We start from the raw sequence: 72,089 nt of genomic DNA, 5'->3' as shown, positions 1-72,089 counted from the left end.
TTAGGAGGTTGAAGTGGTCGATATGTTTTGACAGTTGGTGATGAGCAAATTTTTCCAGAAGTTTGGCCAGGGTGGGAATATTGGAGATTGGGCGGTAGTTGTTGAGGTCCGTAGGGTCAGCTGCGGGTTTCTTAAGGATGGGAGACACTTGTCCTACCTTTAAAGCGTCTGGGATGCATCCTTGTTGAAGTGAGCTGTTGATGATTTTGGTCCATATGGGTAGTAGCGAAGGTGTGAGGTCTTTGACCGCATTTGCGGAGAGAGGGTCCGTGAGGTGATTGGAAGGCTTCAGGGCACTGAGAAATTTTCCAATAACTTCCTCAGTGTAGGGGTGAAAGTATGACCTTGTAGCGTTGTTTTTCAGGGTAAGCTTTGATGGGATTTGTTGAGATGCGTTAGGGGGTGGGGAGGGGGGGATTTGTTGAGGGGGCCAGAGTGAGAGATTAAGTCCTTGAGGAGATCTTTCTTGATGTTCTCCTTCTTTATGTTAAAGTGGTTAGAAAAGTAATCACAAGATGGTAGTGGGTGAGTTGATTCAAGTGGCCTTTGCGGTTGGTCTTTGGATTGCATTTTGATCAGTTCAAGAAGTTTTTTCGGGCGATTCTTTGCCTGGTCAAGTTGTTGGCTAAAGAAGACTGCTTTGGTGCGTTTGACCTTACGAAAGTAAGCATTTCTCTTTCTTTTTAGAGTCCGGAGGCGATTGGCGGATGGAACTGATCTCCTGTTGCGTTCGGCAGTTCTGAGAGAGCGTCTGTCATCGTTCAGGTGTCCGTAGAACCAGGGTTTAGAGTCTTTCGTGGAGACTCTCTTTAGTTGCAGGGGGGCAAATTCGTTAATTATCGAGGTCATGGAGTTTAGGTAGTGGTTGGTGAGGTCCGTTACGTTGGAAGTTCCAGTGGGGGGTAAAAGTAGCTTCTTACTAGTGGGTGGTAGGGAGTTTGTGTTGAGCTTTTTCCAGTCCCTTTTCCATACCTTAGGTTTTGTGACTTGTGCAGATGTCAGCTTGATTGTTTCATTGAAGAAGGTGATGATGTGATGGTCAGACCAATCACCAGGGAGGGTAAATTCCAATTGGGTAGCATCAGTCTTGGCAATTATTAAATCCAAGATTGCGCCCTTATTGTGAGTTGAACTGTTGCACAGTTGGATGAGGTCTAAGGCGTTGAGGAAGTTTTTAAGGCTGTTGACTACCGTGTCGTTAAGGTCGTTCCAATGGAGGTTGAAGTCACCTAGGAAAATTTGTGTGTTACGACGATCGGTGAGTGATATGATCAGGTCCATGAGGTGTTCTGTGAAAAGGAGGTTTTCGCCAGGTGGGTGATAGATGATGTGGAGCGAGCAGACAGGTTTGCCATTGTTGTTGATGTCGAGACTGATGTATTCACAAGAAGGGAGTTGCGCTGGTATGGCTCTATTAATGGTAATGTTGCTGCGGTGTATGCACGCAATGCCACCTCCAATCTTGCCTCCCAGCCTGTCTAGTCTGATGATGTCATAGTTAGGGGGAACCAGAATGTCGATAAGTGGCGAGGAAGAGTCTGTAAGCCATGTTTCAGTGAGTATGATGAGGTCAAGGTTAGTCGAGATAATGAGGTCGGCTATGTCTGTGGCGTGTTTCGATGCCGATCTACAATTCAAGAGTGAGCATTTAAGGCGTGGGGAGACGGTGGAGGCGGTGGGTTCCTGGACGAGTGGGACTTTACAGAGATTATTGATGATGATTCCTCTGTTGTTGTGAGATGTGGGCCTGTGAGGGTTAGCGAAGATAGAGGGTATGGGCATGTATGACAGAGGAACAGAGGTGGTAGAGGGCGGTTCGTAGGAGAGCAGGAGAGAAAGGAGATCGTTCTCGGAGAGATGATTGATGGTACGCAAAGGGCGGGAGGGTAAGTTAAGTGAGGGAACTGATGTCCACCTGGGAGCAATATGTTTTGTGCGGAGGGAGTGTGTGGGGGATTTGTTTGGAGCGTTGGTTCTTGGGAGCCAAGGATGATACTATAACATGGTATTAAGAGCATGAAGGTCTTCTTTGATTAGATAAAGTGTGGACATGATCTCATCCAGTCTTGTCTGCTGGGTTTGAGGAGGGGTGGGGAGGAGCACTAAATGTGTGTGCAAAGGGTGTCAGTTTGTTAGATGAATGTGGTATTATCGGGGTGGGTGCATTCGATTGTGTAGTTGAGTGTGTGTGTGGTAGATGAAGTGATGTAGATGGTTGGGTAGAGGGTATACCATTTCGGTGAGCATGAGTGGGAGGAGAAAGGGAGGCAAGAGTTGTATAGAGGTTGAGCTGGTGTTAAGGAAGTCGAGGGATGGACCGGGTTGTGCAGGGGGCTGGGTTGAGCAAGGCTGGGTGGCGTGCGTCTTGTCCTTCAAAGGTGAGATATTGTGAGTGGAGGAAGGAGGGGGAGGAGTGATGGTTCCCGTAGTGGGTTCCGTTGTTAAATTGGGTACTTGAGTAGATTGGGAAGAGTAGGAGGGGGATAGGTTGCATTGTATGGAAACAGTGTTTGTAACGCTGTTAGCTGTATAGGTGGGGGATTCAGGGGTATCTGGGGTGGAGGAAGAATCAGGAGTCCGAAGGAAGGGGGATAGGGGGGGAGAGGGGGTGGTGAGCTATGGTCCGATGTATAGTGGTATCCGTGGGAGTGTGAGGAGCAAGAGTGGTCTTGGTCATGATGGGTAGGGGGAGCGTGAGCAGTATCGGTGTGGTGTTGCTAGTAATTCAATTCATGAAGCTTTATTCGGCACATAAAAATGACCATAAAAGCACAAAAAATATAACAATATCCAGCACACGTAAAATACAGAACACATGAGATATAAAATACAGACAGGGTTCCTAAAATAGCATACTTTTACGTGCTTTGATAGAACAATTTAGGAAGGTGGCGGTAAAAAAACAGTTATCAGCAGACTCCATGTTAAATAGCAAACTCATCGCCTCATTGACAGTATATACACCATATTTGATAAACAAGGGTTTCAAATAAAGTAATCGAAAATTCATATATAATTTACAAATCAATAAAAAGTGCATAGTGCTTTGTTTGGTAACGCCATCACATAGGCACGGCCCAGTTGGATGTTTCTTCAGGTTTGGCAGGGCCACTAAATAATGAGCCATGCCAAACCTTAACCTGGTTAACACAAACTTATGGGATGGCCTATTTACCATGGCTAAATACTCTGGAAAGCCTTCATTTATGTTATATTTGTTGTAAGACATGACTGTGGACATGGATCCATACAGTAAGGCCCGTTTTCTTACTTTATGGGCCAGAAATGTAGTTCTCAATTCAACTTTGGATATCTTAGATGCAGCACTGGGGTCGGTCAAAACATCAATATTAAATATTTCTAGATAACAGTTGGCGACATATTTTAACCACAGGATATTACGGCATTTATCCATTGATAAACAATCCTCTATAATTGATCTATTAAAAACCTTTTCGTCCTGAAGCCATATCGACCGCCATAACATTAATGGCCTCATTGACAATAGATCATCTAAAAAATGGATATCCAATTCCCGATGGATCAACTCAGTCGGGGCGGAAGGAGGTAAACATAAGAGTCTTTTTAAAAAGGAATTCTCCTCCAATTGCAAATTATGAGAACGTGTGTGTCCCCAGACCCCAGCACCATACATTGCGATGGAGACACACCTTGCTTTTTTTTTTTTGTAAATAGGTTTTTATTGCAGGAAACAAATAAAATCACATTATCGACACCTGGTAGCTGAAGTAAAGCAATGTCTGTGGTAATTGTGCACCATCTATACACGGCCGTTTAGCCCACACCCCGGAGGTCAGGTGTTACTAGGTTGCAGCGAATATTCCCACTTTTCAGTAGAGTTAAACAGGTGAAAAGAATAAAACTCTTCTGCTTTTCCAAACAACCCAAAGAAAACACCCGCCCCTCCCCAAACAGTCCAAACCCCCCAGAGGAGTGAATTGTCTCTGATATTTGATGGAAGCAGATACCGCTCTCCTTTACTCTTTCCTCCTCCCCCCACCCCCCTCGTCATCGGCAATATTGTATACGGTTAAGAAGTATGTGATAAGAGACTTAGTCCTTCGTAATGGGTGCGTCTCACCAATAGCATATTATTGGGATCCAGGCCTTTCCTCATCAGCACTCTCCGAGTCTGTATGTATGGTATGGTCGCGCAGGGCCTGCACCAATGTCTCCCAGGCTTGCGCCGCCTCTAGAGCTCGCTCATCTCGTCGTCGCCTCGCCTGTTGGTATCTCAACGTGCTCTCACTCCCTGCCTATTTAAGAAGTTCATTGCGCCATTTAGTGCCCGTTGGACCAACTCGCGCTTTCCAGTATCTGGTGATTTCTCTTTTGGCCAGGAGGAGCCCTAAATCGATGAATTTGCTAGAAATCTTATTTTTGGGGGTATGCGGAAACCAATGCAGAATCCCTACCGCCGCATCCATCTGCAACAATCTCCCAGTCACTTCGGATAACGTATCTCCCACAAACTGCCAGTAGGAGGTCAGCACAGAACAGGCCCATAGCATGTGAAAAAGGTCCGCTCCGGATGTCCTGCATCTAGGACAGGCTGCCGTCTCCAGGGCGAAATATTTCTGTAGTTTCTCCGGGGTCAGATAGGTAGGCCCTATGTAATATATAGAAATGGACCAGTTGGAATCGGGCACTACGCGTGCCCTTCCATGCCCAACGCAGCAGCTGGGCCCACGTGGCCTCCGGTATTTCCTTCCCTATGTCAGTTTCCCAACGGGTCTTAAGCACCGCAAGTGGGGTCAGCCTCTCGTTGATCATCCTGGAATACAGACACGATACTGCTTTGACCGTTCCCGCGGACATCATGACGTACTGGCACGCCGCCGACAGCTGTGGCTCTTCATGACCAGTTTTCCAGTGTGCCTGGAGTGCCCTTGTGACCGCTGCATGGAGCAAAAAATCGCCCCGAGGGACGTCGTAGCGGTCCAGAAGTGCCTGGAAGGGCAGCAACGTCCCGTCCTCAAAGAGATCACCGAGGGTCTGTACACCCATCTCCTCCCAAACTCCCAGTCGAGACCAGTCTCCGCCATGGGGCAATGCAGTGAGCATTCCCAGCGGGATCTCCGGGGCATAAGGCCGCGGCCTTTCCAGTTTGCGATGCACTCGGTTCCAGCACGAGCGTATGGTGCGTTCCTCCTGGGCGAGGTCCCTCAGATCGAGCCTCTGTTGCAGCGCAATATACGATAAGACATGTCTGGGTATGCCCTTGCCCCGTGACTCCTCCGGGCCCCGAAATTCACGCGCCACCTCTTGGGTATAGGTCTGGAGCTGGGCAGCCAAATAATACGTTTCGAAGTCGGGCGCCGCCAGCCCCCCTTCCGTCTTTGGCCTCAATAGGGTCTTGAGCGCCACTCTGCGACGGCCCGCGCCCCATAGGAACGCCACTATCATAGAGTCCAGTCCCTGGAAGTTAGACCTAGGGATCCAGATCGGAAGTGTCCGGAAGTAGTATAGCAGGCGGGGTAGCGCCACCATCTTCAGCAGTGCTATACGTCCCGCCACTGAGAGGGGTAGGGTGGACCAAAAGGACATGCTACCCTTAAGTGCCCGGATGCCTCTGGAGATGTTGCCCTCAAGTACGTCGGCAGAGCGATGGTAAACATGTACCCCCAGGTACTTAAAACAAACAGGCTCCCATCGGATCTCTCTGCGAATGTCCGGCTGGGGACTATCACTGTGGAATGGAAACAGGCAGGTTTTAGCCCAGTTTACCCGGAGCCCCGACACCTCCCCAAAAGCCGTGAGCACTGAGTCAGCTCGGGTCAAGGCCGTCCCAGCGTCTGCAAGGAAAAGCAGCAGGTCGTCAGCATAGAGGGAGATGTACTGGTGACCCGACGGCGCCTGCAACCCCCTGTAATGGGCCCCCGTGCGGATCGATATAGCCAGCGGTTCAACTGCAAGGGCAAATAGCAGTGGGGATAGCGAGCAGCCTTGTCTCATGCCTCGTTCTACGGGGTACCGTTGAGAAACCAGCGGGCCCGATTTCACCCTAGCCATCGCCGAGGCGTATAATACCGTGGTCCATCTCAGGAATCCCTCACCCAGGCCAAACCGCTCAAGGACCCTACGGAGATAAATCCACTCCAGACTGTCGAAGGCTTTCTCCAAGTCTATCGAGAGGATCATGGGATCAGGAGCATCCGTGTGGTCACCTTCCAGTATTCGAAACAAGCGCCGGATGTTCATCGTCGTGTTACGCCTGGGGATGAAGCCCGCCTGGTCAGAATGTACTAAAGAGTTCATATGCTCCAGCAGTCGCGTGGCTAAGATGCTGCTCAAGATCTTATAGTCGACTGTGAGCATTGAGAGCGGTCTATAAGACGCTGGGGCTGCGCCCTCGCGATCGGGTTTAAGCAGAGGGATCACCAGGGCCTCTCGCATCGAGCCCGGTAAGCGTCCCAGGGTCTTCGCTTCTCTATAAACCCGCAGGAGCTGGGGGCCCAGGAGTTCCATATATGCGGAGTAAAACTCCACCGGGAGTCCATCAAGGCCCGGCGTCTTATTCCGCGCCATCTTTTTTATGGCGCTCCTGATCTCTCCCAGCTCCACATCTCGTCCCAAGTCCTTCGCCTGTTCCGGTTCCAATACGGGGATCGACAGATCGCATAAGAAAGCGTCCGTCGCAGCAGTGTCCGGCGGTAAACGACTACGATACAACCTCCTATAGTAATTCCAGAAGCAGTTAAGGATTTCGGGCTGAGTATGGACCTCTCTATTCTCCGCAGTTCGCATAGTCACGGTGGGCGAGGTACGTCTCATTGGGTTGGCAAGTCAAGCCAGTAGCGTTCCCGATTTGTCGCCCTCAGCCAACGATCTAGTCAGGTAAGCTTTGTGGTCATAACTTCGCAGTCATTCAACTTCTACGGCCACCGCTTCCTTCGCCGCTAAGGTCTGTGGTTGGAGCTCCGGTCGGCCAGGGCGGGTAACTTCCAGGTCGCGGAGTACCCGATCAGCCCTAGCCAGATCTTCCAGGATTACTCGACGCACTCCGACTCTCTGCGTTATACAATAGCCTCTAACTACAACCTTAAAGGCGTCCCATTCCGTGGCTCTCTCATCGGTCGTGCCCTCGTTCATCTCAAAGTATTCCGTGATTTTGTTTTCCAGGTCACTGCGGAACACCTGGTCCTCTAGCAGTTCGGGTCGTAATTTCCAGGTCGGCACACATGGGGTGCTCTGGAGCCATCGGAGATCTATCAATAGCGGATTGTGGTCGGAGATAGTCCTCGTTAAGTATTCAGACCGTACAGCCGAAGCTGCCACTTCTCCCGACCCTAGGAGGCCATCTAAACGCACATGAAGTTCGTGCATGCCGGAGAAATGGGAGTAGTCTCGGGTATGTGGGTGTTGGGCCCGCCAGATATCCGTCAGTCCCCATTTAGTCTGCCAGTCTAACCGGCCCCTAGCCACCCGATGGGTTGGGGAATCCAGAAGGGGAGGATGAGATCTATCCAGGTTAACGTCGACCACTGAATTAAAGTCGCCCCCTAGTAGGATGGGTCCCGAGAGATAACGGGCCAGAGAGCCCGATAGCGCAGTCAGAAAGGCGAGCTGGTCCGTGTTAGGCGCGTAAATGCAGCAAATGTTCATATCTCTGCCCCCCAGCTTCCCCGCTATTGCTACGTATCTCCCTTCCGGATCCACAGTGTGGCTATCTACTTTGAAGGGTACCCCGGCTTTTATCCATATTAACGCGCCTCTTGCATAAGCTGAGTACGTGGTATTATACACTTGCCCTCGCCACCTACGCTGTAGCGCAAGTCCCTCAGATCTGGTGAGGTGCGTTTCCTGCAGTAGTGCAATCTGTATACCCCTGCGCACTAGATAAGCGTGGACTTTATGTCGTCGAGACATGGTGTGCAGACCCCTCACATTCCAGGTGATACATTTCAGAGTTGAGAGGTCAGCCATTGTCCCATGTCGTGTCTTCCTGTCTCTCCGAACACACCACGAACATGGATAAGCACTTAGTTAAATCCGTACCGATGACGAGTTCCCCCCTCCACAACAATAAATCAACTATGAAACATGAATCCCTCACCAACCCCCCCAGAACAGGTTCCAAATAGTATCATCTAGTTCCCATCCAAACTGTCCCCTCAGAGAACCCCCTGTCTACTAACCTGACGGTAGCCACCGCAGGTGTGCCTTAAGGGCAATACGGGGGCCGAGCGTCGATGTGAGGTCCCCCCACTTCAGGCTGCAATGCGATCGAGCCCTATGCCATCAGGGCCTATGTAGGAAATCCCCGAACCCGCTTCTCAAACAGTTAACTAACAGTTCCCCTAATGAGTCCCATCACCCCCATGCATTCGGCCACCTCCATCCCCTAATCAGAACTGGCTCACCCAAAAGCATCATTGTTCATCCAGTAGACATTCTGCCGTCTCGGGGGTGACCACTGGGAGCTTCACGCTATCTGTTTCAGATCCTTCCGTGTCCGAGCGGCCCCCACTCTCTCCAGGCTCCGATTGTGCAGTCCCGTTGTCTTCCTGGGGGCCAGATATGGAAGAGACCATCTTCAGTGCACCTCGCCGCTCTGCCTCAGTCTCCACTGTAGAGGGACGAGTAGTCCTGCCTCTGCGGTGGCGAAATCTTTTAGGTTTCCGTTGTAGAGTGTCCTCCATCGTGGATTGTGAAGAAGTTCCAAAACCATCCTTACCAGCCCTGTACAGTTCAAGCCATCCACATGCATCGTCTGGGGTGTCGAAGAACTTGGTTGAACCGTCTATGATGATGCGGAGACGTGCCGGAAAGAGCAGGGAGTACTGGATGCCCTCAGCCCGTAGCTCCCGTTTGACGGCCAGGAAGGAGGACCGGCGTCTCTGCGTTTCGGAAGTATAGTCCGGGAAAATGTTCACACGGCTGTTGTCCACCAGATAAGGTCCCTTCTGCCTGGCGGCCTGTAGTAGGAAGTCCCTGTCGCGGAAATGGAGCAGCCGCGCCACCACCGGACGCGGGGGTCGGCCCTGCAACGGTGGTTTGGCCGGCACCCTGTGTGCACGTTCTAAGGTATAGAAGGGGGACAGCCCCCCCGGCGCCACCTCAGTCCGTAGCCAATCTTCCAGAAACGTCACCATGTCCCCACCTTCAATTTTTTCCGGTAGACCCACTATCCGAATGTTATTCCTCCTGTTGCGCCCTTCTGCATCTTCCGCACGCTTCTCCAGGACTTCTATTCGGGACAGGGCGTCTTTCATCGTGGCGTCCAACGTCTTCTGTGCCGGCTCCAGTTGTCGCACCGAAACCTCCACTTCCTTCACCCTGTCCGAGAGCTTACCATGATCAGCCCTGAGCAAGCCTAATCCTGTCGCAACTTGAGCAATGTCTTCTCGGAGAGCCGATCTAGTCTCAGTGATTGCCAGCAGGATTTTATCGAGTTGCGCTTGAATATGTGGGCTCCCTGGTCCCTCTGGGGGCGGGCGGTCTTCGTTGTCCGTCGACTCCACGTCGGAGGCGGTCTGGGCGCCCCCTTTAGGTCCCCTCGGTTTACCCATTGCTTTCAGGGCCTTCAGGAGGGTCACAGTAGAAGCGTTGGCCGGTCAAGTCGGGGTCTTCGTATTCGCGGTCCGGGCGCAAGAGACGGCGTCGCTCTGCAGTCTAACCCACTTCGGTCGCCAGCAGGTTCTCGAGGAGAGCAGGTCTCCAATCAGCGATCGAGAGGAACGTCCGCCGGAAGGGCCGTCCAGGATCGCAGGGCTGAGCGCAACGGCGGCTGGGCGCAACGGCGGCTGGGCAGCCGTCCTCCACCACCTCAGTGTGCCTAGCAAATGTGTTTCTCCAGCCCCAGTGCTAGGGTCAGGGGTGGACCCGGACAGTGTCAGAGAGAGCTCGGGGAGCAGCGTTCCTTCAGTGAGCTCCTTGTCACCACATAAGCAGCCGGCTTCCCAGTAGCAGATCACGACGCCTCGCAGTGCGTCCCTGCAGCGTGGGGTGATGGGGGCGCTCCTCAATTTTCCATGCCGACCCCAGAACTGTCCGCCTTCCGGCAAGCTACGCGCCGGATCCCCAGCAGCGGGTCGTCGCTGCAACCCCCTCTCGGCGAGGAAAGGTCCACTTCCCTCTTCCCCACAAGCCCCTCAGCAGTGCCTTGTGCCAGCAGTTCGGGGTTCTCTCCGTCCAGCCATTGGGCGTCTCGAGGTCCTCCAGGGGGTCGGTACTCAGCTAGGCGTCACGGCGCCTCTCCCAGCAACTATGGGCCGGTGGTGGGGAGAGCACTTCTCAGTTCACCATTCACCCCCTCAACCACAGATCGGTCCACTCCTCACCAAGCAGGAGACCAGACCAGTATGGCAGGCCGCCGCGGGAACCTCCGTGCAGGGATATGCAGCTCGCCTCACCCTTCCCCCATGCAGCTCCGTAGTGGCGGACCGGGACTCACCGCGACCGGCCGCCGGGCGTCTCCCGTCCTCCAAGGCTCCGTGAGGAGGCAGGCTGCAAGGCGTCTCCCCAGTGGGGGAAGGATCGATTGTCTCATTGGGGGTGTCGGAGGCAGTCGTCGCCTCCGGGTCTGCAGCCGTTCCCGAGGTAGTTAGGACGAAGCGGGCGCCATCTTGGTCCTCTCCGCTCCGTCCTCTCGAGCCGTCCGTTCGTCGCTGCAGGGACCGCCACGGATCTCTAATCGCGGCGATCAGTGTCCGGGCCTCAGGGGTCTCCTTTGTGGGGTGCGGGTTTCCCAAGGCGCCCCCGGGATCAGGATAATTGACGGCCCGATCGCGGAGCCGAGCCGCTAGGCGACCTCCGCCATCGGTGCTTAAGCCATGCCCCCTGGAGACACACCTTGCTTAATAGATGTGGTACGTCTGTCGCCCACTTTTGCCGCAAATCTAAAAACACCATGTGCATTTTTCGCCATTTTGTTACTGACATTATTGAATTCATTTGTGGTTGTACTTGTAAATGTGGGTGTACTTGTAAAGCGCACTGCGACTCCATGGAGTATCCTGGCGCTGAAGACCGCTGGGGAACCCGTCCTGGTTTTCCCTGTGAGATGGTCCCTTTCTGGGTATCTCCAAGGTGAAACCAGGCATCCCCGGCGTCTGTGGGGGGCCGTTGTAGAGATGAGGCAAGCTTAATGCCCAGAGTTGCCGAGTGTGTTCCCTGGTTAGAGTAGGCACCGAGGTGAGAATTATCGGGTCCGTTTTGACCCTGGTCCACGACCCTGCCGCGTTTGGAGTTGAACCCTGGTCCCGGGCCGTTCTCTGCTTACGGGTCTGCCGCCTCGAACTAGTGAGCCACACCACTCCACATGTCCACTTTTTGTTTTTCGAAAAGGTAGCAAAATTTGTCTACTTCCAGCACCTTTGCACCCTCAATGAAAAAGGCACTAGAAGTCCTTCTTCTGGCCCCATAGGTCATAATGTGTTTTTCCCTTGTTGATAGACAATTTTCGATCCTTGATAAAGATAGAAAATCTATCGATCAGACGCTGGAGTCCGCATAGTGTTCTTGAAAGCAGGACAGCGTCATCGGCATACAGTAACACTGGTACCGAAACGCCTTTAATTTTAGGGGCATCAGCGTTTACATTTTTTAAAATGGAGTCAATTTTATTTACAAAAAATATAAAAAGTAGGGGGGCTAATACACAGCCCTGCCTGATTCCTCGTTTGACCCTGAATTTCGGGGTGCATTCGCCATTAGTGCCATATCGGACACAGGTTTCTAGCTTTTCGTATAATCTGGCGAGGAAGAAAATTATCCCCTCAGGTGCTCCTAGTCGTAACAAGGTCGGACACAATATAGTATGGTCGACCATATCAAAAGCACTACTGAGATCTGCTTAGCAGAGATATAATCGGCCCTGTTTGGCTTCAGTGTATTTGCCTATCAACAAATCAAGGTTGATACACTGGTCAAGTGTCCCCCGACCCTTTCTGAACCCAAACTGGCTGTCAGCCAGGACACCCGCCTGCTCAACCCACTCTTCTAATCTCGCCAACATAACTCTAGTCATGATCTTAATTGAGGAGTCTAAAAGAGAAATGGGCCGATAATTTCTTACATCGGATCTATTGCCCTTTTTGTGATTCGGGATGATGATGGATTCCCCCCAGGTTTTAGGTGCCACAGTGCATACAGCGGCATTAAAAACAATTGCCAAGAGAGGGCTCCACAGCTCTGGGGCTGCTTTATAAACGTCTATAGGGACCCCATCCGGACCTTGGGCTTTGCCCCCCTTACTCGCATCGATGCCAAGCTCAACCTCTTTCACGCTTATATCCAATGGGATGACTGGCCATCTACTAGAATATTTATCAGCAAGATTGGATAGTCCAAATATTTGGGAGAATTGCGAGACTCAGTCATCGCCAGATACATTAGCGCTAAGCTCAGGGGTATTTTCCTATCTGAGAAAGGCAGAGTTAATTGTTGCCCAAAACAATGTATTATTAGATAACTCCGCAGCTTCATTTAATGAGTCCCATGCCTGCTGCTGCATCTCACCCTTCCTCCTCTTTAATGCTTGTTTATACTCCAGTCTTAAATTAACAATTTCACCTGGGGCCCTAAGCTTTTTAGCAAGAGCATGTTTTAGTTTAGTTAATAAACTGGTACACATATGGTCAAACCAACCCGGTCCATTTCCACTTTGAATTTTCTTAGGTCTGGTGAACCTTGCATCAATAGATTTATTAATGTCTTTAAAAGCGGTTAAAACCCGCCCGTGATCTACATTTGTATCAAGGATAAGGGTAATATCAGACAAACTTTCTTTAACGATGGAACTTAACAGGTCTTTAGCCTTTTCCCCAACCCATCTTATTCTTACACCGTTAGGTCTGTATGGCTGTACGTTGGTGATTGTAGTACCCGCAACCCCGGTGCTTTCCCCCCACAGTGTACATTTCAGGATTATACATTTATGATCACTTAAAGATGAGACCTCAATCCTGGGAGGGACACAATATGGGGTGATATTCGATGAAACAATTACGTGATCAATAACTGAACTACTCTGCTTGTTCTTAAAAGTAGGGATGGTCTGACCCTGATCGTCCTTAACCAAATCTAAGATTTCCAGGTCATGGCTGCCCATAAGCTTATGTAGTGAATCACCGTAACTGTTATGTTTAAAATGTAGGTCATCTGAACCAACGTTATTAATGACCCCACATACCTTTTGGATAGATAGTTCACATAGCTGTAAGTTAAAATCACCCACCCAAATAAAATCAAATAAAACATTCGATTCAGTGCTAAAACTATCAATTTTACTCGCTAGATCATTGACTACTGTCATCCTAGAGTTATCAAACACGTTATTGTAGTAATTGACGAGTAATATATTGCCCCCGTGATCCGCGATAAGCCACAAGAGCTGAACATGTGGACCCACGGTCAAGTACTTTTTTACTACAATTTGCTGTTTTATAGAGATTAAGATCAGAAGGCCACCTTTGGCTCTCCCTGAAGTTGACCCTTGTGCCATCAGACTATAAGAAACAAACCCCTCAAAATTAACGTCTTCCCAACACCATGTTTCCTGGAAGCAAAGAATGTCATGACTGTTGATAAAATCTTGCCAGCCCAAAACATTCCCCTTGGATTTTAGTCCGGCGATATTCCAGCTAACAATAGAAATACAATTAACTTGCATTACGTTCTTGACAGCTGGGGCGACCAAAGTACATACACTATCACCCTCCTTTGTATCAACATTAGATACATCCCCACTGTCATTGTTCACTGTTGGACCACCCGTCATAGTTTGCTTTGGGTCAGTATATAGAGTAATATGTTCAGTGGTCTGGCTGTTTATGATCATCCTTCCTGGGGGCTCATGGACCTGTTAATGTCAGTCGTTAGTATCCAGTGAACTTAAAGCTTGGTATCTGTTCTGCATAGTTAATTCGAAGACAGGGCGAACATTAGGAAAAAGTGGTCTGCTCCTGCTAGGTTCAGAGGAGGCTACAGTAAGGGGACTATAAAAGTAGCAACAACAACATATATTTAAGGAGGGTCAAGGGGGATTTAAAGACCACACTCTGATACGGCCCCAACAATACTGGACGAACAGGAGTGTCAGAGGGTCTAAAATAACAAGAAGAAGAGCGCTATATGTACATCTACAGAGGACTAACAGTGACTACCTTCATAAACAAACCAAGGAAATAAGGGTCACCCTCACATGGAATCCAGCTAGTGATCATATGAGGATTCCCATCAGTCACCACACGGAACCGCCCTTCATCATTTGGGTTCCTCTTGAGACCACTGGTGATGTTATCGATTCTATTTCTCATGAAGGGCTATGATAGTAGAAAACCCTCTCATGGTCAGATAGATTAACGTGGTCTCACTTCTCAAACGGAGAGGATGTTATAAGGGGGGACTGATTTCGTAGTGCAAAAATTAGTGAAACAAAACAAGAATAAGTGTATGTGAAATAAAATTGGATGAGGGGGTGCTGAACGTAGCTTTATTCTGTTGCTACCCACTCCGCCAATGTTAAAAAGTAGACAAGGACAACCCAATTAATCTTGGATCATCTAATGTATTCTGGGGTCAACATGTTTCTGCAAATATTTGACATAAGTTGTCATTGCTTTCATCAGGACCACTATACAATATATGCTACTACGAACTTGTGCTCTTTAAAGAAAAAGTGCTCATAATTATAAATGAATTTCAAACTCGATACTAAGATCACCTGTATCCACTAGATGTCTGTACCGGTGGTTTCACCATTCCAGTCAGGATATTGCTAGAGATAGTAGAAACATGAGGTTGTTATATCGTAGTCATTTAGAGGAAACATAGCATTCCTGTACTTGTACATCTATACTAGGTTACATTTATATAATCCTAGTGGAAAGTAACGTTCTTCCAGGCACACTCATAAAGCCATTTTATAACGTGCACTGATCTCAACCTTAGAAAAGAATTTTCAAAATAACCAAAGGAGATTAACATCTTACCCCACTTGGAAGATGTATATACCTCACCCCACCTGGCCACGGCTCAGGATGAAGGGGAAGCACCGCTCTGAAAGAAGGGCAAAAAACAGCCAAGCTGAAAAAGCCACTTGTTTCTAGTGTTTATCAGACAGTCACATAGAAGTGCCAATAACGCTGCCTAATGCTCCACTCACATACCGTGATTGGCCTTTAAGAAAGATTCTACTGAGCTATTGTATTTTATAAAAATATTCTCAACTGCAACAGCGTTAATTGTGCACCCAGTCACAGGATAGATCTTGCAGCTTTCTGGGAGCACAGAGAGTTACTCGCGCTTCGCAGTGCTTAAGCTGGTTCGAATATTTTGAAAGGCTCCCGCTACATATATAAGCATTTGCAGAAAAATATGCAAAGAATTGTTAACTCGCAGCGCTTATAACACACGGACACGCACACACATCTCTCACCTGACCGTCGGTACTTCGAGTCGGCGTCTAAGCCGATCGGGGAGGTGTGGGAGTCCGCCTAGGCTGCCGTATATAACAGCATGCATCGTTGGACAGATGCGTGTCACATTGGTTGCTACATGAGACATGATTGGCTAGATTTTGGACCAATTATGATGAAGTATTCTCGTGATTCAAAAAGGTAAACAATGAAAACACAGGAACACTCGGCATGTTTATCAAATCGGTAAATAAACAGTATTTAAACAAACATCCCAAGCCCGCGCTAGTTCAGCAAAGGATACACAACGCATAGTATTACTGTTGCCTAGATTGTGACGCACGTGTTATATCGCTTGAGATGTTAGCTGTTTGCAGGAGAGGAAGACTCTGAGGACTATGATTGGTGAATTAGAGCTTAGTGTTGTAAATACTGGGTGTTGTGTTGAGGGTTTCAAGACATGTCATGTCAGACCGTGTATCCCAGACTATAGATGACAAAGGGGGGAATAGTAAATACAGTTTGATTTCACAGGTCTATGACCGCAGAAGAACCAGAACCAAAGGCGCCGTTTAGGCTAGGGATGGTACCATCAGCTGAGGAAGACTTCATAAGCTGACCCATGGTATATCATCATTCAGCCCACCACGGTTGGTACCCAATTTAAATACCCATTTTTGTTCTTTCAAAAGCAGAAATCTGCCTATGATATGTGACGGAATGTTGGGCTGTTCAATAACAGTCCACTGGAATGCAGTAGATGGATGGCGTGCCTCAAGAAAGTGATTCGTCAGTTTAGTGGCTTGCCTCTTGCATCTGATGGTGCTCTTGTGTTCCGATATCCTCACTCTGATCTTCTGAGTGGTCATCCCCACATATAAAAGTAGCCAAGCGAGCGCACATAGACGCTATTCGCATCGAATACTAAGGAAGCTGCTCTTAGCAAGACTGTGTCAACATGTTGGGGGTGTTTGAAATTGATGATGACACAGTCCCCACTACAGGTCTTCCTTGACGGGCCAATCCAATTTACCCTTCTGGTAGATAATATTTGGTCAGAATAGGCAATTGGGAAGCCACAATGATTATTTAGCCAGGAAACTGCTTTATTTTTAAGCGATTCATGGGATTCCTGGTGATTCTGGTTATTACGCGAATCATTAGGTGGTACATTAGTCAAAACAACCACATAGGGTGCACAGTCAGGTGGGAGATTAATGTAACAACTTTTCTTTGCTTCTCTAAAACCCAAGTTACTCTGTGGTACAACTGTAGCCTGTTTATTCTGGCAGTTAGTTGGTGTTGGATCAGGCATAACAGTTTGAGTAACACTAGATCTTTCACTAGATGGGTTAGATAAGCTTATACTGGACCCATTACTGTTTGCATTACTCGTTCCGTTAACCTCTGAATCTAGACCCACGATAGCAGCCTTAGATTTTTCGGCTGCAGCCAAATGCGTTCCCAGGAGCCCCTCTAGTCGCTTAACTTCTAGAGAGATAATATCCAATTTAAGAACCAGGGGTTTGATCATTTCTTCCATCTTAGTTTCAATTACTCTAACTAGAAGGTCAAGTTGCTCGGAGTTAATTTTCACAGCAGATTTACTTTCCGATTGTTTGGAGACATCAACCTGGGGGATTTTAGGGGGTGTATCAACTCTTTTTTTGTTAGTGCGATTTCCCCCCACGTTTAACTTGCAGCTTCCTACATGCCCTCATTACTCTTTGAGCTCTTGGGGCCTGTGGGCTTTGGGAATCGGAGTGGACCTGGGCTTCAGTCAGGACAACTAACCTATTATCCAGTTCAGTACAGTCATCATTTGCAACCGGTGAGGGCGGGGAGAGGAGAGTTGGGGGTATAGCAGAAGGACTCCCCCGTCCTAAGGAAGCTCTCCGGTTACTGTTAATTTTATTGACAACTTTCACTAGGTAGTTGTCTAAGGTGGCTAAACCAGGGGTGCTTTTGTCGGGCTTCTGTTTAGACATTATCAAATCTAGCGAGATACCGTTAGGGTATTAAAACCAGTTAAAAAGAACAAAGACTATCATGAATATCCGACGAACCAAATAAAATGGTAATAAAATCAGCACCTAAAACCAAAACTTCGAGGCAAGGTGCAGTAAATACAACTGGACGAAGACCACAGTCCTGTGACCAAATAATTACAGTTTCACTGGCAGGTGATGATTGGGAGACTTGGCGGGACCAAAGTCCGTGGCCCAGCTCAGCCTCGACCTCCCCCGGACTGCCACAGACTGTCCCGGGCTTCTTCCGCGCGCGATCCCGCGATGCGGGGAGTAACGCCGCAATTTGAGCGCCTCCTGGCGCGCTTTCCGGGCTAGCGGCTTCCGGCCGCACGGGCTGCTGGGCGCTGTAGTTCCCTGGCCCAGGCCCGACCTTCACACAGCGGCTGCTCCGAGTTGGAGCAGGTGAGCAGCGGCGGGAGGCGAGCGGGCGCAGCCGAGGCAGCAAGGGGGCAAAGATTGCAGGTCTGACAGCAGGCAAGGGTCACTGGTGCTACCCCTGGCGATTTCAGGTAGGTCCCCCTTGCTGGCGGTGCCCTCACCAGCCGGAGGGATGGGTGTCCGCACGTTTGCCCCGAGTTTCGATCGTGGCCTGGGTTTATTTTGGCCCTGCTCCTGTTGCTAGTAGTATAGGTAGGGGTGCACATCCGGGGGCCAGGTGTAACGGAAGGAGATGAATCAGGAGCGAGAGATAACCGGGAGGGAGTGGGAGGATGTTGGGAACTAGCTGTATCATGCCTAGAACTGTTGGTGCGTGTGTAGGTGGGTGTTGGAAACATATGCAGTTTGTCTAATTGTACTTAAATGAAAGGGAAGATGTTGTCTAGGAGGTTTAAGCTACGGTCATTGGCTTGTAAAAGGATGGTGCCGTTGTTATAGATAGTGATTTTTGCTGTACCTTGGAAGAGTTGGGAAGGGGCAATATAAATAGCTAGACCGTGTGCTGATTTTCTGGTGGAAGAAATAGAAAAAGTGGCTAGGAGTACTTTCCTCCATTGTGCTCGCCGTTTTGTGTGGAAGATGATGTCACTGGTTGAGTGTCCGTTGCGTGTAGAGAAGTAGGGGTCGGCGAAGAGGGTTTCAGGGTGAGATTTGATGAGGTTATGTTTGAACCGTTTGGCTGATTTTTTTGAGAGGCCAGTAGGGTAGATGATGTTGTGTGAGTGAGTGCCAGTGTTATATGTGGGCGGCTGGGTGGAGGTGAGGAAGCGTGAAAAAGGCTTGGGATCTGGGACCGTGCGGGGTAGGTTATGAGGTCGGCAAGGTAGAGGATACAGAGGCAGAGAGATCTGTTAGAATGGAAAACTGACCTGAAGTAGGGAGGTAGAGGGGTGGGTGGGCTCTGCACCTGACTGTGTTTCGAGGGTGGATGGGGATCCTCCTTAAAACATTCACATCTATGTGAGCGTAAATCTCTTGAATACGCAAAAATTGCCCAGGGCAAAAAACTGGTAGGGAGGTAGCGTGGTAGGTGGAGAATGTTTATGTGATGTGCACTAGTGTAGTGATCGTTTCAGTATGGGCCCATCCTGTGTAGAGAACCTTATAAGCGTCTCTGCAGTACTATGTCTATTTTCATGAAGGTCCAAACATCCTACTGAAAACTATGCATTTCGATCTCAAACATACCTGATTTTGATCCTGCTGCCCAATATTATATAAAGATGAGTATTCTTTTTTTAATTTTTTTTATTACAAACTAGCTTACCCGTCACCCGTTGCTGCAATCTCAGAAGAAAGGAAATTCAAGGGAACTCGTTATGATAACATTCCAATTACAATGTGTCATTTTTATTGAAACTTATTCAATTTAATCTTGAAAACATTTCAAAGTGTGGCTTGAGCAGTGCATACTCGGTCGGCTTCCAATCTTGAATCTCGTTGCTCTCCTGTTTCATTCTAGCGGGCTTGAGCAGTGCGTAATTGATCAGTTTCCAAACTTGATTCTCGTTGCTCTCCTGTTTCATTCGAGCGGGCTTGAGCAGTGCGTAATCGATCTGTTTTCAATCTTGATTCTCGTTGCTCGTTTGTTTGAGATGAACGGGCTTGAGCAGTTCGTATTCGTACAGCTTCTAATCTTGCTTCCTGTTGCTCGTCTGTTTCTGAAGCTCGTAATGCCTTTTTCTTTCACGCTTCAGATGTATATCGACCAATCGATTTCTGTTTGGGGGGCATAACTGTCCACGATGCTCGCAATTTCGCTGACAATTTCAGTATTCGAAAGATTATGAGGGCCGATATTCTAATAACATGTATGGCAGAAACCTTCGCGGGAGTGTACTCGACAACTTCGCAAAGTTTCATGTCGATCGGATGAATGGTGTAGTAATGCATAAAGGACAAACAGACAGATAGACATACATTCGTTTTTATATATATAGATTGGTGTGAATCTCCTTGTTGAGTCGTGTATATCATTTATTGACGGAGTATCACAGATTTTTAACACACCTCTCTGATAAGCCTAAGGCTGCTCGACCACACTACCACCTAAGAGAGCACCTTGGGTTGGTAGAGCATGCCCATGGTCACTTATAAGGGACACCTGGACTCTTCACAATATGCCTCTTTTTGGTATAGTATTTAGAGAGCCTACTTTCTACACTTGGGTTGTGAGGATTAAAAACAAAAAAGCACTAGTACACCTCAAACTTGCAATGGCAGTCCACTGTACATCAGTACCTTCTCCCGTTTTCTTAAACTGGTGGCAAAGGCACCAAGTTCTAGGCACTAATTCTTGGTGCCAGAACCAGTGGGTCAGAAAAAAATTCAACCTGCCAAGAAGGACCCCATGGCCATCTAAGTCAAACTAGAGGTCATCCAAGACTCTCATGACTTAGTCTAAGACCTGCTTTGACCTGCTTTGGCTGTGTTTAAGAATTGTTCTTTATGAATGGCTGTAGATCGAAGTTAATAACACACTGAAAACATTTCTTCAGATAGAGTAGATTTGAGATGGGTCTCAAGTTAGTTTGACATGTTGAAAGGGTTAGGCTTTGACTTCAAACAAGCATTGGCAAAGTGAAGAGGCTTGCCTATACAAGAGCTACTGGCTCTGCCAATGTGTTTTAGCAATATAGTACAGCATGATGGCTGCTCTGCAGCAATCCTGAAAGTATCAGGGGAGGAGCCCTATGATGTGGTTAGCACTAGCCGCGTAGTAGCACTTATTTCCCTCTTTTTCTTTCAAACATACTGCACGCCAGCCTGGTAGCTGTATAACATGGTTGAACAAAACATTGACTACCCCAATAGTCCTTTGATAGGGGAGACCTATTGCTTTTGCTAATGTTTGTTTTATTAGGATTAACACCCATCAGTGAGTGCATTGACCCACTGCAGCAGCACCTTTCAAATCAGCGGCCTTGGGCTGCACACACCCCTTGAGGCATGTTGTAATAGTGCTCTGTTGTTCCATAGTGATTCATCATACGTTTACAGATGTTTGGAGAAAATAAATGTTTGGAATTGTTCATCCGTGGGCATATCTAGCCCTGCAGCCAGATGCCAAAAGTTATTGTGTGTACAGTACATCTGCTGGCACTTAACTGTGTGAAGCTGGATGTTCTGCAGATATTTGGAAGGGAAATCTAAAAACTGCTTATTGCCCCTGCTGTCAGAGCTCACCAGAATGATACTGATAGGGCTTCTGTTCTCACTCTTGCCTGCAGGCTGGGGGAACTGAACCTCTTGATAGAAAGCCTTCTCTGTCGCGTGTCAGACAGGTTTACAAACATTGAGGCAAAACAAGACTGGCCAGAGAGAGAGTTGGCACAACTCTTTCCGGGAAAAAATAGACCCATAAGCCCACTCCCAACAAGACGATGAGGAGCCTTTCGGTGAGCTAGCAGTAATTGCTGTGCCGTAGTGCTTTCTCGGTCTCGCCTAGGCATCGCATGTGCTGATTCTTTGAGACAGCTGTACTCAGGTATGGACTTTAAGCTCTGCCCACCTTTTCAATTGGCTCCTTTAACTGTCCTTTGTAAACTGTGGCACTTCATTTGTGAATAGGCATAGTAGTACCTCCTTTTCTCATGTTGAAACCTCCCAAGAGGACTGCCCCTCTTAAATGTATTGTTACTCGGTATGTTTTATTTACTGTCTGCGAGCATTATGTTGTTAAATGACTTTCTCCTGCCTGCTATTGCTGGCACAACATGGTTTTTTTGCAGCGCAGCACGCAGTGCTTGGACTTTAAAAAATGGCGGTTGCATGAGTTTTCTTTGTTGTGTGCAGCTCGCCCCACTCTATTTTTGCAACATTGTTTATTTTTTTCCCCAGCGCCACACGTCTCACTTAAATTTTAACAATAGTGACTGCGTGCTTTTCTTTTCTTTGAACTAAGCAGGCAATGCAGTCTGCACGCCTTTGTCCCCCCGCCAAATGCACTGCTCGCACCTCTGAACGAGCGATAATTTAGGGTCTTTGAAGGGGATGTTGTCTCCAATACATGGCCCCTTAGTTGTGGGGTGCTTTAGGGCTGCTCCCTGAGCCCTACACTGTTTAATGTGTATATGAGGCCCCTGGCAGAGATCGTCCATCCATTTGGCATATAAATCATCACCTATGCTGATGACACTCAACTCCTGGCGGCGTTAAACCACCACAAGCAGTCAGCTAGCACCCTAGGCTGCTGCCTAGAGGAGGTTGCCAGATGGATGGAGCTCTCTTGCCTTACTCTTAATGGGGATAAGACGAAGTTCATGCTCCTGGGCAATTCCCCCTCATTCAATTCTGCCCTGCTTTGGCCCAACTGCCTTGGACCCGCACCAGCCTCAAAAGACCAGATTAAGAGTTTGGGCATCCGGCTTGACAATTTCCTTACATTCAACCATCAGGCAGCGAAACTTTCAGACACATGCTTTGGCCTACTTAGGATGCTGCAAAAGATACTTCCCCCTCCTTCCTTTTCAAGGCAGAAGAATCATGGTCCAGGATCTCATCCTCTCCTGCTTGGACTATGGGAATGCTCTCTATCTGGGTCCCTCACAATATACAATCAGGAAACTACAGATTATTCAAAATTGTGCTGCCCGTCTGCTCTTGCAGATCCCCCGCTAACAGTCTGCAAAACCAGCCTTGAAGACCCTGCACTGGTTGCCGATTAGGGAAAGGATCCAATTTAAAGCTATGTGTTTGGCTCACAAAGCTTTCTGGAAGAATGGCCCTGCCGCCATCCAATCCCTGATCACCCCATACCAACCTAGGAGGAAACTTCGTTCAACCACTGCCTATCTTCTCCTACCACCTAAAATAATAAGAGCCAGATGCGGCGGAAGATCTTTCACCTATAACTCAGCCACTCTCTGGAACATTTTCCCACTCTCTTCGTCAGGAGCCCAATCTGTTGGCCTTCCAAAGACTTCTAAAAACATGGCTCTTTAGAAACCGCATCTAATCCCTCTTGCTGACCACTGGTTGTTGCCGTCTGTAGTGCTGGGGAGCCTCAGGGTAGCCATCGCGCTTTACAAATTTCATTTAATTTCATTCATTCATTCATTCACTCTGAGGGAACTTGATTCATAAAAATGATATATATATTTTTTTTGCAGCACTGGCGGCTTTAACAATAGCGGCCATGCGCCTTGCTTTTCTCCGGCATAAGAAGGGAGTTATGATCAGTCCCTCGCCACAGCTTGAGGAGGGGTCCTCAAAACGCACCCAAGGACACTGCTTCCTGCTCTCCTTCAGGGCAGATTAAAGCCCCACAGCTGCTAGGCACTGCATGACCATACACACACCACCCGCCATACCCCCAGCTCTGGTTCTGAAAACGTGAGAGCCACAAACTCTACAAGTTTCCAAGTTTGTAGGTGGAATTCGCTTCTTGCCCCGAGCCTGCACCCTAGCTGGAACGGCTTGTTTCATTAAAAGGTAAGCATATTTACTTTTTATGTAGCAAATGTGTTTGCACAACAGACAACGCACTGCTGTGTTTCCTTTCGTGGTGATGCGACAATACTATCTATCTATCTATATATATCAAGGCTCCAAGGGATGCCGAAAAGAATACTGAGGATTAGCTGCCTGTGAGCCAATAAAGCTTTTAAATGGAAAAAGCTAACCGTGTTCGTGTGCTGCTTAAAATGGACATCCCTTGGAGTTGACTACTGTACAGTGCATTGAAATATTACTGCATGGAACTTGCCATAAAGTGTATTTTAAAACGTTCGCACAGCACATGTTAGATTTAGGGACTGGCTTATGCTCTGTGCACACAAGTGCATTATTTCCAACTGCTTTTATTGTTAACTTGCCATACTTTTTGTTTAATGATTTTATTTCTAATGTCTGCTTAGTTTTGTGGCCATGCCCCACTTACCCATGTTGTTGTGGCTAAGCCAAATCACTTTACATTTTAAAGGAAGGTAAATACTGTAGCAGCCCGTTATAAATGGAAGAAGTTACAAAAAAATATTGATCCCTTTGTTAGGCTACACTTCATTTTTGTAGGTCTAAACACTTATAAGGTCCCAAAGGCCACTGCACTCCAAACCAAAACACATAGGAAAAAATAATTGTCCTTTACAGGGCCAATAGCTCTAACTCTTGCAAATGCAAGACCTATTGCATTGAAAATTATTGTTTTGTCAGGGGGTCTGTACAATCAAGCAACGATGACTAGGAGGAGTGCGGGGCAGCAACATGGAAAAGGGATGCTTCTCACAACAAATGTGTTTGCCGCTCTAAGATCATAGCAGTTGAAACAAATGGCCAAAAAAGCTGTATCAAATATAAAGTGCTGTGGTGCTCCCAGCTATTGCTGCACATTATTTGGGCTAGTTGGGCTGGACCATCAAGCAACGACGACAGGGAGGAGTGCACAGCCAACAACATGGAGAAGGGGGTGATGTAGGAGGGTAACAGCCAGCACCGAAAAGAGGTGGGATGGAGAAAGAAGTCCAAATAGTACCTGAATCATAACATGAGTAGCGAACAGACACTAACTAAATAGCATCAATCTGTGCTTGGTCCATGTACTACTGGAAGATAAGAAAGTGACGGGTGTAGGAAAGTAGGATCTGCTTCTTATGGTTACCCCCACTTTTTGCTTGATGTTGCACTGTTTTTGACTAGTCTGACTGGGATCCTAATAATCAGGACCCCAGTCTATCTGATTTCTCCTTTAAATTGTTGCATGTACTTTGGTGCACTCCAGATTGGATACTGGGGTATCCTTATCAGTCCCTAATATATGGTACACATGTACCCAGGGCCTAGGTACCCCACAGGCCTCCAATGGGCTGATGCATGTATTATGCCACCCATGAGAGGCCATGCAAAATGGAACTATTGGTCTGCTACGTCAACTAGTGTAAGCTGGTGCTTGCATCACTTACTTTAGATATAGGTTCACTATAACTATAGGTCACTACACTTAAAACGTAGAAGTCACCCCTATAGTAGGCCTTATCAGTCCTGAAGGCAGGGTGCTGAGATTTAGGTGAAAGGGTCCCCCTGATTGGGAAGAGCTCCTCTGCAGCCTTCAGAGACCATTCTCCTGGGTTGTCTGTGCCTCAGCCGGACATATAGGTAGAGGTGCATTATAACCTTGCGGTAAATGCTATCTCGAAAACAGCTGCATAGAAACATATCGTGTTTGGTACAAAAACACCTTGGAATCATACCAATAACAGGTAAAGGAGGTATGATTTTACCCTTCTTAAGCGAGCTTCATGGGGTCACTGGTCTATCTGGTGCCAGCCTTCTCGACCCGGTCAGCTCAAAATGGGTGCTGCCGACTAGAGACACATTTGTGCCCTCCTGCTGCAGAGGAAAAGGTCACAATAGGCATCCTGACACCTCCCTGACAGGATTTGGTGTATTGGGGGTGGGTGGGTGCCCTCTGAGGGTGCCTGAAAGTCTGCATTTGGGGCACATTTGGTGTCCCTGTGCATAGTCAAGCTCAAACCAGTTCTGAGAGCCATTGGCTCCTGCTCTGGCTCGAAACTGGACAAAACATGGGTGTAACCATCCCTCTGTCCTGACCATACCCTAGGAGGGTTCCCCGAATCTGTCCAACCCTCTCCTGTGGGTAAAAAAAGGCTTACCTGACTGTGGATCTTTTGATTTTATGTGGACGTGTATCTATAAGAAGAAACCACTGACCTTCGACCATCTGGACTTTGCCTGGGCCTGACTTCCTCTCCCTCTCCGTCCTAAGCTTTGCTGTACTCTTGCTCCATACAGGCTCTGTGCAGGACCTGTGCTAAGGACAACTGTAGAATCTCCCTTCGGGTGAAGGAGTCACTCTCCTTCATCCGCAGGCACCTCAACGCAACTGACCAGTCTGCCACTCCTAAGCTCCTGCGGACTCCGAAGATTTCAGCAACAGAGAAGGTGAGTTTTTGAAGGTCCCTGAGGTTGATCTGCCCTCTCAGCAAGTTCCTCGTGGGGACTGCATAACCCGAACCCCTGTGAACTGCGTCTATTTGCAAGTGCAAATGCTTGTTGGCAATTCCCGAACTTGTGCATTGGACTCCATGTAGTCCAGACCCAGAGCAGTATTTCCACCTAAGAACTCTGGCCCCCTCGCGCCAAGGGCTCCGTGGACTAGTACTTTGTTATCTTGCTCGAGTTCACATTGTGACCCCTGGTCATTTGACCTGTGGGTCCTCCTGAGGGTCATCGTAATTTCGGTTTGGCTTTCCTGGTTGCTCCAGACATGTCCTGACTCCCCATTGCTTGGTTAGTCCCCTGGGCCTTGCTGGTCCACACCGTAACCTCCTTGACCTTCCTGCATGGGTTGCCTTTCCCAAGGCTTGTTGGTGCTCTCGCCAGACACCTCAGCATTCTACACCCTTCGTGCGACAACTCGCTCCTGGTTGTCCTCGACGTCTCCTGGTCCTTGTTGCTGCAGAGTCCAGCATCCCTTCTTCGCACCTGAAGCATCCAACAGCGGTGGATATTCGTCTCCCGTGCCCCTGGTCACTCTGAAGTGACCCAGACTCTGTCCCCTCTGCTTTTGAGTTCCTTTCTTTCAGAATCCTGGCTGGGATTCCAACGGACCCTCTTCACCTTCACGGCAGCAGCACTTCTTCGCAACCCTCCAATGAGAACGACGGCGGTTTCCGACACCACTCCAGAACTATGCACCCGGCTCCTCTGGGATAGGTAACTCTTGTACTACGGTATCCACGGGTGGGGTGGCCCTCCAACCTCTTAAGTTCCAAAGGGTTTGCTAGAAGTCTTCCGAGAATGGTCCTTAAACTGTAAAATTGGAACCGCGACTTCCACTGAGAATTGTGTGGAGCCCGCTGTCGTGTTAGCACACTGCACCCTGTCCTCGGTGGGGCACTATCTACTCACCTTGGGTGGTTCCTTGGAGTCCCAACGATTCTACGTGCTCCAGACCTTCACTTGACCCGAGTTGTGGTTGTTATACCACTATTTTAGTATATAGTTTGGTCTCCTTCCTGGAGCCCACTGTGTATTGTGCTACTTACAACTGTTCTATTGATCTAGTATTGTGTGCTTTGTGTTCTGTCCTCGGGTAGAGGATACTTGAGTGTTATATTAATAAATACATATTTTCATATAACTACTGTGTGGTTCTCCTTTCATTTAATTAATGCAGGAGGTGATATTCTGGCAAAACATGTTGCTTTACATTACTTCAAGATTAAGCCTGAAGGCTGCTCTCCGCAGCTACCACTAGGATAGCTTTCAAAAGGTTATCTTGGACCTCATACATCAGATGGGTCGTTTGGACTGGTGCAAGGTGGCCACATTAGTGGACAGCATATACCAGGCCAACTTCTCACAGCGGGCTTGCGCTTGCCTATTAGAAAGCAGAAAAGAAGAGTGACGATGCCATCAACAAATGGTAAACAATGGGTGGGCTTCAAGCCTTTTACTGTAAACAATACCCCTGGTAGCAACAGCACATGTGCACTCTCAGGCGAGCCATAAAAAGGGAGTGACCAGTTTCTTTATTTTCTTTCTTCACACTGGTTTGAAATGCACACAAGGAGCAGTAAGATCAAAATGCCGTCGGGCATGAGACCGAAGATATTTTTGAACACACATCCCTAATTTGGATCCAGTCAGCATAAGGTTTTTCTCCTGTCATCAAGGAGGGTCAGAGGAGATGGTGAAACGGAGCTATATTCCAGAGGGCCACTCATTAGTGTTACTTTCTGTACTGTCATCTGATGGCAGTCAATGGAATTTGGCAACCCCGGAGGAGATGGGTATATGCTGTTGAAACGGCCGAGAGAGGAGGCAACCAATGTTCCAATCATGGCCAGTTTTAGCGCTGGTGACGCCCGGTGAAGCAATTTTTTCTTGGCGCTCCCCCAGTAACCTCCTCAACTGATTCCCTAACCTTCAACAGTGCCCCTCATCTCTACGTAGATTCTCTCTTATATGTGGTTCATCTGTTTTATACTGCTACTCATACCATCTTAGGTTGTCTGTGAACTTTACATCGCACACATTATACAGAGACCAGAATCAGAGGTGCGCGAATCAGTCTATAGGAATTGTTACTTTAAACAATGAGGATTGCAAGGATTAGGAATCGCATAATATCCATAATAGTAGGCAGTATTTTTTAAGAGTGTTTGGACTGGTGAAGCACAAACATAGGATTTAAAACACCACAGTGATTGGGGTTGGCTTTGAACAAACCTTTTTTTGTTTTGTTCGTAACATTAGTGTATGAAAGACTGGGGGAAAAAAAACTTTCTAACCTATACCATGTCATTTGCATGCAGCTCTTTGACAGTTCGTAAGTCACTGTGCTATATTAGGATGGTACTTGATGAACTGCAAGTAACCAAAGGATCTCCGTCGCAAAAGCTGTAAGCCACTGTGCTATCCACATAAAATATAATTCTGTATGCCATACGTTATTTACAGTATTTATTTATTTATTTTGAGAGTTTTATAGAGCGCGAACAAGACCCATACGGGTATCGGAGCGCTTTACAGTAAATGTCTATAGGTATGTAAAACAATGGGAATAAGCAGGATCGTTAGAATAACATCATAAAGCTTAACACGCAAGGATAGATTCAGTAGGCATGTTAACCCCCTGCGCTACCTTATGATGAGTCAAAACTGCAACTAGACAAAACTCTGATCTCACTCCAGCAGGAACATTATTCACCAGAGTTGTCTTGACATTTTCATTCTTGACTGTAAACTGCTAGACACACAAGGAACTCTGCTGCAAATACTATTTCTAAACACAGTGCTTGAGCTCGGCGTCCGGTGCGGCTGCACCCGTTACACCGCCCTGAAGCTGTCCCTGGTTCTAATCTGCCTTGCAGTGATTGAGAAGTAAGCCCCATTAAGGCTTCCACGATGGAGCACATCCCCATCTGCATACTCTGAACCCCAGGCTGTATCATCAACTGTGGCACTTGGAAAACCAGAGGAATGGCAGCAGACAGCAGACATAGAATTGAGATGCCGAGAAGTTTGATCAAAACCAGAATGCAAGGAAATGCTTCTTTTGGCTGATGTTGCTCGTTTTCTGACTGAATGTGAACTGAGCCCTGCTAAACAGGCCTTGGTGCCAGTGGGCTGACCCTTAAATGGTTCATGTTCAATTGGCTCACCCACAGCCATACATCAACTTACTTATAAGTCCCTACTATATGGTCGAAGCGTTCTCAGGGCCTGTACTTTAAAGTGACCACTGTAACACTTCTTTTGTGCCACGGCGAGTATGACACAGCAAAGCATGAGTCTTAGCCCGCCATTGACAGACCAGTTTTTACACTGCTAATACGAATTTGCCACTTAAAGTAATGGCAAAGATCAAACGTTCCTTTTTAATATATGGTAAGTCAAGCTAGGCCTAATCAGCCAGAGAAAGGCTGCTATGTATTAAAAGCCAGACATGTTTTTACATATGCTGATAATTAAAAAAAAAAAAAAAACATTGTCGATTTTGCTGTTGAAAGGCTAATAACCCTATTGATGAGTACCGGGTTACACACTGACAACACATCAGTGCTAACATCTGAAGGGTATTACTAAATAAGATGCTTCAATGTATCAAAAGCATTATTGCATTAAACCTGACTTGATGTTCAAGTCAAAGTTAATGTAACTTTTGCATAAATGGCTACTTTAGAAAGTTTCCGCTTTGTTGACCAAAGTTTTCCAGTGACCATTTGCGGTTGCTAGCCACAAGATAGCCTTTTTCTCTCCTGGAGGGAGATCTGAATGACACCCTGGAAAAAATACAAAGGGCCTGCCGTTATACAAGGCCCTTAGCAGGAAAGCAAAACAGGGTGTGAGCCTAAAAAACGAGCTTTAAAGGGGAAGCTTCCTTTGCGGAGCAAACGGCGGGTACACATGAGAGGGGCTGTTCTTCTGTTTTTGCAGACAGGCTGGCATTGGGGACATAGAGGGGGAAGTTGCTGCACAACTGGTTTTCCCATAGGCGTGTAGCCCCAACTCTGGGACGGGCTAAGGAGTGCCACACACGCACACACTAGGAGAATGGTTCTGCTATGTTGAGAGTGGGCAGAATGGAGCATAACTACCATACTTTAAAGGAAGTTGCCAATTCCATCACCAGGGCAATACAGTCTCCGGAGAATGGCAAACAGCGGCAAAACCTGGTAGTGTGACCTATCCCTACATATTCTTCACCTTATGAATTCTCTCTAGGCTGTAAACTGGTCAAGGAAAACTTTTCACCAGTAATGGATCTCCAGCCCTGCCAGGTGGCTTCATGTGGAAGCGGCTGTGATTGTGACTGTGGTCAGGGTAAAACCAGAATTTATTAGGTGCCAACCAGTACACTAGTGTCAGTAGCTGTATTTGCATGCATCATCAGTGTGGGTCTGGAGCCTTCTATCAGTACATCCCAGCCAAATTCCTCGTTATTTTGGTAGTGACTAGATCAATTTTCTCCTCCATTATTTTCAGGTTTCACGCCTTGTCGCAAGTGTCATTAAATGTCCCTTACACACTTGCATGAAAACTGCTTGTTCAACCTCAGATCGGGACAAGACCCTGTGGCCTGTGAGTAGGATGTCTTCATGCATCTTAAGTCCTTCATTAACGCAAGGCCAAATTATTTGTGGCTAAGGCTAAAAGATGGACATCCAAGTGATATCTATTACGCAGAAGAAAGTTACCTAAAAGGGAACCAGCCTCCATAAAGATCTTGCCACCAAAAAAACACAAGAAGCACTACAGGAAAAAGAAGTTCTCTTGAGGAAGTGTTTCAGGTTCAGGGCTGTTCATATTTTCATTGCAGTTCCCTGATGCCGAACTCTTCCTTGACATTGAAACAGCTCATGACAAAGATGAAATCAGCATTTCCATGTCTATTGACCCACCCCCAGGCAGATCGAGGGTATCTAGCTTTCTATGCTGCTCTTATCTGATAGAGACTAATAGCTGCAGAGTCCATAACGTAGAATTATTCCCAGGCGTGAGACTGGATCTGCAATTTGTTTTTCCACAGCATCCCTGTGCGCCGGGGGGACGGCATCACGCGACTGCGCCCAGGCATTGTCCGCGTCCGTGACGTCAACAAGGTCACATAATTCCCACCCCGGCACGCCTACGTCAGTTTTTTTCCACATGCAACACTGATCCGGATCGTGCTCCGGGCCTGTTCAGGCCTGTCCCTTTCACTTATTGCGTGTGTGTTGTAACAGTGTGCGAATGCCTTTGGGCTTTAAGACGTGCTCGTCTTGTGCGCACCAGATGTCGGCGATGGATCCTCACCCCATCTGCATGTGGTGTTTGGGGGAACATCACGACTCCACTGATTGTGAGGCGTGCCAGCAGATGAAACTGAAGTCCCGGCGGGAGTACCAGATGAAACTTCCCTCGGCTCGCATATCCAGGTCGGCAGCGTCCCCACCCCGGCCCTTGCGGATGGTTTTTGGAACCGACGCCTCCGTCATCGTCCTTCTCCCAGGCTGCACGAGCGTCGCTCACCTGTCGGTAAGTGTCGCAGTTGGACCCCAAGGGCTGGTTCCCGGCATGTTGGGGGCACGGGCTCTCTGCGGGTGGTGCGGCCCACGTGTCGTCCCCACTATCCGCCGTTTCCCGGTGTGGGGCCATCTAGAGCCAGGATGGAGAAATATGCGGCGGCTTTGCAGGCCTCGCTGGCTTCTCCTCCTTACCCTCCTGGGACGTCAGCGGATCCTTTGCAGTGTGCAGGGCCCTCTGCGGCGTTGCCGGCAGCTCCAGCGCCAACTGGTTCGGAGGATGTGGTGCCGTTGGGGTGCGGCCCTTCGGGGGTCCCTCCTTCAGACCACGGCATCTCTGCTTTGACGCAAACTTCCGCATGAGTCCCTGTGGTGTCGCGGGAGGTCGCTGGGACTTGGGTCGCACCCCGAGTCCCACTCGATCCTCAGGACAGGCGGTGGCCTCATCCGAGGTGAAGCTGCTTAGGCGCCAGCGGCTGCTGGCCCTAGCGGCGGCGCAGGGGCTGGCGGAGGGCACTTCTCGTCCAGTCACTGGCTGAGGTTGGCGGGGGACCCCTCGTCCTTCCCTGGGTCCCTCTCGCCCCTCCACGCAGGCGGCTGCCTCGTCGGAGTTCGGGTCGACGCCTTTCCGGTGTAGTTCCCTCACCGCCCCGGCTCCGGCCCAGCCCCGGTCTCCTACCCTGAGCGCTCTGGCGGAGGTTGTTCCGGAGACGATGTCCTACATCAGATTGCGGACTCTACGGCGCCAGGCCGAAGTCGGGCCGTTGACTCGTCCTCGGACGCCTCTTCTCCAGAGGTTCGATGTTTGCTGGAGTCATCCTCACCGGAGACGGGTCGACGCGTCGTGGCTTTTTCTCTGGCATCGTCTAAGGACGGCTCCTCGCCATCACCGCGGCTGCGGTCTTCGCCAGAGGCGCCACAGGTCCCCCTCTCCTCGGTCCCTCTTCCTCCTTTCTGAACCTGGCCCTTCCTTCCTCCGGTTGGCTTGGGGGACGGCCGTCTTAGCTTGCAGCCGTCACCTACTGAGGAGCTGCTTTCCCCACCGCGGGGCCCTACGGAGGTGGGCGCGGCCTTCCCTCGCGCTGTTTCCACGGCTGTGTAAAGTTTGTGCATGGGTGATTCAGCTGCCCATTTCACCATGGATCATCTTCTGGAGGTTCTCCATCAGGACTCTGGTGGTAGGGAGCTGCTACTTCCCTTCGAGGGTTCGCTCTATTCTTCTCTTTTGGGAAGTTGGGGCCGTCCCGCCACGGGGGACCCAGTGTCCCAACACCTTTTGCACCGCCACCATCTGGTGCCGTGTGATCCAGTGTGTCTTTCCCTCCACCCCTCTACCAGAGGCCCTCTTTTGCAGACTGCCTTTCCCTCTCTGCCACCGTTGTTATCTCCCCTGTCACGGGAGGCCCGCTGGCTGGACTCCTGGGGGCACAATATATTTGCCTCAACCAGTGCGGCTCTGCGGGCCCTTAACACGCTGTGTGTTTTGGCTCGGGCCACTTCTTGCTTGTGGCATTCGGCAGAGTCCCTTATGTCTGCTGCTTCTCAGGAGGGTGCCTGTGTTGATTTGAGGTACCATGTGTTGGATGGCAGGGAGCTGGCGGCGTTTATTCTTCGCTCCCTCCTGGACATCTCGGAGGTGCTTGGTCATGCCATGGCTTCTTCAGTTGCACTTCGTCGCCATGCCTGGCTTCGGGACAATGCGTTCCCGGAGAACGTTTGGGAATGGCTGGTGGACATTCCTTTCGATGGCGCTCTTTTGTTCCACGCCCCTGCGGACTCGGCCATTCAGAGTTTCTTGGCGGGGCTTCGGCCTCCTCCTCTTCCTCCTCTTCCTCCTCTTCCTCCTCTTTTTCCTCTTTTTCCTCTTCCTCCTCTTTTTCCTCTTTTTCCTCTTCTTCCTCCTCCTTCTCCTTCTCCCCTTCAGTGACCTGTGAGTTGATCTGGTTTTTGGGAGGTGTTCTTCCGTTGGGGCGAGTCGCCACAGTATTGTGATCTGTGTGCTTCATGTGCATTCAAGTCCTCTTTGTTGGGACTGTGGTTCTGTTGGCCGCTGGTCGGCCCTTCTTGACAGTGTGTTTTTGCTTTGGGTTTCTACACCATGCTGGCCCTGAGACTGGACCTTTTTTTTTTTTTTTTTTTTTTTTCTCTTTGGCTGCTTGACAACCTTTCTGCGGGTTTTCCGCAGGTCTTTTCTGTTGTCCTCTGCTGTGGAAGTTTTTTCCTAAGAGGTTCCCATGTCTTGGGACATGCCCTATGTGGGGTAGTGGTAGCTGTTATATAGCTCTGTCTTGCACTGCGGACCTGTGGTCACCTTCAGGCCTCTGCTCTCCGTGGCGTTATGGTATGTTGCAGATGCACTCCTCTTGTTGATGGCTTGAGTTGCGCCCCGGAGTGTCCTTCTCCGGGGTCGCTGCGCTGTTCTCCTGGTCTGGCCTACTGTCTGCGACTGGCGTCATGGCTCTGTCTGGTTCCACTTCTTTTGGGCCGTGTGTGTGGACTCCTCCCGGAGCGTGTCCAGACCCTTCTTCGACTTCCTGCTCTCTGTCTTCGGCTGGTGTCTGGCTTGCCCTGGGTGCCATTGTTCGTGGTGTTCTCAGGGTCTGGCTGTGCTTGCCGGTGCCAACCTACTGTCTTTCTGCACCATTGTCCCTTCTTGGCGCTTTAGTGGGACAGTCATCCTTGCCTTGTCCGCTTCTTCCAGTGGGCCCTGCCTTCAATTCTACCTCTCCTCCCTGGGGACAAGATGGTTCTTGTGCCTCTTTCGGGTCCAGTCTGTTCCCGCCGAGCGTGGGATGGTTCATCCTGGGTGACCAAGGGCTCCCCTGTCTGCTTCCGCCTGCTTATTGCTGGTGGCGCCGTTCTGTCTGGTCTATTGCCTTCTGGCTGTGATAGGCTCGGCTGCCCTCTTCACCGGGTGTATTCCCAGTGGGGGGGGCTTGCCTTTGCTCTTCCTCTTCTCCTTGGTTTCTCTAGGTTGCTCTTCTCCGTCAGTGTTCCTCGTCATTGTCTTGGCCTTGGGAGGAGGTTCTGTTGCCTTGTATGGGCATGGAGTGCTTTGGCCTCCTTTCGCCTTGCCCTTGTTTCCTCTGCTGAGTGAGGATGGGCTGCCTATTTTCTTGTCCTCCCGCATCCCCTCTGGGGTCGGTGGTCTTCTAAGTATAGGGGTTCCCCTTGCCTGGGGTGGGGGGGACAGGGCTCTTCACCCTCTCCATTTGAACCGTCCCCTGTGGGACTCCTTGTTATGTCCAGGCGGGTGGGTTCCTCTTGCAGACCCTCCTCCCCTCTGGGTATGGCTAGGGTATCTATTCTCCGTTAAGGAATCTGCGGCTAGTAGTGTCTATCAGATGTACGAGTTACTTACCTTCGGTAGCGATGTATCTGATAGAGACGATTCTAGCTGCAGATTCCTTCACGGCCCGCCCTTCCTCCCCGTTCTGCGAGGACCTTTGGCTTGGTCTTCTGCACTCGCCTCCCTGTGCGTGGCTGTGTTTTCTATGAGTGCATTCTTTCCCTCTTTCTGACAGGATGTTCGTCCTGTTTCTTTGTTCCTTTTCCTCCCCTTTTGGGCAGATTGGAGGATAGGTTTATAGGTACTTCTGTGCCCTTATGCTCTGGTTGCTCCAGGTTGGGGCCTACCTTACACCCCGTCCCCCACCTACCCTCCCTTTTCCTTTATTACTAGGGTTCTGGGACCTCTGCTATCCTCTAGGTTGGGGCCTTTTGGCTGTGCCTCTGCCCTTTGTTCCTTATGGGGCGTGTCACACTCTGTGATGGGGCTGTCTTGGGGTTTTGTTGTTCCTTGTTTGTCCCGGACTGATTCCCCTTCACTGTTATTGGTTGAGGTTGTAGTCCTGCTACATGTTATCATGACATTTTTACATATGTTCTTTGTCTCCAGGGGGGGCTATCTCCGTACTGGCAGGGTTGCTGCTTAGGCCTGGGCTCTGTTCTTTATTATTTTCCCTGCCTTTGGGTACTGCAATGCCTGACACTGCTCTTTATGGTGTTGTTCCTCACCATTCCTTTTCAAATATTTCAGCTTTTTCGCACACTGTTTCTACAGTTTTGTCTGACGGCTCTGCGTTGTGGCGCGGAAAAGTTCTCCGAAGAAAACTGACGTAGGCGTGCTATGGTGGGACTTATGTGACCTCGCTGACATCATGTACGCGGACAACGGCGGAGTCGCGTGATGCCGTCATCCCGGCGCGCAGGGATGCTGTGGCAAAAATGTTTCCGGATCCAGTCTCATGCCTTGGGCTAATTCTACGTTAAGGAATCTGCGGCTAGAATCATCTCTACCAGATGCATAGTTACCGAAGGTAAGTAACTCGTACTTCAAGACCGCTCCTTCACCCTCTGAGTCACCCTCTGAGCAGGGTTGGATTGGGATCAAAAATATGCCTGGGCAGGCTAAAAAAAGTGGCCCACATTTGCATATTGCCTTTCAGCAAAACACTGCGTCCGCAAAGTTTTATGAAAAGAAGGGGGGTGGTGGGGATCTCCGACAGAGGCATGTTTTCTTAACTTCACTTAGATTTCTTTTTTTTATTTTTAAATGCAGGGATTAGTTCACACTGGTAAACCACACCTGAATACAAGTGAGAATACTTCTGTTCAGGCCCCCTGCCCCAGCTCAATATGCATACATTAAGGAGCTGGCTGAGTGAGAGAAAGGGAGTGACACCTCTGCCCCGTTGGTAAAAGGAAGGTAATGGATGCACATCTGCCTCCAGAAGGGCCACTCAGGTACCCACTGGGCCGGTGATGGCATCCAAACAACACAGACTCCGCCCAAATCGACTGCCCTAAGGCTGTCCAAAAAATCAGCCCACAGCTGGAACTTGGATAACCACCCCTCGGCCATTGCCCAAGTGTCCGCCTTACCAATCCTATCCTGCCTCTAAGCAGTAATGCATTTCTGCGGACTTGGCAAATCTGGAGATCCAACGCCACGTCTACTGGCTGCAGCACTGGTGCTGAAAGAAACCTGCGTAAAGCTCAAAGATTTACCAGGATGGGGCAGACCTCAAATGACAATTCTGATAAGAATTATGGCTATATAGACATTTGTTAGACACTGTGCTTGGGGTCTGTGGTGAAGGTTTCACTGATGCAGCTTCAGCTATATGATTACGTTCAAAACAAATGGCTACCACTAAGATAAGTTACAGATGAAACAAAGGAGACATGAATGACCTTTCTTTAGGCTCCGGCTAAAGATATTCAGAGACTGTTAGTGAAGAGGAAGTTGCAATGGCAGCAGTCAACCTGTGTATGGTTGAAAACTAATAGAATATGAGAGAAAATGAGGATAAGGCTTTGTTGCGTTAAATGCAAATATGGTGGACCATAAAATTCCAAATGATGTTTGTGGGTGAAATTGCTGAATGGTGTGAGCTCGCTCTTCAGAGTTTTATTTTCCAAAAATCTCTGAAGAGCGAGCTCACACCATCCAGTAGTTCTGGAAAAAACGTTGCACTAAATTATGAAAATTCAGATGAGTATGCGAAATGGCATGCACACACTGGCAGCCGACGTCAAGAATCCGGGGTTTCTTGCAGCTATTGATGAAGGTGACATTAGAAAATCAATGTAAGACGTTCTCACCAACAATCTCAATTCAGGAAGCAGCGGCCAAGCAATTAAGATAGAAATGCATACTGGCTCCTGCCATCGAGGAGGGAAAGGAGTCAATGGAAGCCAAAAGAATGGAAAATCGTAGTGACTGTAAGAAATCCCAGAAGAAAGAGAAGGGATATCAAAGTTCAAGTTCAAAAGACCTTTATTCGAATTTCATAAAAGTACCCCATAAAAAGCAATTCATGTGCATAACACATCATTACGAAAATGTCAAGATTAAAAACATAATAGAGTACAATACAGTTCTAGTGAGGCTAATTTCTGGATTTTCCATCATTTTGCGCACTTGCGTTATCAGTCTCAGTAAAGTGCTAGTGCGAAAGATTAGTTCATCCGAGTCCAGGGAAACCAACATCAAATAAGACTTCTCCAGCGAAAGGGGTCTGTGTTCCCTAAAATACGGAGTTAAAAGCCATTTGATATATCTTAAATAAAATTTACAGAAGAATAGGAAGTGCAAATCATTCTGTGTACTGACACCATCACACGGGCAAGGGTTGAAGTCAGTGCTATGTCGATGGCCCAGAGGGAAAGACAACAGAAATTTCACTGAACCCGCTCTTAAACGAAACAAGAGTGATCTCTCCCAATTGGTCATGGGTAGAGTAAGGTAGGGCGGGAGTGGATACCTACGCAGTTCATTTCCCATATATTTTGCAACAGTTGATTTTGTTGATTCTCTTCCCATCCTTTCAGATTCAAAAAGTGCGTACAGTGCATGTTTAACCTCGATTTTGTCCTTGGGCTCAATCTTGGTGGGGTCGGAGAAAAGATCATCTTTGTCCACGGCACTTAGTGTTTTGCATACTCCTGAGAGCCATGGGATCTCCATGCCACGGTCACAATTCAGGCAATCTTTTATAATATTTTGTGTGAGAGTGGCTGAATTGTTCCTCCAAACCTTAACCCAAAATAATGCTGGTCTAGCTCTGATAAAATCACATACATAGGGGAGGTTTAGTTCATTATGACAGATAAAATCAGAAGATGAGATTGGGGCGCCCAGTATTTTTCTGCAAAAGCGGCTTTCTTCCCGCTGAATGCAAGCGATATCTCCCAGCCCCAAAACCTCTGCTCCATATGAAGCTACTGGTGAGCACTGTAGTCTAAATATTTTTAAAATGGCTCTTGTGGCATCTATTTTCTTCGGGCGCGGCAGGCTCAAAATAGAATTGGTGGCTTTCGAGAACTTGCTCGTGGCGTGGGCCAAATGCCCACTCCACGAGCCGTTGCAGCGAAAACCAACCCTAAATAAGGGAACACAGGGACAGATTTGAGTTTATCTGTCCCTATGTGGATAGTGTTGAGCTTCCGTTTCCCAGGGCCACACGACATGATAAAATATTTTTTTACATTTACACGCAGATCCAGTCCCTCCATATGTTGGACAAAACTTTGAACAAGTAAGCGGAGGGCATTCGGTGTGCGGGCCATAAGCACCGCATCATCCGCGTATAATAAAACTGAAAGGGGTTTCCCCCAAATTGTCGGTACATCGCTGGTGACTTGTTTGAGAGTTCCAGATAGGCCATTAATGTAGATGATGAACAACAGGGGTGCTAAAACGCACCCCTGTCTCACCCCCCTACCGATATCAATGGCTCCAGAGACCTCTCCACCCATCCCAATCCTGACCTGTGCTTTTAGATCAGTGTGTAGGTAAGCCAGGAAATTAACACGGGTCTCATCTAGCCCATAATTCAATAAGATGGTCCAGAGTTTGGATCTATTCACTAGATCGAAAGCGGAAGAGAGATCCATAAAAGCGAGGTAAATAGGAGATGATCGAGCAATGTTATACTTGTGAATTATCAATTTTAAATTCAAGCATTGCTCTACTGTCCCCACCCCGCTCCTGAATCCCATCTGACACGGATCTAATAATTCTGTGTTTTCAGTCCATTCAAGCACCCTGTTATAGATTACTCGTCCCAAAATGTTTAAGGTGTTATCCAAAAGGGAGATTGGACGGTAATTGACTGGGTCCGACCTATCTCCCTTTTTGAAAATTGGGACGATGGTGCTAGTTGCCCAGGTGGTAGGCATGGGCACTGTTGGCAGACTGTTAAAAACATTGACAAGAATTGGTGCCCATAAATCTGGACTATGCTTAATAATATCAATGGGCAAGCCGTCTGGGCCTGGAGCCTTGTTTCCAAGACTCTCTTTTATAGCTGTTACTACTTCATGGGCATCAATCTGTAGGCCACACAGCTGTCCTGGGCTGTAAGTCATTGACTCCTCAGGTGGGGCAGCATAGATTTTTTTAAAGTGGGCCTCCCAAACACTACTAGTTATGTTACAGCTAATTGGTGTTAGTTTTTTTCCCATTTCTCTTGTTTTCCTAACTGCAGACCAGAAGGGCCCACTGCCCCCCAGATTAGCGCTGGCGACCAGCGAGTCCCACTGTTCTGAGAGTAGTGCGGCCTTTCTGCCAGTTATTATAAGTTTATACTGTTTCCTGGCTGTTTGGACAGCCGTTGTGCACCTAGGGTTAGTGGAGAGTGCCCTTCGTAAGTCCCTGTTTGCCAGTGAGCAGGCCGAGTCGAACCATCTAGGTTCTTTCTCTACCCTTGGTAAAGGAACCGACAGGAGAGTTTTTATGGATAAACACAATTTGCCAAAGTCGGCAATTATCCTATGGTAATTACCGTCCATGGATAAGCAGGAATTAATCAGATGGGAGTGTTTGGTTTGTACAGTATTCAAGATTGCCCCACTATCAACCCCCCTCCATTTTAATCTCAAACCATCAGCCGAGGGTGTGATATCTCTTGCGCCATTTAGGTTTGAGTAAACAGAACTAGGGGCTAAGTCTAGAGTTACTATTAATGGGTTGTGATCCCCAAACGATGTCTCCATCACTCTAGATTTGACTACACAATCTATTAAATGGGGCGTCATAAAGATATAATCAATAGTGGAACTACTGTCCCTACCTCTAAACGTGGGAGCATAGGGAGCACTAGGATTGTGGCCTGATTCCATGGCATCACCAAGGTTGAACTCAGATAATATATTCGCTAATTCAGTGCCCCTTCGTTCCGCTTGGTCTGAGTAGGTCTTATCCTTAGTCCCAGAATCTTTTGGTATCTTTGCATTGAAGTCACCCCCAATCAAGATCCCTGACCCAACATCTGCTTGTAGGCTAAATTCCAAATTGTGTAAGGTCTTTGAAAGAGCCTCAAAGTTTTTATTTGGTACACAATTAAAATCATTATTATAAAAGTTGATTAAATAAATCCTGGTCTTTAACTTGTATTCCAAAATTTGAATGTTCGAATTCCCTCTTGACAGATCTCTAATTGTGCCGCCAGCCAATATCTTAATCCCTATAAACAAACCGCCCACTGCTCGGCCAAGACTAGGTTGGGCGCCCTCTTCACCGGGTGTATTCCCAGTGGGGGGGGCTTGCCTTTGCTCTTCCTCTTCTCCTTGGTTTCTCTAGGTTGCTCTTCTCCGTCAGTGTTCCTCGTCATTGTCTTGGCCTTGGGAGGAGGTTCTGTTGCCTTGTATGGGCATGGAGTGCTTTGGCCTCCTTTCGCCTTGCCCTTGTTTCCTCTGCTGAGTGAGGATGGGCTGCCTATTTTCTTGTCCTCCCGCATCCCCTCTGGGGTCGGTGGTCTTCTAAGTATAGGGGTTCCCCTTGCCTGGGGTGGGGGGGGACAGGGCTCTTCACCCTCTCCATTTGAACCGTCCCCTGTGGGACTCCTTGTTATGTCCAGGCGGGTGGGTTCCTCTTGCAGACCCTCCTCCCCTCTGGGTATGGCTAGGGTATCTATTCTACGTTAAGGAATCTGCGGCTAGTAGTGTCTATCAGATGTACGAGTTACTTACCTTCGGTAGCGATGTATCTGATAGAGACGATTCTAGCTGCAGATTCCTTCACGGCCCGCCCTTCCTCCCCGTTCTGCGAGGACCTTTGGCTTGGTCTTCTGCACTCGCCTCCCTGTGCGTGGCTGTGTTTTCTATGAGTGCATTCTTTCCCTCTTTCTGACAGGATGTTCGTCCTGTTTCTTTGTTCCTTTTCCTCCCCTTTTGGGCAGATTGGAGGATAGGTTTATAGGTACTTCTGTGCCCTTATGCTCTGGTTGCTCCAGGTTGGGGCCTACCTTACACCCCGTCCCCCACCTACCCTCCCTTTTCCTTTATTACTAGGGTTCTGGGACCTCTGCTATCCTCTAGGTTGGGGCCTTTTGGCTGTGCCTCTGCCCTTTGTTCCTTATGGGGCGTGTCACACTCTGTGATGGGGCTGTCTTGGGGTTTTGTTGTTCCTTGTTTGTCCCGGACTGATTCCCCTTCACTGTTATTGGTTGAGGTTGTAGTCCTGCTACATGTTATCATGACATTTTTACATATGTTCTTTGTCTCCAGGGGGGGCTATCTCCGTACTGGCAGGGTTGCTGCTTAGGCCTGGGCTCTGTTCTTTATTATTTTCCCTGCCTTTGGGTACTGCAATGCCTGACACTGCTCTTTATGGTGTTGTTCCTCACCATTCCTTTTCAAATATTTCAGCTTTTTCGCACACTGTTTCTACAGTTTTGTCTGACGGCTCTGCGTTGTGGCGCGGAAAAGTTCTCCGAAGAAAACTGACGTAGGCGTGCTATGGTGGGACTTATGTGACCTCGCTGACATCATGTACGCGGACAACGGCGGAGTCGCGTGATGCCGTCATCCCGGCGCGCAGGGATGCTGTGGCAAAAATGTTTCCGGATCCAGTCTCATGCCTTGGGCTAATTCTACGTTAAGGAATCTGCGGCTAGAATCATCTCTACCAGATGCATAGTTACCGAAGGTAAGTAACTCGTACTTCAAGACCGCTCCTTCACCCTCTGAGTCACCCTCTGAGCAGGGTTGGATTGGGATCAAAAATATGCCTGGGCAGGCTAAAAAAAGTGGCCCACATTTGCATATTGCCTTTCAGCAAAACACTGCGTCCGCAAAGTTTTATGAAAAGAAGGGGGGTGGTGGGGATCTCCGACAGAGGCATGTTTTATTAACTTCACTTAGATTTCTTTTTTTTATTTTTAAATGCAGGGATTAGTTCACACTGGTAAACCACACCTGAATACAAGTGAGAATACTTCTGTTCAGGCCCCCTGCCCCAGCTCAATATGCATACATTAAGGAGCTGGCCGAGTGAGAGAAAGGGAGTGACACCTCTGCCCCGTTGGTAAAAGGAAGGTAATGGATGCACATCTGCCTCCAGAAGGGCCACTCAGGTACCCACTGGGCCGGTGATGGCATCCAAACAACACAGACTCCGCCCAAATCGACTGCCCTAAGGCTGTCCAAAAAATCAGCCCACAGCTGGAACTTGGATAACCACCCCTCGGCCATTGCCCAAGTGTCCGCCTTACCAATCCTATCCTGCCTCTAAGCAGTAATGCATTTCTGCGGACTTGGCAAATCTGGAGATCCAACGCCACGTCTACTGGCTGCAGCACTGGTGCTGAAAGAAACCTGCGTAAAGCTCAAAGATTTACCAGGATGGGGCAGACCTCAAATGACAATTCTGATAAGAATTATGGCTATATAGACATTTGTTAGACACTGTGCTTGGGGTCTGTGGTGAAGGTTTCACTGATGCAATTTCAGCTATATGATTACGTTCAAAACAAATGGCTACCACTAAGATAAGTTACAGATGAAACAAAGGAGACATGAATGACCTTTCTTTAGGCTCCGGCTAAAGATATTCAGAGACTGTTAGTGAAGAGGAAGTTGCAATGGCAGCAGTCAACCTGTGTATGGTTGAAAACTAATAGAATATGAGAGAAAATGAGGATAAGGCTTTGTTGCGTTAAATGCAAATATGGTGGACCATAAAATTCCAAATGATGTTTGTGGGTGAAATTGCTGAATGGTGTGAGCTCGCTCTTCAGAGTTTTATTTTCCAAAAATCTCTGAAGAGCGAGCTCACACCATCCAGTAGTTCTGGAAAAAACGTTGCACTAAATTATGAAAATTCAGATGAGTATGCGAAATGGCATGCACACACTGGCAGCCGACGTCAAGAATCCGGGGTTTCTTGCAGCTATTGATGAAGGTGACATTAGAAAATCAATGTAAGACGTTCTCACCAACAATCTCAATTCAGGAAGCAGCGGCCAAGCAATTAAGATAGAAATGCATACTGGCTCCTGCCATCGAGGAGGGAAAGGAGTCAATGGAAGCCAAAAGAATGGAAAATCGTAGTGACTGTAAGAAATCCCAGAAGAAAGAGAAGGGATATCAAAGTTCAAGTTCAAAAGACCTTTATTCGAATTTCATAAAAGTACCACATAAAAAGCAATTCATGTGCATAACACATCATTACGAAAATGTCAAGATTAAAAACATAATAGAGTACAATACAGTTCTAGTGAGGCTAATTTCTGGATTTTCCATCATTTTGCGCACTTGCGTTATCAGTCTCAGTAAAGTGCTAGTGCGAAAGATTAGTTCATCCGAGTCCAGGGAAACCAACATCAAATAAGACTTCTCCAGCGAAAGGGGTCTGTGTTCCCTAAAATACGGAGTTAAAAGCCATTTGATATATCTTAAATAAAATTTACAGAAGAATAGGAAGTGCAAATCCTTCTGTGTACTGACACCATCACACGGGCAAGGGTTGAAGTCAGTGCTATGTCGATGGCCCAGAGGGAAAGACAACAGAAATTTCACTGAACCCGCTCTTAAACGAAACAAGAGTGATCTCTCCCAATTGGTCATGGGTAGAGTAAGGTAGGGCGGGAGTGGATACCTACGCAGTTCATTTCCCATATATTTTGCAACAGTTGATTTTGTTGATTCTCTTCCCATCCTTTCAGATTCAAAAAGTGCGTACAGTGCATGTTTAACCTCGATTTTGTCCTTGGGCTCAATCTTGGTGGGGTCGGAGAAAAGATCATCTTTGTCCACGGCACTTAGTGTTTTGCATACTCCTGAGAGCCATGGGATCTCCATGCCACGGTCACAATTCAGGCAATCTTTTATAATATTTTGTGTGAGAGTGGCTGAATTGTTCCTCCAAACCTTAACCCAAAATAATGCTGGTCTAGCTCTGATAAAATCACATACATAGGGGAGGTTTAGTTCATTATGACAGATAAAATCAGAAGATGAGATTGGGGCGCCCAGTATTTTTCTGCAAAAGCGGCTTTCTTCCCGCTGAATGCAAGCGATATCTCCCAGCCCCAAAACCTCTGCTCCATATGAAGCTACTGGTGAGCACTGTAGTCTAAATATTTTTAAAATGGCTCTTGTGGCATCTATTTTCTTCGGGCGCGGCAGGCTCAAAATAGAATTGGTGGCTTTCGAGAACTTGCTCGTGGCGTGGGCCAAATGCCCACTCCACGAGCCGTTGCAGCGAAAACCAACCCTAAATAAGGGAACACAGGGACAGATTTGAGTTTATCTGTCCCTATGTGGATAGTGTTGAGCTTCCGTTTCCCAGGGCCACACGACATGATAAAATATTTTTTTAAATTTACACGCAGATCCAGTCCCTCCATATGTTGGACAAAACTTTGAACAAGTAAGCGGAGGGCATTCGGTGTGCGGGCCATAAGCACCGCATCATCCGCGTATAATAAAACTGAAAGGGGTTTCCCCCAAATTGTCGGTACATCGCTGGTGACTTGTTTGAGAGTTCCAGATAGGCCATTAATGTAGATGATGAACAACAGGGGTGCTAAAACGCACCCCTGTCTCACCCCCCTACCGATATCAATGGCTCCAGAGACCTCTCCACCCATACCAATCCTGACCTGTGCTTTTAGATCAGTGTGTAGGTAAGCCAGGAAATTAACAAGGGTCTCATCTAGCCCATAATTCAATAAGATGGTCCAGAGTTTGGATCTATTCACTAGATCGAAAGCGGAAGAGAGATCCATAAAAGCGAGGTAAATAGGAGATGATCGAGCAATGTTATACTTGTGAATTATCAATTTTAAATTCAAGCATTGCTCTACTGTCCCCACCCCGCTCCTGAATCCCATCTGACACGGATCTAATAATTCTGTGTTTTCAGTCCATTCAAGCACCCTGTTATAGATTACTCGTCCCAAAATGTTTAAGGTGTTATCCAAAAGGGAGATTGGACGGTAATTGACTGGGTCCAACCTATCTCCCTTTTTGAAAATTGGGACGATGGTGCTAGTTGCCCAGGTGGTAGGCATGGGCACTGTTGGCAGACTGTTAAAAACATTGACAAGAATTGGTGCCCATAAATCTGGACTATGCTTAATAATATCAATGGGCAAGCCGTCTGGGCCTGGAGCCTTGTTTCCAAGACTCTCTTTTATAGCTGTTACTACTTCATGGGCATCAATCTGTAGGCCACACAGCTGTCCTGGGCTGTAAGTCATTGACTCCTCAGGTGGGGCAGCATAGATTTTTTTAAAGTGGGCCTCCCAAACACTACTAGTTATGTTACAGCTAATTGGTGTTAGTTTTTTTCCCATTTCTCTTGTTTTCCTAACTGCAGACCAGAAGGGCCCACTGCCCCCCAGATTAGCGCTGGCGACCAGCGAGTCCCACTGTTCTGAGAGTAGTGCGGCCTTTCTGCCAGTTATTATAAGTTTATACTGTTTCCTGGCTGTTTGGACAGCCGTTGTGCACCTAGGGTTAGTGGAGAGTGCCCTTCGTAAGTCCCTGTTTGCCAGTGAGCAGGCCGAGTCGAACCATCTAGGTTCTTTCTCTACCCTTGGTAAAGGAACCGACAGGAGAGTTTTTATGGATAAACACAATTTGCCAAAGTCGGCAATTATCCTATGGTAATTACCGTCCATGGATAAGCAGGAATTAATCAGATGGGAGTGTTTGGTTTGTACAGTATTCAAGATTGCCCCACTATCAACCCCCCTCCATTTTAATCTCAAACCATCAGCCGAGGGTGTGATATCTCTTGCGCCATTTAGGTTTGAGTAAACAGAACTAGGGGCTAAGTCTAGAGTTACTATTAATGGGTTGTGATCCCCAAACGATGTCTCCATCACTCTAGATTTGACTACACAATCTATTAAATGGGGCGTCATAAAGATATAATCAATAGTGGAACTACTGTCCCTACCTCTAAACGTGGGAGCATAGGGAGCACTAGGATTGTGGCCTGATTCCATGGCATCACCAAGGTTGAACTCAGATAATATATTCGCTAATTCAGTGCCCCTTCGTTCCGCTTGGTCTGAGTAGGTCTTATCCTTAGTCCCAGAATCTTTTGGTATCTTTGCATTGAAGTCACCCCCAATCAAGATCCCTGACCCAACATCTGCTTGTAGGCTAAATTCCAAATTGTGTAAGGTCTTTGAAAGAGCCTCAAAGTTTTTATTTGGTACACAATTAAAATCATTATTATAAAAGTTGATTAAATAAATCCTGGTCTTTAACTTGTATTCCAAAATTTGAATGTTCGAATTCCCTCTTGACAGATCTCTAATTGTGCCGCCAGCCAATATCTTAATCCCTATAAACAAACCGCCCACTGCTCGGCCAAGACTAGGTTGGGCGCTGTTACACTAAAGCATTGGTAGCCCTCAATGTAAAGCTTTCCAACGGCCCAGGTCTCCTGGAACATAACAATGTCCATGTCATTAATTGTCTTAACCCATTGAGGGTCTGAAAGCCTTGCTTCCAACCCAGCTACATTCCAGCTAAGGATTTTCAGACCACAATAGCCGGGATGTCTAGTGGGCTTAATCCCAAGATTCCTCGTTGTGTTCACATCCAGATCAGGCAGTGTGGGGATTTTATAATCATGCGTGACTGTAGATATGGCGATATGCTTTGGTGTTCCCGGGGCAACATTACCTGGTATTACCAACAAACATTCCTCGTTAATGTTGCCAACTAATGTGCAACCACTGTTGCCATCCATATCACCAAGTAAACTTCCCTGGGTTGTAAATTCTTCATCTGTTAATTGACACCCCTTATAATCATTACTTGTAACTGTATTTCTAATATTGTCACCTACCCTAATATCCAGTCAATCCAAGTAATCCAAATTTGAGAAGGCCTGTTCAAACCGATTATAGGTTGGGATGTTAAATAGTGGCCTTGCTTCATTTTGGTGCATAAACTGATTGGGAATAATTGTAGGGTATGATCTTTCCCTATGATCATACTGGGGGATATGTTAAGATGTGCATCCATTAAGATGGGGACAAAATGAAAAAAGCCTTTAGTGATCTGACCAGTACAAATCACGAGGAAGAAAATGTAAGGGAAACCAGGGTACTTAGTAATAACCTATTAAAACATACTAATCTAAAATGGATTTAGAATTCATACATACGCCTATTCACCCACTGCCACTTAATATATCACAATTTTGGGTAACTGGAACTGATCCAATTCAAAATATCACTCTCAGAATGTAATAAAAAAGGAGGACAAGGTAATAATATTCCAGAAGTGGATATTCCAAAGTAGACAATTATTTAGTTTAACAAAACAAAGATAGTTCAAAACGGGTCATTAAAAAAGGCTGTACAGCCTTCTATTTTCACAGAATACCTTCCCTTAACAACCGTATACAACCATCCACTCCTCATTTGTTCAGTCACTTACATGCGTATATATCTCAAAATATAATTATCCACCTGTATACTACTAACAGAGCTTCGAGTTGGTCTTTATATCTGAAATTACTTTAATCATGTAGATTGTGAGATATTTTGACTAAACAAAAACCATTGGTAATGTTATTTCCGTTGGTCAGAATGTGATCATGACACAAAAAGGTCCTTAAATAATCCTAAATTGTAAATCACATTTCCACAAGTCAAATTATAATTAGTTGACAATTGCAACAGAGCCAATCCATTGTCCACAAAGGATTGTGTAGCTAAACTGTGTGAAGGTACTGGCACCTCCCTAGTCTCCCAATTTATAAGAGTGAAATACGCCAATCCTTTCCACATTCTTAGGCAATCTGTTTTCCTCTGCCCCGTATATATATATATATATATATATATATATATATATATATATATATATATATATATATATAGCATTACCTGTCTGATGCTAAACTCAAGGTGCATAGTGTTTTGGAAGAATGGTTAATGAATGTCTCTCTCACACTGTCAAAATATCCTTAGGTACAGGTCTCACGGATTGATGGCTAAAGTGTTTAATTTGAGCTAGTGGATTGCAGGTGGGGCCACTGGGGCTGATTTTAGGGCACCGGCACTGAAGTTTCCACAACAATCTTTGATCCACAGCTAAAGAGAGAAAACACTTAGGGCCAGACGTAGGTAGCCAAATACCGGTCGGTAACGGCCGAATTCGGCCGTTACCGACCGGTATTTGGCTTTTGAGATGTAGGTGGGTAGTTATTTACAGAATCGGTATACTTACCGATTTGGTAAATTTACCACTTCGGTATTTTACCGAATCGGTAAACATACCGATTCTGTAAATCCATATGTACGTGACACTCCTAAGAGTGCCACAGGCCCTTAAGAGTCGGTATTTTACCACCCAATCCTATTGGGTGGTAAAATACCGAATTCAGGTGTGCATGCACATCTGTGCAATGTGACCCACAGACATGCCCTTAGGGCATGTATGTGTGCCACATGTCACACTAGCCTATACTTGGGGTGCTAGAGGGTGTCAAAGTGACACCCCCTGCACCGTTGCAGGATTCGGTATTTACCGATTCTGTAAATACCGATTCTGTATTTCCCATTGATTCCTATGGGCTTCAAGGCCCATAGGAATCAATGGGAAATACAGAATCGGTATTTACAGAATCGGTAAATACCGACTCTTACAGATTCGGTAATTTTTCACCTACATCTGCCTCCTTCCAATTTACCGACTCTTAAATACCGATTCGGTATGAGTCGGTATTTAAGAGTCGGTAAATCTGAATTACCTACATCTGGCCCTAAAGGAGGAAAGAAGGCGGAAGATAAAGACGAAAAACTAGTGATAAATGAAAAAAGCAGAGATGAAAAAGAACTTGAGATCAAGAGGGTCTGGTGGTGGAGGAAACAGACATGAGGGGAAATCAATACTACACAGCCTATGATTCAGCACCCCAAGCTTCGAAAGCACTGGCTGTGGGCTTAGGAACAAAACTTTAGAGCCCAGCACTTATTTTTATTAATTTTACAAATTAAGCACTGTAGTGCTCCAGTTCCAAGTATATAATTGCTAGCATGACTCTTGGAGCTTAAGCCCGAATAAGTGCACTGTTGGTTCTACGGAAAAATTGCTATATCTAAAATGGCGTGCACCTCTATGGTAAAAGGTGACATATAGGGAGAAAATGTTTTAATAGCGCCGGAAGTGGTAGTCATTGTACAAGGCAGTGCAACATATGGGAAATTACTGTGACAGATGGCTAGGGACTGCTGTACAATTAGATTATTTTGAGCAACCTTCTTCGCTGTGAATGAAAAATGGAATCCAGGAGGAAGGATGACAGGGAAGTGCCTTCATCGCCATACTAATAGACAGGAGCCCATAGTGGTAAGTGATGCGTTGACTAATTGCTTTCCCTTTCTCTTACCCCACCTCCCTTCCATTTTTTTCCCAATCTCTTATTTTTACATTGAGTGTGAACACACAAATTGGAAAGAACAATATATATTTATATATATATATATATATATATATATATATATATAGTCACACAAGTTGCCTGTTAAGGAGTAGCCACACACCAGGGTAAGTATCTGCCATCGATTCTTTATTGCCGATACAATGAGGGCAAAGCCGAACTTCCACAACAGTCAATCACCAGCATGTGCCTGACGCGTTTCATGTCCTCGACATTTCTTCAGAGGCGCTGGTATACCGCAAACAGTTCTGGCATTTACTTCAGCACCATTTTTAATATATTATAACAGTCCCGCCCCTCTGGGCGTGGCCCCACGGCATCTTGGACCTTGTAGTGCTGACTCTTATTTCTCCAGTGAGCTGTCTTGTTATACGGAAACAAATTGTTACCTCAGTGGGTTTGTGGGGTGCAGCTTGGATCCCCATTGATACTTTCTTCGGCAAAAAATAGGCTCCTGTTTCCATTTGCACTGGCGACATTTTGCGTCAGTGCTGGGATGTTGAAACACCAACAACGGGGCATTCTCCGTGGCTCAGGCAAGCCGCCAAACATGTAGTCACACAAGTTGCCTGTTAAGGAGTAGCCACACACCAGGGTAAGTATCTGCCATCGATTCTTTATTGCCGATACAATGAGGGCAAAGCCGAACTTCCACAACAGTCAATCACCAGCATGTGCCTGATGCGTTTCATGTCCTCGACATTTCTTCAGAGGCGCTGGTATACCGCAAACAGTTCTGGCATTTACTTCAGCACCATTTTTAATATATTATAACAGTCCCGCCCCTCTGGGCGTGGCCCCACGGCATCTTGGACCTTGTAGTGCTGACTCTTATTTCTCCAGTGAGCTGTCTTGTTATACGGAAACCAATTGTTACCTCAGTGCGTTTGTGGGGTGCAGCTTGGATCCTCATTGATACTTTCTTCGGCAAAAAATAGGCTCCTGTTTCCATTTGCACTAGCGACGTTTTGCGTCAGTGCTGGGATGTTGAAACACCAACACCGGGGCGTTCTCCGCGGCTCAGGCAAGCCGCCAAACATCTAGTCACACAAGTTGCCTGTTAAGGAGAAGCCACACACCAGGGTAAGTATCTGCCATCGATTCTTTATTGCCGATACAATGAGGGCAAAGCCAAACTTCCACAACAGTCAATCACCAGCATGTGCCTGATGCGTTTCATGTCCTCGACATTTCTTCAGAGGCGCTGGTATACCGCAAACAGTTCTGGCATTTACTTCAGCACCATTTTAAATATATTATAACAGTCCCGCCCCTCTGGGCGTGGCCCCGCGGCATCTTGGACCTTGTAGTGCTGACTCTTATTTCTCCAGTGAGCTGTCTTGTTATACGGAAACAAATTGTTACCTCAGTGGGTTTGTGGAGTGCAGCTTGGATCCTCATTGATACTTTCTTCGGCAAAAAATAGGCTCCTGTTTCCATTTGCACTGGCGACGATTTGCGTCAGTGCTGGGATGTTGAAACACCAACACCGGGGCGTTCTCCGCGGCTCAGGCAAGCCGCCAAACATCTAGTCACACAAGTTGCCTGTTAAGGAGTAGCCACACACCAGGGTAAGTATCTGCCATCGATTCTTTATTGCCGATACAATGAGGGCAAAGCCGAACTTCCACAACAGTCAATCACCAGCATGTGCCTGACGCGTTTCATGTCCTCGACATTTCTTCAGAGGCGCTGGTATACCGCAAACAGTTCTGGCATTTACTTCAGCACCATTTTTAATATATTATAACAGTCCCGCCCCTCTGGGCGTGGCCCCACGGCATCTTGGACCTTGTAGTGCTGACTCTTATTTCTCCAGTGAGCTGTCTTGTTATACAGAAACAAATGGTTACCTCAGTGGGTTTGTGGGGTGCAGCTTGGATCCTCATTGATACTTTCTTCGGCAAAAAATAGGCTCCTGTTTCCATTTGCAGTGGCGACGTTTTGCGTCAGTGCTGGGATGTTGAAACACCAACACCGGGGCGTTCTCCGCGGCTCAGGCAAGCCGCCAAACATCTAGTCACACAAGTTGCCTGTTAAGGAGTAGCCACACACCAGGGTAAGTATCTGCCATCGATTCTTTATTGCCGATACAATGAGGGCAAAGCCGAACTTCCACAACAGTCAATCACCAGCATGTGCCTGACGCGTTTCATGTCCTCGACATTTCTTTAGAGGCGCTGGTATACCGCAAACAGTTCTGGTATTTACTTCAGCACCTTTTTTAATATAATATAACAGTCTTGCCCCTCTGGGCGTGGCCCCACGGCATCTTGGACCTTGTAGTGCTGACTCTTATTTATCCAGTGAGCTGTCTTGTTATACGGAAACAAATTGTTACCTCAGTGGGTTTGTGGGGTGCAGCTTGGATCCTCATTGATACTTTCTTCGGCAACAAATAGGCTCCTGTTTCCATTTGCACTGGCGACGTTTTGCGTCAGTGCTGGGATGTTGAAACACCAACACCGGGGCGTTCTCCGCGGCTCAGGCAAGCCGCCAAACATCTAGTCACACAAGTTGCCTGTTAAGGAGTAGCCACACACCAGGGTAAGTATCTGCCATCGATTCTTTTTTGCCGATACAATGAGGGCAAAGCCGAACTTCCACAACAGTCAATCACCAGCATGTGCCTGACGCGTTTCATGTCCTCGACATTTCTTCAGAGGCGCTGGTATACCGCAAACAGTTCTGGCATTTACTTCAGCACCATTTTTAATATATTATAACAGTCCCGCCCCTCTGGGCGTGGCCCCACGGCATCTTGGACCTTGTAGTGCTGACTCTTATTTCTCCAGTGAGCTGTCTTGTTATATGGAAACAAATTGTTACCTCAGTGGGTTTGTGGGGTGCAGCTTGGATCCTTATTGATAATCTCTTCGGCAAAAAATAGGCTCCTGTTTCCTGTAAAGAATCGATGGCAGATACTTACCCTGGTGTGTGGCTACTCCTTAAGGCAACTTGTGTGACTAGATGTTTGGCGGCTTGCCTGAGCCGCGGAGAACGCCCCGGTGTTGGTGTTTCAATATCCCAGCACTGATGCAAAATGTTGCCAGTGCAAATGGAAACAGGAGCCTATTTTTTGCAGAAGAAAGTATCAATGGGGATCCAAGCTGCACCCCACAAACCCACTGAGGTAACAATTTGTTTCCGTATAACAAGACAGCTCACTGGAGAAATAAGAGTCAGCACTACAAGGTCCAAGATGCCGTGGGGCCATGCCCAGAGGGGCGGGACTGTTATAATATATTAAAAATGGTGCTGAAGTAAATGCCAGAACTGTTTGCGGTATACCAGCGCCTCTGAAGAAATGTCGAGGACATGAAACGCGTCAGGCACATGCTGGTGATTGACTGTTGTGGAAGTTCGGCTTTGCCCTCATTGTATCGGCAATAAAGAATCGATGGCAGATACTTACCCTGGTGTGTGGCTACTCCTTAACAGGCAACTTGTGTGACTATATACATATATATATATATAACGAGAAAATTATAGTTGAGTCCTCATTTGTTATGCATTCAACCTTTTTAAGTGGTTCTCTATCATTATTGAGATGTGGGGGTTTACATACGTATTTTTTATGTTTCTGTCAGTAAACAAGCTTTGATTATTAACTACAAGAAGTGGAGAAGTGTGGCTCACTGGTTAGAACCGGCAGACCCTGAATCAGAGATCGGCCCAGGACCAGGGTTCAATTCTTGACGCGGCAGGGTCTTGGGTCAATGTCCGCGGACTCGATAATTCTTGCCGAGGTGCCTACGCTAACCATGGGTCCCACTCTGCAACTCTGGGCAATAGCTTGCTTAATCTCCACTATGGCCCCATCAACGCCGGGGATGCCTGGCTTCACCTTGGAGGTGCCGAGGAGGGACCATCTCACAGGGAAAGCCAGGACGGGTTCCCCAGCGGTATACAGCGCCAGGACACTCCGAGATGGAGTGACAGTGCGCTTTACAAGTATACTTACCTTACCTTACCTTACCTTACCAGAGGGAACATTTCAGGGTCAATAGGCGACTAGCAATTTAAGACCAATGGTGAGATGCCATCTAAACCTAAGTCTACCATGTGACCTGAACAGAATAGTACCATCCATTGCCATTTCCTTCATTAACAGACCACAGTTTGTGTGTGAGAAAAATAACATTTATATACTAACAAAGTTTCTAAATGGTTGGCATGGGGCTTCTTGTTGAACCACAAGCCCATAGTTACTGTAATTTTACTCCATATCTTCAGAAGCTGCTTAAAATTAGTGCAGTTAGTAAAGTCACAAATGAGCCATAAAATAAAAAGAGAATATCTTGTAGGTAGGAAATATCTTTGGGGTCATTATTATTACTTCTGCTCAAGGCTCATCAGAGTGGAGGCTTCTATACCGAAAGAGAAACAGCTGCAGATCATTAATTAGGAAAAATGTATTCTTGCTTCTTCTGAGTCAGACTTTTTCAAAGCCATATGATCAGAGGAAAAAAGTTACCTCCTTTTTGTTGAATAACGAGTATGCTGGCTACTTTTGTTGGCTGTCTAAATTGTTGGTGTGGAACCAGGATGCTCCATGGAGACACTTTGCATTAGATGCTTCCATGTTCACAGTGAAAATTTCTTAGGCGTCTAGCATTTCTGTAAAAATGTATTAAAAGTGTTCTATTTCAAATTGTTTTTATGAATCAATCAATCAGGTGTTTTTTACAGCGCGACTACTCACCCGTGAGGGTCTCAAGGTGTTGGGGGACGGTTGTAGATTCCGATCCATCAAGGAGGGGGTCTGTCGAAGAGCCAGGTTTTGAGGTTTCTTGCGAAGATGGGGAGCAATGTTGTCTGTCTGAGGTGGAGTGGGAGGGTGTTCAAGGCTCTGGCGGCGAGGAAGGAGAAAGAGCAGCCTCCCAATCTGGTCTTTCTGGTGCGGGGGACCACGGCGTAGGATAGCTGGGCTGATTATAGGGTCCTTTGGGGTGCGTGGTATTTGAGTCTGCTGTTCAGGTATGCTGGTCCGGTGTCGTGGCGGGCCTTATGTGCGTGGGTGAACAGCTTGAAGGTGACTCTGTTCTCGATGGGGAGCACGTGGAGTGTGTGCAGGTGCTGGGAGATGTGGCAGTGTCTTGGGAGATTGAGGACCAGTCTTGCGGCGGCGTTCTGGATGTTTTGTAGCTTGCGGGTGAGGTTTTTGTTTATTCCGGCATAGAGAGCGTTGCCGTAGTCGAGTCTGCTGGTGACTAGGGCGTGAGTGACAATCTTTCTGTGTTTGAGGGGGATCCATTTGAAAGTCTAGCGTAGGAGGCGGAGGGTGTGGAAGCAGGAGGACGAGACTGAGTTGATCTGGTGGTCCATTTTGAGCTCGGAATCCAGGATGATTCCCAGGTTGCGTGCGTGGTCCGTGGGGATGGGCGGGCTTCCAAGGGCGGAGAGCCACCAGGTGTTGTTTCAGGTAGCGGGGTTTGGGCCCATGATGAGTACTTCTGTTTTGTTGGTGTTTAGTTGTAGGCAGCTGTTTTTCATCTATTTGGCAACCGCTTCCATGCCTTCTCGGAAGTTGTGCCTGGCGGCGTTGGGTTCGTTGGATAGGGAGAGAATGAGTTGGGTGTCGTCTGCGTATGACACAATGTTGAGTCCGTGGGTTCTGACGATGGTGCGAGCGGGGCCATGTAGACGTTGAAGAGTGTCTGGCTGAGGGAGGACCCCTGGGGGACTCCCCAGGTGGTTGGTGTAGGGTCAGAGAGGAAAAGGGGGAGTCTGACTCACTGTGTTCTGCCGGAGAGGAAGGAGCTGATCCAGTCGAGGGCCATGTCTTGGATCCCTGCGTCGTGAAGTCTTCGTATTAGGGTGAGGTACGAGACTGTCTTGAATGCCGCTGAGAGGACGATTAAAGTGGCGAGTTAGCTGCTGATAGCCTTTTTGATGACCTTCGCTGGGAACGGGAGAAAGGAGATGGGTCTGTAGTTTTTGCAGTCGATGGGGCCTGCCAAGGGTTTCTTCAGGAGGGGGTTGACCTCAGAGTGTTTCCAGTTGTCGGGGAACAAGGCAGTCGCCAGGGAGCGGTTGACGGTGTGGCAGAGCATGGGTGCGATGGTGTTGGCGGCTCCGATGGAGATGTGCTGAGGGCAGGGGTCCGTGGGGCCCTGGATTGGATTGACTTCATAGTCTTCAGTGTGTCTTCAATGGTGAGGGCTGTCCAGTTGTCGATCGCTGGCTTCATTCAGGGTGTCAGGGGTGGTTGATGAGGGTTCAGTGTGTTGATGGGCTTCGTTGAAGTTGTCGTAGATGCTCTTGATTTTGTGATGGAAAAAGGTGCTGAGTTTGTCGCATAGCTCTGGTGAGGGAGGGATGTCGGTAGACTCGCTGGTAGGTTGGGCGAACTCTGATGATGTTGAAGAGTTCTTTGCTGTTGTGTGTATGTTTGGAGATTCTGTCTTTCATAGCCTTTTTCCTTGTTTCTCTGATGAGTTGGTGGTGGGCGTTGGTGGCGGCTCTGAAGTTGTTGTGGGTTTCTGTGGATTTGGTGTTCCTCTTGGCCTTTTCGAGGTGGTGGCAAGTGTGTCTGGATTCTCGAAGTTCGGTGGTAAACCATCTGGCTTTCTTGGCGTGGGTGTTGTTATTTTTCTTGAGGGGGGCTATACTGTTGGTGCTGTCGGAGATCCATCTATGCTGGGGTTTGGGCTGCAGTGTTGGGGTCGTCGTTCTCCTTGGTGGTGGGGGTGGAGCTGCTGAGTGAGGAGGTGAGCTGGTCATCGGAGATGCTGGTGCAGTTTCTTCATGCGAGTAGGTGCTGGTGACTGTGGATGGTGGGTGTTCTGAGGGTGAAGTGGACGCATCAATGGTCAGTCTATGGGAAATCGGTCGTGTGGCTGAAGGTGATGGAGCTTCCTGTTGTGAAGAGGGGGTTGAGGGTGTGTCCTGCTGAGTGCGTAGGTTTGGTCTTTATCTGGCGGAGTCCAATATTGTGGTGGTTGTCCAGGAGGGATGTGGTGTTAGCGTCCAGTTGGTTGTCGAGGTGGAATTTGAAGTCTCCCAGCAGGGTGTAGTTGGTGGATGCGATGGCATGCAGGGAGATGATGTCTGCGATGGAGTTGGCGAAAGGTCCACGGGTCCAGGGGGTCGGTAGAGGAGGGTTCCTCGGAGGGTGGTGGTAGGGTTGGTCAGTATCTTGAAGTGAAGATGTTCCATCAGGTGTGTGGGCTCGTCGGGGAGTGTGCTCAGGTGGAGGGTGGATTTGTGGGCGATGGCGATTCTTCCTCCTAGGCGGGTGTGGCGGTCCTTCCTGGAGATCTTTATCCTTGGAGAATGGCGATGGCGATGTCCAGTAGCAAGGTGGTGTTGGTCCAGGTTTCGGTGAAAAACGCTACGTCGGAGGTTGTGCTGTCGAGGAGGTCCCAGATTTCAGCGGCGTGTTTGTGGAGGGATCGGACGATGAGGAGGATGCATTGCAGGGTCTTCGGTTTGGTTGTGTTCTTGTGGGCGGGTTGTGCTGGGTTAGTGATTTTGGTGCTGCTGTAGGTGTGCCAGCAGCGGAGAAAAAATTCAAGTTTAACCAGTCATTCTCAATAACACCATGATAAAGGATTTTTTTATGCTTATGATATTGCAAATTACTCTTCATATATTAGCAATCCCACAGTTGTGATAAAGAAAGGGGCAGAACTATTCAGGAGATTTCTGGCCAAAAACTAAACTCTGATAAGACACAAATAAGTGTAAATTATAATCTTGATATCAAAGGCACTAATGTGTCCAGGATGAAGATTATCTTGGTATTAAAATAAGTAGTGATGTTGGGAACATATTTGAGAGGTACTCTGACACCCTTCTTAAAGTATGTATTATACAGCTTTAAAATGTAAAAGGCTTCCTATAAACGTGATCGGTCATTGCACAATTATTAAAATGGATATTCTTCCTAAATGTTTGTAGTCATTCCTGCCAACCCTATTAGATTTCCGAAGACTTAACTGTATGATTGGTAGGTCTATTTGGGGGCAACAAAGAGCAAGAAGAGCCATGCACTCAACTATTTTGACAGAATACACTTGAAGGTGGTTATAATTGGAGACCACCGATTAATTGTTTCACTGCTCTATGGAGTAACTCTTCTTTTTCAAGCATACTCAAATAAATATGTAACAATAAATGGAAACTGGGCTGGGCTACTGTTGGTCAGCTGTTCTATAACACGTAATTTCAACCTTTTCTGACATACATTTAATACTAATATAGTTTACCATTGTTTAACTTCTGGAAATATTTGCAAATGATAAGCAGATAAATAAAGTGGAATAAATAGAATTGTTACAGCAGACGAAAAATGATAACCGTTTCTAATAGTTGCATAATGTTTGATTGAAACTATGGATGAAGGCATAGATAATGTGGTTACATAATGGTCTGAGAAATTAAGTATTGATATAAACAAGTAGTTATTAATGCAACCAACGTGGAATATAATACTTTTAGAGCTGCCAATTTACGTTTGCAACAATCTGATTTAATACATAAGTTACATTGTAACCAGTTTGTTACTTAAGTGGAAATACCGGATTGATTAGAAATGTCTCAAATGTGGAAATGATAATGCTGAGGATGTACATATGTTTGTTGAAAGTATATAATTAAATTAATTCAGGTCTAAATGTAATCACAAGAAGCATTACGCTTGGTATATACAAGTCTATACCCCTAAAGACCGTGTCTTTTGTGTTTACCGTTATTTCCTGATTAAATAAAACCCAAGAATGGCTATTCCCATCCTGCCAAGCACTGACAAATGGTGGACCCATTTGTATTGCTTTTATGAACTTTTAGGCTACAATAGATCGTGTTAAAGGTCCTCTGGGATAATAGCATTTTCTCAAGAACTTTGGGCATTCATCGAACTCCATGATATTAGTCAGAAACATCGAGAAAACGTTATTAGTTTGCTATATGTCCCTTATGTACCATTGATTACAGTTTCATAATTATTAACTTTTCATAGATTCTGAGCATTTATCTATATTTATATTTGGCATCTTTTCACTTTAAAAAGCCCTGAAGGCTTGATATGAATATATGTCCGGAAATCCTACTCCAGCAACATCAAAAAATTATCAAGATGCTCAAAAAATTCTGGGTATTAAAAGTGGTGATAGGGAAAAGGGAGTGTATTTGAACATTAATGATAAAAAAAAACTCCTGGGTAATTTTGTAAACACTTTCTACTGAAAGAAACCATTCAGACGTTAAAAAGATCTTATTGCATAAGAAATGTTCAATATTCCGATTACTATTTTGATGACAATTTTCAGACTGCCTCAGTTAAGCAGTTTTTTCCTGTAATATCACATTTCTACCCTAGAGGTACTGTTTCAATTTCTTACAGTGTCTTCTTGCAGTCTTTCAAAACAAAACAGGCGTTCCCATGTGAAAAATTCCCTGTGGATAGTGAAGAAATTGTAACTGCAAACCTAGCCCATCCTTCATCTCCTCTGGAATTTCCTTAAATGCTTTGCAGCCCTACAGCTGCAAAATCCCTTCAAGGAGATCACTTTTTTGTGGTATGGGGAGGCTGGGGAGTGTTGTACACCATCAAAGGCAAAGATACAGTGATTTTACGGAAAACTGCGTTCTGAGAGTGGAGGTGGACTGCTACCTTGCATTGATGTAGTGTTCTATAAAGAGGTATGTTTTCAGCTCTAAATTAGAGCAGGGTTGGCGGTTCCAATGCGTATGTGGGTGTTACTGATTCTGGATGTATAAATGGACTCAGCCCGGTACCTTGTTTTTTAATTTTTTTGTACTCTGCCTCCAGTCTGATGCTTTCCTGGCTGTAGGTGTGCCAAAAGCTACTAGGGGTGGTGAGCTCATAAGCTAGATAGACAGACATATTAGTCCAAGTTTCACTCCTGGAGTAGCTCCAGGACAACTCTGCAAGTGATGAACAAGAGAATAAAGGATTGAGGGTGTGCTCATCTTCTTACTCACTGAGGAGCTTTAGATCTTTAGATATGGTTAATTGTTGATCTATGTTGTCCATGCTGGCCTTGCACATTGGTACAGGTGGATGAATCTGGGAAAGTTTATCATTTTTCCTACCTGATTTAATCATTTTGGCCAGGTGTCAATTTCTAGTTTCATCCGCCTCTACATAAGTTGAGTACAGCACGGTTCCATTTAAAAAAAATGTTTACCTTATATGAAGAGGAAGATGCTTAAACAAAGGGCAATGGTGAAACTAGGCAAATTGGTTTGATGTTGTCATCAAAACGTCATGCTTGAGTAATTACTTGGATGAAAGGAAATCAGGCTGAGACTCTCATTTAGTGCTGCATATAAAAAACAAACAATTCCCTCAGTATGCTGTGGAAGAATGTAACTCATACTATAAGACCTAACTGCTCTCCTAAGAATAGGAAGGAACGCCAGTGAATCAAGAGCAGACAGCATAGACAGACAACAGAGCCATCCAGTCATGAGCAAGGGTCTGATGCTAATCCCACCATTAGGGGACGAATCCGATCTCATTCGGAAGGCCATCATAGAGCTGTCCAGAGCTGGACAGTACAACCCACTCGTACTGGAAGGCGGTTCTACCAAACGACACAGTACGATGCCCAAAACCCTTTACTTACCGTACCACCCGGTCACTCGAATTTTGTCCATATTTTCAAAACGAGAAGCCTCCGGAAACGCTGAATGGAGTCCTCCAGAGGCCTTTCCAAAGGCGATTCCGAATGTCGAAGTACGATGCGTACTTCCCATGCACCAAATCCGTAGCCAAAACCAACACGACGGAGTATCCAGAAGGAGAGCATTTCAGCTCCGATTCGCGCCATAACATGATTCCTGCAAACGTGACGGTGCAGCCATGAATCCGATCATGCATGTCATACCTATACTCTACCTCTTTGAGCACTACTACAACCGCAACTGACGTGTTTGTCGCAGTAGGTTAGTCTGACACCTACACATACAGAATAACGTAAATACCACACAATAGAAAATACAACAGAAAGCAAGGTCGCAAGCACAGTCAAAAGAGGGGGGGAATATTATTTGCATTGTAGTGTCAAATTGGGGAGGGGGGCACATACCCAAAGTAAAGTCAATAGAGTGGGGTGACAAATACCAACAGCAATGTAGAGCCAATAAGGGGGGGGGAAATACTCACAGCAATGTAGAGTTAATAGGGTATGGGCAAATATCCACAGCAATGTAGAGTCAATATGGGTAGGGCAAATACCCACAGCAATGTAGAGCCAATGGGGGTGTGCAAATACCCACAGCAATTTAGAGCCAATAGGGGGTGGGCAAATACCCACAACGATGTAGAGTCAATATGGGTAGGGCAAATACCCATAGCAATGTAGAGCCAATATGGGATGGGCAAATACCCACAGCAATGTAGAGCCAATAGGAGGTGTGCAAATACCCACAGCAATGTTGGGGTGTGCAAATACCCACCGCAATGTAGTGCCAATAGGGGTGGGCAAATACCCACAGCAATGTAGAGTCAATAGGGGGTGGGCAAATACCCACAGCAATCTAGAGTTAGTAAGGGGTGGGCAAATACACACAGCAATGTAGAGCAAATATGGGGTGGGTAAACACCCACAGCAATGTAGAGCCAATAGGGTGGGCAAATACCCAAGCAATGTAGAACCAATAGGGGTGGGCAAATACCCACAGCAATGTAGAGCCAATAGGGGTGGGCAAATATCCACAGCAATCTAGAGTTAGTATGGGGTGGGAAAATACCCACAGCAATGTAGAGCAAATATGGGGTAGGCAAATACCCACAGAGATGTGGTGAGGGCAGGGGTCCGTGGGGCCCTGGATTAGATTGACTTCATAGTCTTCAGTGTGTCTTCCATGGTGAGGGCTGTCCAGTTATCGATCGCTGGCTTCATTCAGGGTGTCAGGGGTGGTTTATGACGGTTCAGTGTGTTGATGGGCTTCGTTGAAGTTGGCGTAGATGCTCTTGATTTTGTGGTGGAAAAAGGTGCTGAGTTTGTCGCATAGCTCTGGTGAAGGAGGGATGTCGGTAGACTCGCTGGTGGGTTGGGCGAACTCTTTGATGATGTTGAAGAGTTCTTTGCTGTTGTGTGCATGTTTGGAGATTCTGTCTTTCATAGCCTTTTTCCTCGTTTCTCTGATGAGTTGGTGGTGGGCGTTGGTGGCGGCTCTGAAGTTGTTGTGGGTTTCTGTGGATTTAGTGTTCCTCTTGGCCTTTTCGAGGCGGCGGCAAGTGTGTCTGAAATCTCGAGGTTCGGTGGTAAACCATCTGCCTTTCTTGGCATTGGTGTTGTTATTTTTCTTGAGGGGGGCTATACTGTTGGCGCTGTCGGAGATCCATCTATACGATGCCCAAAACCCTTTACTTACCGAACCACCCGGTCACTCGAATTTCGTCCATATTTTCAAAACGAGAAGCCTCCGGAAACGCTGAATGGAGTCATGCAGAGGCCTTTCCAAAGGCGATTCCGAATGTCGAAGCACGATGCGTACTTCCCATGCACCGAATCCGTAGCCAAAACCAACACGACGGAGTATCCGGAAGGAGAGAATTTCAGCTCCGATTCGCGCCACAACATGATTCCTGCAAATGTGACGGAGCAGCCATGAATCCGATCATGCATGTCATACCTATACTCTACCTCTTTGAGCACTACTACAACCGCAACTGACGTGTTCGTCGCAGAAGGTAAGTCTGACACCTACACATACAGAATAACGTAAATACCACTCAATAGAAAATACAACAGAAAGCAGGGTCGCATGCACAGTCAAAAGAGGAGGGGGAGATTATTATTTGCATTGTAGTGTCAAATTGGGGAGGGGGGCACATACCCAAAGCAAAGTAAAGTCAATAGAGTGGGGTGACAAATACCAACAGCAATGTAGAGCCAATAAGGGGGGGGGCAAATACTCACAGCAATGTAGAGTTAATAGGGTGTGGGCAAATATCCACAGCAATGTAGAGTCAATATGGGTAGGGCAAATACCCACAGCAATGTAGAGCCAATGGGGGTGTGCAAATACCCACAGCAATTTAGAGCCAATAGGGGGTGGGCAAATACCCAAAACGATGTAGAGTCAATATGGGTAGGGCAAATACCCATAGCAATGTAGAGCCAATATGGGATGGGCCAATACCCACAGCAATGTAGAGCCAATAGGAGGTGTGCAAATACCCACAGCAATGTTGGGGTGTGCAAATACCCACAGCAATGAAGTGCCAATAGGGGTGGGCAAATACCCACAGCAATGTAGAGTCAATAGGGGGTGGGCAAATACCCACAGCAATCTAGAGTTAGTAAGGGGTGGGCAAATACACACAGCAATCTAGAGTCAATATGGGTAGGGCAAATACCCACAGCAATGTAGAGCCAATAGGGGGTGGGCAAATACCCAAGCAATGTAGAGCCAATAGGGTTTGTGAAAATACCCACAGCAATGTAGACCCAATAGGGGTGGGCAAATACCCACAGCAATGTAGAGTCAATAGGGGTGGGCAAATATCCACAGCAATCTAGAGTCAATATGGGTAGGGCAAATACCCACAGCAATTTAGAGCCAATGGGGGTGTGCAAATACCCACAGCAATTTAGAGCCAATAGGGGGTGGGGAAATACCCACAGCAATGTAGAGCAAATATGGGGTGGGCAAATACCCACAGCAATGTAGAGCCAATAGGGGGTGGGCAAATACTGAAGCAATATATAGCCAATAGGGTGTGTGCAAATACCCACAGCAATGTAGAGCCACTAGTGGGTGGGCAAATACCCACAACAACGTAGAGTCAATAGGGGGTGTGAAAATACCCACAGCAATGTAGTGTCAATAGGGGGTGGGCAAATACCCACAGCAATGTAGAGCCAATAGGGGGTGGGTAATTACCCACAGCAATGTCGAACCAATAGGGGTGTCCAAATACCCACAGCAATGTAGAGTCAATGGGGGTGGGGGCAGCAAATGCCCGATGTGTGTTGATGCATATCTACGGTTGGGGGGAAATATCCCATATGTGTGTATGTAAATCTCGGGTTTGGGGAAATACCCCATATGTCTGGATGCATATCTGGGGTTGGGGGGGGGAAATACGCCATATGTGTATATGCATATCTGGTGTTGGGGGGGAATACCCCATATGTGTAGATGCATATCTGGGGTTGGGAGGAAATACCCCCTATATGTAGATGCATATCTGGGATGGGGGAAATACCCCATATATGTAGATGCATATCTGGGGTTTGGGGGCAATTACCCCCAGCAATGTGTACATGAACAATGTAAGTTCGGTTCAAGCAAAGTGCCTAAATTACTACAGGTGGTGTACATGCTGCATAATTGTCTACATAAACAATCCCAAAGGTCTTTTTCAATTAAATGCATTCCCATACTGTTGCAGCAAATGTAACTGGCAATGGTGAGGAATGGGCAGAATGGAGATGCAGGTGCTCCAGGTGTCATCAACAAACAGTCTCATCACCTGATAAATGGTCTCTTACAAACCTGTGAAATACTGGTGGCTGATGCGCAAACAAGACAGACCAGCCACCTACAGCAGCTCTAGGACTGTATGTGTGTGTTTTGGGAAGCTGTCTTAGCCTGGGATGACACACACAATGTCGTGCTGAAGCCCATAGACCCCTATGGGTGTTGAGATCCAATCAGAAAGTGTTCAGCATACCCTTGGATTAGCCATGTTGTCAATTGTGCATTGGTTGAGGGACAGGTCCACCAGGGTCACCTGTGGGCCATGGTTTTGTGGGCCCTCGTATACTTACCAATGGACTTACTCATTTACACACTCCCCACAAGGACACTGCAACATGGTGCCAGGATTTCCATGGATCAGCAGCTGTTCTGTAAATAGAGGCTGGTGGAAAGCCTTTGGAGCATAGCCACCATGGTGCACTGCCTTACATGCCTTGACAGAGGTAGTGTCATCTCCAACACACGACCATCACATCTCAGGTCATGGCAGGTGCAGGGAGATTGCGTTGTATTTAGGGGCCTTGCAGGGAGGGAAGTAACAACTGGACAGTCTAACCTACATACTACCCCATTGATCAGCAGCAGTGTACATTTTACAATAAAACCAACGACAGGTAAAAGCACAGATGCCAGGATCAAGAGATGATCACAGATTGTGTGTCAATTACCTTCTGAGGGCCTGAGCATCATTGTGATCACAATGTGAACATGGGTGAAAAGCATGTCGGTATGTATAATGAGGGAAAGTCATCATCAGGTAGGTACAGTTAGCACGCTAAATACTGGGGGAATCACACATTTGACGCTGGACCAGGAATTGCAAAAACCACACATTTGTGTGTATCAAAGTGAAAGCATGAGTCCACCACAACACACACAGGGACATCCCAGCACAATAGAACTATGATATACACACAATAGTATGACATTGTGATGCATCTGTGCACAGTAAAGCACATACTATATAGGCCCAGACAACACACGTCCACAGACACAGCCACTCTGTACTGATTACAGTGTCTCCAATTACAACAACACAGAAGTGGTTGTGTCATAGTCGTAGGGAAATATCTGTAGTGAAAATCCATATTAGTTTTGAAAGTAGCATGGGCCAACTACAATGTAGGATACAGTCCCCAAGTGTGGACTGGTGCCGCTGCACACAATTGCCAATCTGCATGTGTCTATTGTCATCTTTGGAGAATGTCATTCGCAGCAAATCTGCATCTAGCCCCTCAAGCTGTAATGTGTGCTGGAAAATAATAACACCATTTTGAATGTGCATATTGTGTCCTGCACAGTAGTAGGAGTACGCATGAGTCTCACGATGTAGGATCCACAAACAGTATCAGTGTGTCTAGTGCACAGCTCATTGGGTAAGATAAGCTGTCAGCATGGGCGAGGATGCTGGGGGGTAGCTCAAAACACAATTCACACAGAAATCCTGAAGCCAGGGGATATGGGTACATCTTGTGAAGATGAAAGCAAACACAAGGAGATGATGGACTGAGATGGCGAAGTGAACTAAAGAATGATAATGGATTCAACTCACATCTGTGACTGGGGGTGAGTGTCTGAAAAGTTTCATCGCTCCGTCCATCATCTCCTTGTGTTTGCATCTTGTGAAGAAGAAAGACTGTGCAGATTTAAGTCTGCTCTGTCCACATTTGGCACTGAAACAATGTCCAAAATCCATGGAAATATCAAGGAGACTTTGAACAAACACATATAAATAACCATCAGCCCCCAAGGCACTATTTAATGGGTACAATGGACACACAAAAGGTCAACACTTGCAAAACCAGATCAGGGGTAACAAAAGTTTTGAGAATGCAAACACTTATGGAACTGTGTGTACTGTACCAGTGTCAAATGTTTGTTTGATTACAGTACAATGTGTTTTCATCAGCACAACCAGAGACAACATCACAATGACTCCATCTCCCTTGGTTGGGAAAGTGACACCCTCAGTCCCCCGGGCAATCTCAGTAAAACAACAAGAGAGTGTCAAAAAGACAAAGTAAATTAGCACATAATCAGAGATCAAATTCTTCCTGTAGGATTCACATTGGAAATCGTTAGGGATTTATTAGAAGCCCTCACTCACCACCCTGGGTGGTGACATGCTTCATCATCGGGCCCACCAGGAGAAGCCGAGTGCCTCCCTGGTGTGCTACAACGCCAGATTACTGTGGAGCTGGATTTTTTGTGACAGTGATGTGAAAAATACGTGATATTAAAATTGTCAAAGAGCTGTACCAGAAAGAAAAATATATTCAATGGTCAGTCTGACAAGGTTAAAATATGTGTAGGGAAATGTGCCAATTAATGTATTGGTTATTTCCACTTAGAGTGGGGTTGACATGTTTCAGCCCTTATGTGTAAGATTTACTGGGCTTTCTTCAGGACCATGTTATGTGTACCTCGGCGGTGTGGGCGCGCTAAGGTCCACCCTACCAGAGGACGTGAAAGTTAAAATTGGCTACGTAAAATTGTGCAGAAAAACAAACCAACAAGTTGTGGGAATTACCTCTAGTTTAGAGGAACCTGTATAGTTTGTACAAAAGAGGATCCACGCACCATAGGTCTCTGGAGGTGGGTGGGGCGACAATGGCACTCCACCCGCAACGCCCTGCACCCGCTTGGTACCTAGCGTCTCCTGCTACCGGACCTCGTGGACTATAAGCATGTGTCTACACACTCACCCTGAGCTGAACATTCAGATAGTTCCGTCTCATAAACCACATTGCTGATAGGAATTTGGTTACAGCAAAAACAATTGGAGGGGAAAGATCAGTTTTTAATATTCGAAATGATTCATAACACGGTCTAATCCCCAGGTTTTTACAGATTGGAACTATCCATTTTTTCCTTGGCATCTGATATCCTGGGCAAAAAAAATACAACATGCATTTCATTTTCTGCCTCCGCAGAGCAGCCTGGACAGTTTGTTGGGGTAGGAGGGCACCATCTGCTTGTGAGGGTTCTAATTGGCAAGGAGCCATGTCTCCATTGGAGATAGAGTTTTCTGGAGCCAGGAGGGCTGATGTCATTCAGGGCAGACTCAAATTTATAATAATCCTTGATCGTCAGGAATGCGTTGGTCAGAGTTCCTAATTGGGCGTTTGATAGTCGTGCGGTTAAATTGTGTTCGAGGTACATATTAGCCAACTGCTTGCGTGATATTTTAAAGCATGCTTGCTCCAGGTTACTCCACATAAGAGTTCCTGTCTTATGTATTTCAACCAGGAGAGTTTCCATGCATTGGGCAGTCTTAGGACCTCGGCAAGCTCTTGCCTGTAGATATTGAGCTCTGGTGTGACCCAGAGTCGCCTCCAGAAGGTCAGCGGTTTAAGGCCCAATTCCTCATTGAGAGGTCTTAGGCCCAGGTCAAGCCTTAGGGGCAACAGTGGCGTGCTAGATGGAAGTGAAACCAACTGCCTGAGAACTTATTTTCGGCTGCAAGTAACGCGGGGGCACAATTGTGGCCCCACAATTCGCCACCATAAACTACCGCCCCTCGAGCCTGCAATTTGTAGATTTCGAGCGGTGGTCCAATTGGCTTGACTGTAGCTTTGCTTAAAAGTTTAATAATGCCCCCTGCCTTCTGAGTGAGCTTTAGTTGCAATTTTATTTGGTGTTGAGCTCAGGTCATGCTCTCATTGAGAGTAAGACCCAGGTACTCAAACGTCTGCACTCTTTCACGCCGGGCTCCTCCAATCACAGGACTTGGGCGCGTTACTTTCGGGGGGATTGAAAATCATGAATTTTGTTTTGGAAGTATTTGTTTCCAAGCCCCGTTCCTGGCAGAAATCTACAAAGGCGTCCAAGACTCGCTGGATGCCCATAGGGGTCTTCGAAAGTAGTAGGGTGTCATCCGCGAACATAATCGCGGAGACCCCAACCCCCGCCAGCCTTGGAGCGTCTCTGTTGGAGACCGCATTCAGGTGGGCGATTACCTCGTTGACAAAGAGGCAAAACAAGGTGGGCGCCAAGACGCACCCTTGCCTCACCCCTCTGCCAACGGGGAAGCTAGATGACAAGTTGCCTTCTCTCCCACATCTGACCTACGCAAAGTTCTCTGTGTGGAGTCGGATTATAATGGTGAGCAAAGGGGCAGGAATGCCCATATCTGAGAGCACACTCCACAATTTCCTACGTGGGACCAGGTCGAATGCCGCTCGTAGATCCACGAACACTGTGTAAAGTGAGCCGCCCTTAATTTTGACTGTTTTCCAAAATAGCAAAGTTAGTCGGAAAATCTGGTCCGTGGTCGAGACGTTCTTTCGAAAGCCTGCCTGATATGGACTTAGGACATCAAACTCCTCCATCCAGGCTTCGAGGCGGTCTAGAATCAGCCTAGCAAAAAGTTTCTGTGAGATGTCTATTAGGCTGATCGGCCTGTAGTTGGCTGGGAGCAGAGGTGACCCCTTCTTGAAGATCGGGACTATCTCTGCTCCCAGCCAAGTACTAGGGACCGCCATGCCCCCTAAAATTCCATTGAAAATCAGCGTTACATATGGGGCCCATACCCTGGGTCCATGTTTGAAAAGATCTCCGGGGACCTTATCCAGCCCTGGGGCTTTCCCAGCAGGGAGTCCGATAATAGTGTGATGTATTTACTATGGGTACTGTATCGATCCCCCTATTTCTGACCCTTGTCTGGTTAATAATTAACTAGCAGCCATTCAACGGCACAAAAACCCGTTATCTGATTAGCCATACAACGGCACAGAAGCCCGTTATCTGATTAGGTCATAGCGCATGCCATCTCATTAGGCAAGCATTATTTCTCCAGCCCCCTAATAGGCATACGGAGTTCTCAAAACAAATCAAACCTACAGCGACCTGGGAAATCCCCGCAGCCATTGTTTTGATTTAGCCGAGAACTTCAGTACAGAATGTGCGAACGACCAGTTCTTATGACATCCTTATTGACGTATTTATGCCCATCCTTACGTCAATCTCGGCACCTTTCATGTATAAATAATACCGACATTGCCTTAAGCAAGCACACGGTGGTGGTGACAAGATTGGAGCAGCGAGACTTGCCGAGGAGCCCAGCTGACAGCGAAGCCCACAGACGCTGCCCCTCCCTTCTGACGCGCTGAGAGAGAGACGCTGCCTTTTCTCCTGCCGAGAAATCCAGCCCGGCGCTTCCAGCCGCCCTCGCAGGCAGCTGGGATATCAAGCCCTGAGATAGAGATACCAGCCCTCCAGCCTTCTAAATCCCAGGTACAGAACTGAATAACCCCTTGCAGAGAATTCTTGAAGCAGATCCTTGGCAAAGCAAACTTAACTTAAACTGCTACTTATCTACTCCCTCCCCCGTATTAGGCTTAGGTCAGGTACACTGGGGTAGGCGTAGTTAGAAGCACCAGTTGAGTACGATTAGTCAATGTATATATGTATGTATCTATTTTATCCATTTTAAAGTATCATATGGCTAAGAAACCATATCAGTATTATTTTATAATTCTGTTTTTACTGTATGCACTTTACTTAACTATAAGTATTGCCATAATAGCGATTCATTTCTCTTGTACGAGAAAAGAGACTGATCAATAAATAACATCTTTTATTGAACACGCCCGTCTCTTCCTTTTCTCTACAAACTGGTGAAACTAAGAATGCACGTACTGACTGAGTAAAATAAGTTGTCTTTTGTTTTCACACGACTCTAGAGATCTACTCTTGATTAGGGGAGAGCAAAGTTGTCATGTTCTATGGTTGTCAGAAACGAAATCCCTTCTTGTCTATCCAGGGAGGTTAAACTCCTCCTTGTCTATTCGAGAAAGTTTCTAGTGAACTCTGAGCTAGCTGGCAAACACATAACTTTAAGTCTAATATCGTCAGTAGAAGACCTAGTTAACCTCAGCCCTACGTCTATACTATTGAAGGTATTATTCCAATGCGCAGAGCCTATTGGGATAATAGGAACTACACTACATGGCGTCTAACTGTGTGGATAGGCGATAAATCTAACGTAAGACATTAGAGTAACTCAGTCGTGCTTTTTCACACAGACCCCCTTTTCCCCATAATACTCCAAAGACGTCTGGAGTGGGTGAAAGGTTATATCCGCCAAACTTCGTAGGAGGAGACTCCTATGTATGGTTCTTGGTTTATTCAACGTTGAAGGATACACTGTTCCAAAATATTGTGCATCTAATCTTTGTTTCCGTAGAAACCTGATCTGCAAATAAACAAAATCTTCTTGTCAGTAAAATGTCAGACAATGAAGTAGAAAGAGAGACAGCTAGAGTGGCAGCTCAACTCATAGCAGATGATACAGCTCTGCTACAAAATGACCCGGAGGCAGTACTAATCCCGGTCAACATAAGAAAATCTATAACTTTAAAACTTATAGAAAATGGGCTGACACCGAGAGGTGGTACAGTCATATTCGTAATTGAGGCACACGAATATCGGCAGACAGAGGTATTCTATTCATGGATAAACTTTCCAGCAGCAAACGCTGTAACAAAGGACTTCCACTATTACAAAATAGAGGAACCTCCTAATGAGTACACTCCTTTCGAGGAGGTGGAAATACCACTCAAATACCAAGAGCACCTGCTCTGGTTTAATGGCGCCCTAAAACATAATAATCACATCACCAGGCTCGGTCCACTAGGTAGACCAGGAGCAACGTGGCCGGTCCTAGCCGGATACACACCACATCCAGACATTGAAGAAATGCCTCCACCAGATCTTTTAGCACAGCTAAAACAATTAATTAAAATACATAGACAATTAGTCCAATATGTAATGAGGACTTCAACAGTCCAACCAGCAATTAAAATTCCACAGCTGACCCCTCATCAGGGGAACACAAATAAAATTACACCACAGAACATACAGTCCTGTCTAGGTAAAGTACCTGCAAAACGGGAACAAATTCCATTATGGTTAGCACAAAAAATCACTCAAATAGAGGCGGTGTTTCCGGATACCACCTCTGTTGAGAAACACAGGATTCTGACTATCTGTCTTCCAATGGGAATCGCACCACATGTGGAGGACTGTGACACTTGGGGTACAGTCTTTGCTTCTATTTACACAAAAACACATGGTGTTCCATCCATGTCAGTAATACCAGAAGTGCTAAAACAAATTCAAAATGAATACGGTCCAGAACCTGCTTTAACTCTTGGTATGAAATTACTAAAAGACTTCAAGCAGGTCCCGGCAATATTATTAGCCAATATAAAGGGAGAAGCAGCAAATGTGGCGATCCGCCAGAGGTTGAAAGAGACAAATATAGCAGACCAACCATTTGAAATTGCCAGAATCATAGAAAAATCCTATGAGGAACTAGGAAGAGATAGTTTGGGTGAAATACCGGTGAAACCCCAACTAATTGAAAGTCCTGAAAAGGTATTTATTAAAAATAATCTAAACACTCAAAAAAAGAGCTGGGATGGAAATAAACAATCCAATCCTAAAGAAAAAAGATTCCAGTCCAGAGGAAGGTCTCCTCGGCGGAGAGAAAGATCTCCGGACCAAGGACGCAAGTCTCCCCAGAGGGAGCCCTCTGTGAAAAAATACAACCTTAGAAATAGGGATAATATAAAAAAACCTGATAGATATCAAGATATTGATACACGTCCCTCTCAATCTTTTCAGACTTCCTCGCAGAAATCGGAAAGAAGAGGACGATCAGAACACAGGGAAGAGCACGTCAAGTCCAAAGACAAGGAACCTGCTCATCAAAATAAAAAATTACAATTTCCAAAGAAGAAGGTAGCCAGTATTAAATTAATCAACCATGCCGAGAATACTGAGGACACAGCTGAAAAACGGAGAATGGGCTCAGACAATGCTAGACAGCGCAGCAGAAGTGAGCATAGCTCGCAAGATCCTTGTGAATCATCTGGAGACAGTGGACACGAATGAATACATTCAGGTGGAAACTGCAGATACCAGAGTTAGCAAACCTCATAAAATATATGAAATAACATTGCGTATAGAGGGAGATAAGACTAGGAAAATAAGGGGTCTATTTTGGGATAATCTCTCCAAGGGCTATGACATCCTTCTAGCTGAAAAAGACTGGCCACCGGAGTTTGTCAGGGAGTGCCCTCATGGCGAAGAAATAATT

The sequence above is a fragment of the Lissotriton helveticus genome, chromosome 10 (assembly GCF_964261635.1).
Source record: "Lissotriton helveticus chromosome 10, aLisHel1.1, whole genome shotgun sequence".
Classification (NCBI taxonomy): domain Eukaryota; kingdom Metazoa; phylum Chordata; class Amphibia; order Caudata; family Salamandridae; genus Lissotriton; species Lissotriton helveticus.
This window is presented reverse-complemented; position numbering follows the sequence as displayed.